The sequence below is a fragment of the Hemitrygon akajei genome, unplaced genomic scaffold (assembly GCF_048418815.1).
Source record: "Hemitrygon akajei unplaced genomic scaffold, sHemAka1.3 Scf000077, whole genome shotgun sequence".
In the NCBI taxonomy this organism is placed as follows: Eukaryota; Metazoa; Chordata; class Chondrichthyes; order Myliobatiformes; family Dasyatidae; genus Hemitrygon; species Hemitrygon akajei.
In genome coordinates, this window is record NW_027331963.1 from 3,583,230 (window position 1) to 3,655,318 (window position 72,089).

Sequence of the window (72,089 nt, forward strand, 5' to 3'; positions counted from 1 at the left end):
TTTCCGAGGGCTGAAACAGCTAACACGAGGGGGAATAGGTTTAAGCTGCTTGAGAGGAGATGTCAGAGCTAAGGTTTTTAAGCAAAGAGTGGTGTCTGTGTGTGGAATGCACTGCCGGCGACGGTGGTAGAGGCGGATACAATAGGGTCTTTTAAGTGACTCTTAGATAGGTACATGGAGCTTAGGAAAATAGGTGGCTATGCGGTTGGGTAAAATCTCAGCAGTTTCTAGAGTAAGTTACATCGTCGGCACAACACTGTGGGCCAAAGCGTCTGTAGTGTGTTGTAGATTTCTATGATTCAATGAAATTCAAGGGAAATCTCCTATCCCACGGAGTGGTGACTCGTTGCAACCTGTCATCTCAGGGAGAGTGATAGGGAAATGGCAGGGATAGATTTTGATATTCTGATATGGAACAGAAACATGGGCCATGACCAGATGGGCCGAGTGGACTCTCTAGTGTACATTTTGAGTGTGGTAGAGACAGTAAGTACCTGAGACACGGGATTTGATACAGAACTGATTTATCCTTCACAGATCCACAATATTAAACACCAGTCTAGTTTAAGGCTAACATCAGCAGAACAGACTCCTCCAATGCTCAGTGACCAGGGTTCAGTCCTGGGTGCGATGAGCAGCCGCAAGAACTGCAGAATCTGACAGTAACAGTCCCTCATGAACCTGCAGCTGCCTTCAGTCACCGTGATGTTTAAACATTTAACACGGAGCTGATCTGAACTTCCTCCCTGATGTGAAGTTGCTGGTGATGCAGCAGCTGGGATGATTGAGTAAAATTCTTTGCTCACTCCGGACAGAAATGTGGCCTCTATTTATTGTGAACTTACCGGAGCATCACAAGGCGGGTTAACTGAATGAGTCTCTTCGCACACACGGAGCAGGTGAACGGCCGCTTCCCAGTGCGAAGCTGTTGGTGTATCTGCGATGAATGACGTCAAACTGCTATAACGTCATGGCAATGTATCAAGTCAGATCACGGACATGGACACGTGTTCGTTCCCTCCTTGTAGCGGGTGGGGCGCTGTGTTCTCTAGCATCTCCATGGTGCCTTCGGATAAAAACAGTGTTACAGCTCAAAACAAGTTGGAGGAATAATACTTCATCTTCAAACTGACCGCAGTTTTGGCATCAGGCACAATATCAAACTCTCTGCTTCCCTTTCTGTATCAAAATTGATCATTCCTCCCCTTCATCAGTCTGTGACTTGGCTCAGTTTGTCTGTCTCCTTCGCATTCTGGGCATGCGCCACACACCCACTGAGATCACATTTTATTTACACGGCTGTGACTAGAGACTTTCTGATTATTATGTCCCTCCCGGCATTTGACGGTGGTAAACTCAGAGTCAGCAATGGTATTGATCCTCAGGAGTAGGTGATTAGGCTTTTTCGTTGGAGATCGATAAACTGCCGGTAGTGTGTGTCTGGATGAGTGGGTCGTTTTCAGACTGGAGGTAGGTAGCGTTTGGAGTACCCCAGAGATCAGTCCCTGACCACAGTTGTTCACAGTTTAATGTCCTGGCGGAGGCAGCGAGATGTGAGATGCTCCAGTCTGCTGGTGACGCAGAAAGAGTGGAGTTGGGGGAGTGGAGGCTATTCACATGCAATTTGGTAGCTTTGCAATCAGTACATAGTGCACTGTGGGGCTGCAGTGGCGGATTCCAATCTGCTAATTAAATTTGCTGACGGCACAACATTGATCGGCCGAATCCCAATTAATAACGAGGCAGCCTACAGAGAAGAAGTCATCACCCCGACACAGTGGTGTCAAGAAAACAACCTCTCCCTCATTGTGACAAAAACAAAGGAACTGGTTGTGGATTACAGGAGGAATGGAGACAGGGACCAAATTCAACATTTCCAAGTCTGTTATTGACACAAAATGCACATTTTAATATTGATCATGACACAATGTATTTTATACATTGTTAATGACGTAAAACATATTTATAGATTGTTACTGACAGAGAATCGTATAACTTGTGTTCCTTGTGTTATCTGAATGTACTTGCCTCTGATACTGCCACAAGTCAGTGTTTCTCTGTCCCTGTACCTTCCCCTACTTGTGCACTTGGCAATAAATTCAACAGGACCTGAGAAATCTCAGTGAGATTTGATTAGTGATGATCATCTTGGCAGCTCGGTAGGTCGAATGTATGCGACAGTACATTGTTAAATGCAAAACCCTGAACAATGTCGATGATCAGAGGGATCTTAGACTCCAAGTTCATCGCTCCCTGAAAGAGACTGCACAGATTGATCGGGTGGTTAAGAAGGCAAATGACATGGTTGTCTTTCTTAGTTGAAGCATTGAGTTCAAAAGTCGGGAAGTTGTGTTGCGGCTGTTCCGAGCCTGCGGTCGTACTGTGACTGTTTCTTTAAGAGCGCCGGCGTGAGGAGGCGGGGCTATGACGTCAGTCACGGGCTGACAGCGTTAACTGTGGACTGAACCATAAGAGAGAGAGAGCGATCTGCAGACAGGCAGTCGGCCAGTCTAAAGAGAGAGAGAGACTGGAAAAGCTGATAGCTTCAGTTAGTCGCAGCTGAGGCTTGGAACTCTCCTATGCCCACAAGAGTGGGTTGATCATCGGTACACGGAACCACAACGAATGTGTGTGGCTGTCACTTCGTATAATCCATAGGAGTGGATTTTGGAATATCTTGTGTTAACCCTTGCCTGGGTATGTTGTGTGGTAACCCCTGGAAGACGGTATTCCTAAGACAGGTCCACTTTCGCTGATAACTCGTCTGTGGACGGATTCAACGGATAAGAACTTCGTCGGCGGTTATTTTGAAGTAACGGCCTTTTCTCTACGTTTCACCCTGGATTACAAATATCTCTCTCCCGTCATTTATTCCGTGGATTACTGAATTTTCCTACTTACCATCTCAAGACTCTAAACTTTGTTCCCTCAGGCTCGATAGACTGGGAATTACATTTGCACATATATACACTTAACACTGTTAACTTTCCTTTATTTCGTTAAGTTACTATATTATAAGTAGATACTAATAAACAGAGTGTTTTAACCATCAAAACCAGACTCCAGTGTGAACTCTATTGCTGCTGGTTCGTTTCTAAAACGTTTCAGTTCGTAACACAGTTTTATAAAACTAGCTAGCCCACATCTGGAGTGTTTCATACAGTTCTGGTCGCCCCCATTCTCGGAAGGATGTCGGGGCTTTGGAGAGGGCGCAGAAGAGGTTTACCAGGACACTGCCTGGATTAGAGGGCATGAGCTATAACGAGAGACTTGACAAACTTGTGTTGTTTACTCCAGAGCGTCGCAGGCTGGGGCGAGACTGGATGGACGTTTATAAGATTACGAGAGGAATAGATAGAGTGGATATATTTTTCCTGGGGGGTTGAAATGTCTAATACATTTAAGGTGAGAGGAGATGTGAGCGGCAAGTTTGCTTCTTTCCACAGACTAATGAGTAGCTGGAGTCTCTGCCTGTGGGGGGGGGGGGGGGGGCGAGGTCACCAATCCTGACACGTGATCCCGTTTGCCCCTCCCATTTAACCGCGGATGGGCAGCATCTGGCGTCTGTTTCCGAGGCCCCGCCTCCCGGTGATGTAAAATCTCTTCGCGCATGTTCACTGTCTCCGGGTGGACGGTGTTTTCCTCTCCGCTCAGAGCTGAAGTGGGTCGGCTGTGTGTTCAGGAAAGACTTTCGTCTCTTCCGTCGGGATCACTGTCTGCGGGCCGAGGATATCACTTTCCCATCGGTGAGTATTGAGACCGATCCCGAGCGGGGAGATCCGATGTTGGCCGTGAGCCCCGAACTGTGGGCCAGGAATTCATTTGTTTCCCAACTATCTGGGCTCGTCAGAAATGTGTCGACTTCACTTAATCTGCATTGAACGATCCAAACCAGGAGCCCAGGCTGTCTGTTTCCACAGAATTCAAATTGAAGTCCCGCCGACAGGTCACGTGAGACTGTGTGCCGCAGATTCGCCCCGCCCTCTGCTTTGTGACGCCAGATCACGTGGTGTGATTTTGGCCGCTGAGTCCCATTAATTTACCCGAACTCGCCTCGTTTCCTGAGGCTTCTCGCATTTGTTCTGGAGCTTTATGGCTGTTGTGTCTTCTCCCGGAGTGGGGTGGGTGAGAAAGGAGAACGTCCCAGGTTGTGGGGATCTTTGGTTTCACTGCCTGCTTTACCGAGGGACTGGGAAGTCCAGGGGGAGAATGGTTCGAGCCTCCGCTTCCCGCAGTAGAGCTGAGCCATACATTACTCCTGCACGTTTATAGTCCAGCGACGGCGGTCGGTCCAGTATGGACAAGACAAGATCTGTATCCTAGGAACTGTAATACAAATTTCCTGAAATGGTCCTGTTTTAACCTGGAAATGGAGTGATAGTATAACAGTAAAGGAAGCACAACTTTTCCCTGTAAATTATCCTGGAACTGCTTTGTCTGTTATTCCTGGAAATGTGTCCGGTGCAGTTGTTGCTAATGAGGTTCACATGAATAATCTCAGGAATGATCGGCTTTATGTATGAGGAGCATTTGGTGGCTCTGGACCTGTGCTCAATGGAGTTCAGAGGGACGGTGGGGGTGGTGGAGGGATGGATGGTTAAGTAAACCTACCAAATGTTGAAAAGCCTGGATACAGTGGACATGGAGAGGATGTTTCCATTAGACAGAGAGTCTGTGATCTGACAGCATGGTCTCAGAATAAACTTGCTTCCCTTTAAAACTGAGATGAGAAAAAAATTTTGGCCAAAAGATGTCTGATATGTGGAATTTGTTGCCGCAGAATTTGTTTGAGGCTGCCATTTGGGTCTATTTGTGAAGATTAATATACTGATGATTGCTGAGTAGCTTCAGGGTTACAGGAGAAAGGCAGGAATATGGTGTTGGAATAAAAATCAGCCATGATTGAATGGTTGAGTGGTGGAGCAGACCAGATGGATTGAATCACCTAATTCTGTTCCTGTGTCTTGTGACTGAATGATGGCTCCTTCTTATCCCGTATTGTTTTGTGATGTGTGAGGGACAATTAAAGATTGTTCACTGAGATAATTATATTTGCCAACGTTTAAATTTCAGTGAGTTTTGTTCCTAGTAACATTAAGCAGAAATGTTTGGTCCTCCTTTTCATTGTTAACGTGCTTCATTATCTTTCATGTTAACGTTAGACCTGCAGTGAGAGATTTATTGGAAGAAAAATCACGACTGAAGACAAGGGAACAGCAACAAGTGAACCAGCCCGAGGATTGAGAGCATCAACTGGAGAGAACCCATCTGACTCGGGAGATTCCAGTGATTCAGTCAGGAGAAAGTTTGGTGAGTCTCATTTACTCAAACACTGGTCCTTTAGACATTACATACCTGTACAAAGGAAGGTAGGAAATAGTTGTGAGTGAGACAGAATGTGCCCAGAAGAACCAGTTATGCCAGTACCAGTCAGACCCAGTTGTGAAGAAGCTCCCCCCCCCTGCAATATTCCCTTTAAACTTTTCACCCTTCACCCTTAACCCATGTCCTCTGGTTTTTTTCTCCCCCAGCCTCAGTGGAAAAAGCCTGCTTGCATTCACTCTATCTATACCCATCATAATTTTATACATCTCTATCAAATCACCCTCATTCTCCTACGCTCCAGGGAATAAAGTCCTAACCTATTCAACCTTTCTCTGTAACTCAGTTTCTCAAGTCCCGGCAACATCCTTGTAAACCTTCTCTGCACTCTTTCGACCTTATTAATATTCTTCCTGTAATTCGGTGACCAAAATTGCACACACTACTCCAAATTCCCCCTCACTAATGCAATATACAACCTCACCATTACATTCCAACTCTTATACTCAGTACTTTGATTTATAAAGGCCAATGTACCAAAAGCTCTCTTTACTACCCTATCTGCATGTGATGCCACTTTTAGGGAATTTTGTATCTGTATTCCTAGATCCCTCTGTTCTAGTGCCCTCCTCAGTACCCTACCATTTACCTTGTATGTTCTACCTTGGTTTGACTTTCCAAAGTGCAATACCTCACACTTGTCTGTATTAAACTCCATCTGTCATTTTTCCAGCTTGTACGGATCCCTCTGCAAGCTTTGAAATCCTTATTCACTGTGCACTACACCTCCAATCTTTGTATCATCAACAAATTTGCTGATCCAATTTACCAAATTATTATCCAGATCATTGATATAGATGACAAATAACAATGGACCCAGCATTGATCCCTGTGGTACACCACTAGTCACAGGCCTCCACTCAGAGTAGCAATCCTCCACTACCACTCTCTGACTTCTCCCATTCTCAATTCCCAATCAAATTTACTACCTCACCATATATACCTAGTGACTGAATCTTCCTAACTAACCTCCCATGCGGGACCTTGTCAAAGGCCTTACTGAAGTCCATGTAGACAACAACCACTGCCTTGCCTTCATCCACTTTCCTTGTAACCTCCTCGAAACTCTCTAATATATTTGTTAAACATGGCACAAAGCCATGTTGACTCTCCCTAATAAGTCCCTGTCTATCTAAATAATTGTCGATCCTATCTCTTAGTACTCCTTCCAATAATTTACCCATGACCGTCATCAAACTTGCCAGCCTATAATTTCCCAGATTACTTTTAGAGCCTGCTTTAAACAACGGAACAACATGAGCTATCCTCCAAATCTCTGGCACCTCACCCGTAGATAACGACTTTTAAATATATCTGCCAGGGCCCCTGCAATTTCAACACTAGTCTCCTTCAAGGTCCAAGGGAATATCCTGTCAGGTCCTGGAGATTTATCTACTCACCTCAAGATAGCAAGCACCTCCTCCTCTTCTCTCTGTATAGGTTCCATGACCTCAATACTTGTTTGCCTTATTTCCATTGACTCCATGCCAGTTTCCCGAGGAAATTCAGACACAAAAAAACCATATCACATCTCCCCAATTTCTTTTGGTTCCATGCATAGCCAACCGCTCTGATCTTCAAGAGGATCAATTTTATCCCATAACTATCCTTTTGCTATTAATATACCTGTGGAAGCTCTTACTATCCTTCACCTTGACTGCCAACGCTACCTCATGTCTTCTTTCAGCCCTCCTGATTTCTTCCTTAAGTATTTGTTTGCACTTTTTATACTCCTCAAGTACCTTCTTTGCTCCCTGTTTCTTATACATGTCATACATCTCTCTCTTCTTTATCAGAGTTCCAATATCCATCGAGAACCAAGGTCCCTTATTCTTATTCACTTTGCCTTTAATCCTGAGACTTTGTTCCCAGGGTGTCCTCATGGGCCATCCAGAAATGATTTCAGCTGGCGACAACCCTGTTTTCCCCTGTGGGGTAACCTTCATGTGGAATCGGGCTAATGGTCAGACCTTCAACCAAGTGAGTCCAGTCTCTGCTGTTAGTCTGGCTAGTTTACTCTTCAGAGTGCCATTGGCTCTTCCCACTCTGCCAGTGGCCCGTGGGTGGTATACACAGCGGAATTGTTGCTTGATAGCTAGTTCGTTACGTACCCCTTTGTTTACTTTCACCACAAAGTGTGGGCCATTGTGAGAGCTCAGCATCTCTGGCAGGCCGTACCTGGGAATTATTTCCTGTAATAATATCTTCATAGCTGTCATAGCAGTATTATTGGTAGTTGGAATAGCTTCTATCCACCTACTAAGCAGATAATAACTAAGCAGTATCTATAGCAATGTACTCAAGGCAATTCAATAAAATCAACTTGTAGACACAAAAAGATCCACCTGGCAAGGGAGACATACCCGGTGTGCAGGGTACAGGTTACCAACCATTCCCTCCTTTCCCAGGGGTGTACAATTGTGTATATGATCGACCAATATCGGTAAAAATTGTGTAGGAACACAAACCTGTCCTGTTGGGTGATTCAAAAAGCTAGGTTGGGTTCTTTCTGGCACCCCATCTGGGACCACAATTTGCGCTCCTCCTCAGAGACGTCCCCCTGAAAAGTACGTACCTCCCTCATGTCTGGCAAACCTGTTCTTCTTAAGTCACAGAGGGATGCTTGACAGGAACCCGAGGGGACTACAACTACCGAGGATTGTGCCGCACTTTTCGCTGTCTCATCCGCTAAAGCATTGCATTTAGTGACTCAGTCGGATATGTGAGTGTGGGCTGGTCATTTAATAACAACCAAAACGTGAGCGGTGTAGAGCGGTGAGTAAGTTGTTTACAAAGGTGGCATTACTAATGGGGTGGCCAGAGGAAGTCAGGAATCCCTATGTTCCCAGAGATCCCCGTAGTCATGTACAATTCCAAATGCATAACAGAGTCTGTATAAACATTCCCACTTTAGTCTGTTGCTGGGATACAGGGATGAGTCAGAGCAAACAGCTCAGCCTTCTGGGCGGAGACAGCTGCTTCAAAAGAGGCCTGTTCAATTACTTCACTGTCCATCACTATCGCATCGTTTCCCTGCTGGATCCACAAAAGAGCTTCCATCCTCAGAAAATGTTGCCTCAGGCTTGAGGGGATATTGAGGAAGGGATGGGAGAGTCTGTCCTTCTTTCATGGTGATCTGGATGGGGGGCAGTTGGTGCTGTCAACTTCATTGTCTGAAATTGAGCAGAGATTATGTGCAATGTCTTGGGTTCGGTCAATATTAAAAGATTTTCTTAGCAGATGTCCTGTCTTCACCTCAGACTCCTTCCAGTATCAGAGTTGGCCTGCGGCCAAGTCTTGCCAGTCTCCCTTGTTGCTGGAGGCTTGTTTCATCAGGGTGTAGGCAAGAAACTCTAGGCTCTTTGGCTTGAACCCAGGGCAAACCCTAACGATGGTATGGGGAGCCACCAGTCCTGTCTGTCGCCAAAGGAAATCCGGAACTTCGGCCAGTAATGCACTGCCCTCTCCTCCTTAATCCTGTCCAATCACCATGACTGGGAACTTCTGTCCCTCGTGGGGTGCATGATATTGGCTTTCCTCAGTTGAGCACCCGGTAGGGTCATAGCACAGAGTCACGTAGGGGTCGGCCGCTGGCAGAAGGGGTTCAAACGCGGTGGAGTCCAGATTAAGTGCCCACCACTGGGGATTCGGAAACTGGGGAAGCTGTCGGTTGTTCACCTGTCACAGGGTGACAGCATTGTCTGTCTCTCCTTTCCCCCTGTCCTCCACAATCAGCTCCTTTGTTTTTGTGACAATGAGGGAGAGTTTGTTTTCTTGATACCATATAACAATCACAGCACAGAAACAGGCCATCTCGGCCCTCCTAGACCGTGCCGAACTCTTAATCTCACCTAGTCCCACCTACCCGCACTCAGCCCATAACCCTCCACTCCTTTCCTGTCCATATACCTATCCAATTTTACCTTAAATGACACAACTGAACTGGCCTCTGCTACTTCTACAGGAAGCTCATTCCACACAGCTATCACTCTCTGAGTAAAGAAATACCCCCTCGTGTTTCCCCTAAACTTTTGCCCCCTAACTCTCAAATCATGTCCTCTCGTTTGAATCTCCCCTACTCTCAATGGAAACAGCCTATTCACGTCAACTCTATCTATCCCTCTCAAAATTTTAAATACCTCGATCAAATCCCCCCTCAACCTTCTACGCTCCAATGAATAGAGACCTAACTTGTTCAACCTTTCTCTGTAACTTAAGTGCTGAAACCCAGGTAACATCCTAGTAAGTCGTCTCTGCACTGTCTAATTTATTGATATCTTTCCTATAATTCGGTGACCAGAACTGTACACAATATTCCAAATTTGGCCTTACGAATGCCTTGTACAATTTTAACATTACATCCCAACTTCTGTACTCAATGCTCTGATTTTTAAAGGCCAGCGTTCCAAAAGCCTTCTTCACCACCCTATCTACATGAGACGCCACCTTCAGGGAACTATTCACTGTTATTCCTAGATCTCTCTGTTCCACTGCATTCCTCAATGCCCTACCATTTACCCTGTATGTTCTATTTGGATTATTCCTGCCAAAATGTAGAACATCACAATTCTCAGCATTAAACTCCATCTGCCAACGTTCAGCCCATTCTTCTAACTGGCATAAATCTCCCTGCAAACTTTGAAAACTCACCTCATTATCCACAACACCTCCTACCTTAGCATCGTCAGCATACTTACTAATCCAATTTACCACCCCATCATCCAGATCATTTATTTATATTACAAACTACATTGGGCCCAAAACAGATCCCTGAGGCACTCCGCTAGTCACCGGCCTCCATCCCGATAAACAATTATCCACCACTACTCTCTGGCAACTCCCATCTAGCCACTGTTGAATCCATTTTATTACTCCAGCATTAATACCTAACGACTGAACCTTCTTAACTAACCTTCCATGTGGAACTTTGTCAAAGGCCTTGCTGAAGTCCGTATAGACTACATCCACTGCCTTACCCTCGTCAACATTCCTCGTAACTTCTTCAAAAAATTCAATAAGGTTTGTCAAACATGACCTTCCACGCACAAATCCATGCTGGCTACTCCTAATCAGATCCTGTCGATCCAGATAATTATAAATACTATCTCTAAGAATACTTTCCATTAATTTATCCACCACTGATGTCAAACTGACAGGTCTATAATTGCCAGGCTTACTTCTAGAACCCTTTTTAAACAATGGAACCACATGAGCAATACGCCAATCCTCCGGCACAATCCACATTTCTAATGACACCTGAAAGATCTCCGTCAGAGCTCCTGCTATCTCTACACAAACTTCAGATGTTATCTCTACACATACCAGTCAGATGTTGTTCAGACTTCAGACAGAGTCAGCAATCAAATGGTTGAGCATGGTGCGATGAATGTGCTGAGCTCCATATGTGACAATGCAAGAAGCATCGTAGGAAAGCCAGATGAGTTCAGGAAAGGGAATTTGTAGACATCATTGGGATGTGGTGGCACCCAACAGTCTGAGGGATTCAGGGGAACAAATTTGTAGAGAGATTGCAGACCATCCCAAGAAACAAAAGTTGATTCAGTAAGTGATTTTAACTTTCCATGTGTTGACTGGGACTCCCAGGACTAGATAGGATAGAGTTTGTCAAATGTGCCCTGAATCGGTACGTAAAATTCCCGATGTAGAAGTGTGCAATAAGCTGTTAGGCAATGATCAGGGCTGGCGACAGAAATTAGTGATCATAATGCCAAGAAATTCAAAATAAAGATGGAAAAAGAGAGGTCTGGACCATGAGTTTAGATTCTAAATTGGAGAGAGGTCAATTTTGATGGTGTCAGAAAGGATCTGATAGGTGTGGTTTGGGACAGGCTGTTTTCTGATAAAGGAGTACTTTGTAAGTGGGAGGCCTTCAAAAGTGAAATTTTGAGGGTGTAGAGTTTCTATGTGCCTAACAATGTAAAAGTTGAAATGTAACTGGTGCAGGGAACCTTGGCTTTCAGGAGATATTGAAGCCCTGGATATTTTGTTCTTTTAAATGCCTCAGACATTTGAGTGCTACCAAGACTCATTAATCATCATCCATGCTCTGAGCTCATCTGAACTTTTTCTTTCATTGTTGTCTGTTGGTTTCTAGCTTCCCAATAGCTTTTGCATTTTTGTTTGCCCTCTCTTTGGCTTTTATGTTGGCTTTGGCTCCTCATTACAGCCACTGTTGTGTCCTCCTGCCTTTCCAATGCTTCCATTTCTTTGGGATGTATCGATCGCTCAGCTCCCGAATTGCTCCCAGAAACTCCAGCCATTGCTGCTTCATTGTCACTCCAACCTTTTCCCTTCCAAACAAGTTTGTCCAGCTTCTCTGTCATAGAATCATGGAGACGTTCAATATGGAAACAGGCCGTTTGGCCTATCTAGTCAATGCCAAAAAAACACTTAAGCTGTCTATTGCAAGTACCTGCACCGAGACCATCGCCCTCCATACCCCTACCATCCAGGCTTCCTTCAAAACCTCTTTGAAATGGTGAAACCGAGCTCATATTCACCACTTGTGCTGACATGTCATTCCACACTCTCACGACCATTTCAGTAAAGAGTTTTTCCAAATGTTCTCATTAAATTTTCACCTTCCCCACTTACCCATGACCTCTGGTTGTCATCCCACCCAACCTCAGTGGAAAAAGCTGCATGTATTTACCCTATCTATACCCTCATAATCTTGTATACTTCTAACAATTTCCCAAAGCAATGTATAATTTCCTTGTTTATGTTTAGAGCCTTTTTTACGTGTATAAGATGATGAGGCGCATTGATCGTGTGGATAGCCAGAGGTTTATTCCCAGGGCTGAAATGGCTAACACGAGGGGGCATAGTTTTATGGTGCTTGGAAATAGATACCGAGGGGATGTCAGGGGTAAGATTTTTACCCAGAGAGTGGTGGGTGCGTGGAATGCACTGCAGGCTATTTGTGTGAGAGTATTTCAGTTACTGTGAGGCCAGGAGCCCGTGCTGCTCAGTGGGAACAGGGACTAATACCAATGGCGAGAGTCAAACTGAGCCAGGTCACAGATTGGAGATGGCAGAGATGCCCCATTCTTATAGAGAGAGGAAGAGCATCAGAGAGTTTGATGGTCATTCCAGATACCAGCACTGTGCCCAGTTAGATGATTTCTCTCTCCAACTTGGGTTGAACTTCACTGTAAGAGTGTGATGCCAGATCACACCTTGACAACTCAAGTGATCTCATATGAAAAGTTGTCCTACACACATTGATGGATTTTGTAAATCTTTTTACAGGCTAAAAACAAGGAATTTATCTACGGGAATCTCGAACACAACACGCCAATTTTGCTGTCTCTGTCCAGATATTTAATAAGTGGAGCAAGGGATTCACTTGATCATCCTTCCTGCTCAGACTGTGGGGAGGGATTCACTTGGTCATCTGACCCACTGGCACAGCGGTCATTTTACACAGGGGAGAGGCCGTTCATCTGCTGAGACTGTGAGAATGGATTCAATGGATCTTCTCAACTGAATGTACATCAGCAAGTTCACACTGGACAAGGCCATTCACCTGTTCTGTGGGTGAGAAGGGATTCAGTTGTCTTCCCACCTGTGGACACACCAGTCAGTTCACACTGGGCAGAGGCTGGTCATCTGCTGAAGTTGTGGGGCAGGATTCAATCAGTCTTCTGACCTAATGGCTCACCAGCGAGTTCACACTGGGGAAAGGCCGTTCACCTGCTCGGAATGTGGGAAGGGATTCACCTACTCATCCCAACTGAAGATACATCAGCGAGTTCACACTGGGGAGAGGCCATTCACCTGCTCAGACTGTGGGAAGGGATTCACACAATTAGCTGGCCTACAAGCACACCATTCAGTTCACACTGGGGAGAGGCCGTTCACTTGCTCAGACTGTGGGAAGGGATTCACTTCGTCATCTCAACTGAAGGTACATCAGCGAGTTCACACTGGGGAGAGGCCGTTCATCTGCTCAGACTGTGGGAAGGGATTCACACAGTTATCTGGCCTGCAAGCACACCAGTCAGTTCACACTGGGGAGAGGCCGTTCATCTGCTCAGACTGTGGGAAGGGATTCACACAGTTATCTAGCCTGCAAGCACACCAGTCAGTTCACACTGGCGAGAGGCCGTTCACCTGCTTAGACTGTGGGAAGGGATTCACTCTGTCATTTTGCCTACTGACACACCAGTCAGTTCACACTGGAGAGTGGCCATTCACCTGCTCAGACTGTGGGAAGGGATTCACTCGGTCATCTCAACTGAAGGTACATCAGCGAGTTCACACTGGGGAGAGGCCATTCACCTGCTCGGATTGTGGGAAGGGATTCACTTCGTCATCTCAACTGAAGTTCCATCAACGAGTTCACACTGGGGAGAGGCCATTCGCCTGCACATTCTGTGGGAAGGGATTCACTCAATCATCTCAATTGAAGGTACATGAGCGAATTCACACTGGGGAGAGGCCATTCACCTGCTCAGACTGTGGGAAGGGATTCACTCGATCATCTCGCCTACTGACACACCAGTCAGTTCACACTGGGGAGAGGCCGTTCACCTCCTGTTAATGTGGGAATGTATTCACTCAGTCATCTAACCTTATGTAACTCTCACTCCAGCTAGCAGCTTAATATAGGGGGTGATAGCCCCCTAGCTCGGCCAAATGTGGGTGGATGCTGTGCCGTGTCCCCTGTTACAAATCAATACCCCAAAATAACAAACAGTACACAATATGTGATTCATAATTCTTACTTTGACTATAGGGTTAGTAAAGTAAAAAAAACAGGGCCCACTCTCCCCATTCGTGGCTTCTCATCTCTCCCCAGAAAAAGCCCATGAAATTCTCTCATCCAGACTCACAAGAAAGAACATTTCTGTCATTGGATAGCCCAGCACTCCAAAACCCTGTTATCTCTAGTTGTAAACTAGACATTTCTGCTACAGAGAAACCATTACCTCAGCAGTGAAACATTACAGAGAGGCCATTAAATCAACAGTGAAACCTTACAGCGTGTTACACTTACAACTCACTACCAGGTTCACACAGGGGAGAAAGTTTCAATGAGCTGCATGCTGGATATTTGTCCATCACCGTTGCTGAATGCAATTTCGAGAGTGACTGTAGGTGCTGAACTCTGCAATTATTGCTGCTGCTCACCAGGCATGGGAGGAGTTTCTTCTGCTGCATATTCACCTTTAATGGGACTCGATCTGTGTCAAATGAATCAGTTCTATCTTAAACACTGTCTCTGGTACTTAGTGAATTTATAACACACTTAGTGTACAGTAGAGAGTCAACTCAGGCCGGCTGAACCCTGCCAGTGATTCTGTTCCACAACAGATCTTTCAAATTCTCCCCTGTTGTTCACCTCTCACTCTCCCTGGGATGAGGTCCAAATAGTCACCACTGTGTGGGCGAAGAGGTTTCCCTTGAATTTCCTGCAGACTGAAGACGTCGAGCTGACTGCAGTTCTGTCTGAGATGTTCTTTGCCCCTCAAATCTCTGGGCTGAGGAAGAATGACATTGGGAGTTAACCTCCTTAATCATGACTCATGTCCACATTATGGGTCACTTTCCCCACTTCTAAAGTGTTGTTAGCGAACACCATTGTCCTCTAAAGACTGAAAGCAGAGTGGGAAACCATCAATTGGATTTTCAACGAAGCTGGGTCAGAAACCAGAGGCAGGTCTGCACAGAGCAGAGGTTCGGGCCCTGGACGATGGTCGGGGTAAGAACGTATGATGAGGAGAAGGGATTCAGCAACAGGGCATGCCAACCAATGAGATTTGGAAGCAGATTGACAGAGAAAGTAATTAGGTTATCTGACTGATGACACAAACACTACCTGTGGTGAGGTGCTCCACTGGTTGAGGAACATGTGTGTTGGGAATGGTTTTATCTATTGGGGGAGTTGCTCCTGCTTGTTTATCCTGTAATATAACCAGATGGATTGACCTATCTGAAATAATGTATTGATGATCATATAACTTGTAAGATTTTGACTCTGAAACTGGATCAGGCTTGAATTTATGGTGCCTTCATGAGGTGATGGAGGGCATTCGTGAGTTTGTGTTTTAAAGCAAGATTTTGGTGAATGATATTTGCCACTTGATTGTACCTTTGTAAGTAATCAGATTGAGTTAAACTGCTGCAGGATCCTGGAAAGTGTTGGATTGTGTCTGGTTTCACTTGGCCTTTTCTGCACTTACTGCCTTGTTTGTTTATATTTCAAGTATTCCGCATTTTTTTTCTTTTGTTAACTACTTTGTCTTGTATTTGGACACTAATTGGCAGACGAAATAATTTGGCTATCTGACTGACGAACAATGCCTGTGGTGGGGGCACATGTGTGTGTTGAGAATGGTTATACCTATTGAGGGAGTTATTCCTGCCTGTTTATCCTGTAATATTATATCCAAATGGTTATTTGAGATGATCCTAACTGAAATAATGTATTGATTATCATATAAATTGGTGGATTATGTCCTTAACTGAATCAGGCTTGAATTTATGGTGCCTTAATGAAGTTACTGTGGTCATTCATCCGTTTGTATTTTAAAGATAGATTTTGGTGAATGATATTTGCCACTTGATTGTACCTGCGTAAGTAATCAGATTGAGTTAAACTGCTGCAGGATCCTGGAATGTGTTGGATTGTATCTGGTTTCTCTTGGCCTTTTCTGCACTTACTGCCTTGTTTGTTTGTATTTCATGAAGTTTCGATTTGTTTTACTTTTGTTACCCACCTCATCCTGTATTTCCTCAAGAAACTCCTCTGTTTTTGGGAAGAGGTCAACACTCAGTTAGGTGCTCGATGCTTCCTTGTCACCATCTTATCTGCTCAGATCATTGGGATGTCTCCCATGGAGGGTCATACTCATTTCACTGGTTAATGTTTTCTTCCAGAGTGATGATTTATTCTTCTGAGCCAGCTTTTCATTTAAGTTTTCTGGTCTGTATTTCTTATCATAATTGCATATACACACATGGAGTCAGCTCAGTTCCTCCGCCATATCCTTATCTCCATTTACAATTTCTCCAGCATCATTTTCTTTTGGTCCTATATCTACTCTCACCTGTCTTTTACTCTTTATATACTTGAAAAAGCTTTTAGTATCCTTTTTGATATCATTTGCTAACTTTCTTTCATAGTTCTTCTTTTCTCTATTAATGACCTTCATACTTTCCTTTCATAAGTTTTTTAAAAAACGTCCCAATCCTCTGTCTTCACACTAAGTTTTGCTTCCTTGTATGCCCTCTGCTTTGCTTTTACTTTGGCTTTGACTTCTCTTGACAGCCACGGTTACATCCTTTATCCATTCGAAAACTTCTTTTTCTTTGGAATATTTCTGTCTTGCACTTTCCTCACTTCTCACATAAACTCCAGCCACTGCTGCTCTGCCGTCCTTCCTGCTAGTGTCCCTTTCCAGTCAACCTTGGCCAGTTCCTCTCTCATGCCACTGTAATTTCCTTTACTCCACTGAAATACCGACACATCTGATTTCGGCTTCTCTTTCTCAAATTTCACAGTGAACTCAATCATGTTGTCATCAATAAGGGTTCCTTCACTTCCATCTCTCTAATTACCTCTGTTTCATTACACAATACCCAATCCAGTACAGACAATCCCCTAGTGGGCTCAACAACAAGCTGTTCTAAAAAGCCGTCTCATAGACATTCTAGAAATTCTCTCTCTTGAGATCCATTGCCGACCTGATTTTCCCAATCCACTCTTCCAGTAGCGATCTGATATTCCCAATGATTTTCCTTGATTTTGACCCCTTGTCAAAATTTCTGCTACTGTCAATAGATCAGCGAGTAAAAGACGACCTGATTTCCAAAAGGCATAAGGTTAGAGATGACACATTTCTTTAATATTTAAGGAAGATTACATTTTTATTTCAATCTATTACAGTTTCAAAATAACAACAAAAGGAAAAGGGCCAGAAGCAAATGTTTAGGCACCCTACATGTTCAGTAGCACCCCCTTTGGCAAGTATCACAGCTTGTAGACACTTTTTGTAGCCAGCCAAGAGTCTTTCAATTCTTGTTTGGGCAGATTTCTGGGTTCAGACATTAGTAGCAATGTACTTACTGTGGAAATTACAAATCACAATATTATTAGAATCACAGAGCCAAGCAGCAATGAAACAGGCCCATCAGCCCTTCTAGTCAATGCCGACCTGTTTTTGTTGTTACTGCCCATTTCCAGCTACCTGCACCAGAGCCTCCATACACTTCCCATCCACGTCCTCACCCAAATTCCTCTTTAGTGTCTAAATCAAACCCACATCCTCCAAATCCACAAGCAGCTCATTCCACACTCTCACCAACCTCCGAGTGAAGAATTCCCCTTCAGATTCCCCTCAGATAATTCACTTTCACCCTGAACTTATGTCCAATGTCAGGGTGAGAGGGAGGACGGGGCAGAGAGGGAAGACAGTAAGGGGAGGGGTGGTCGAGTGCGGAGAGGGAAACAGAGCGAAGTGTTTATACTTAATATTTTTGAGAAAAACTAATTGTTTGAACTTGCTGCAAAGCTACTCTCCATATCCTGTATATTCTTAACCAGATTATTGATCGAGATGACAAGTAGCAATGGTTGATGTTCAAAGTAAATTTTATTATCAGAGTACATAAATTTTATATAGTCACATACCATATAAAACCCTGAGATAGTTTTTCCTACAGGAAGACTTAGCAAATCTTTAGAATAATAACAGGATCAATGAAAGATCAAGTAGAGCACAGAATTCAATCAACTGTGCAAATGCAAATATAATTAAATATCAATGAATAATGAGAGCAATGGGGTGTAACCCTGGGGAAACTCACTAGGCCAGGGCCTCGAGTCCAATAAATAGCTTCCCACCATCACTCTCTGCTTCCTACCATCAAGACAACTGTGTATCCAGTGAGCCAGCTCTCCCTGGATCCCGTGTGATCTGACTTTCCACAGCAACTTACCATGTGAACCTTATCAAAGGCCTCTCTGATGCCCAACTAGGCCACGATCCTGGGACAGAGGTGTCACCGATCCGAGGACATAGATTTAAGCAGAGGATGAAGAGGTTTAGAGGGATCTGAGGAGGAGATTTGTCACTCAGAGGGTGGTTGGAATCTGGAACACACTGCCCGAGGTGGTGGTGGAGGCAGGTCCCTTCACAACATTTACGAAGAGGATGAGCATTGAAACTGCCAAGATACAGTCGGCTGTGAACCAAGTGCTGATAAATGGGACCAGTGTAGACAGTGAGTGGATGGTCAGAACAGGTATGGCCGGCCAAAGGCCTGTTTCCGTGCTGTGTGATCCACCACTCCGGACATGCTAAATTAATGATGGTTTAACAAGGCATTGATTTCAAAACTCCACACCCCTCTCCAACCTGAAATAAACCTGACTGAACCCCTTTGTCACCACTGTGAGTATCAGTTTCTGTCAAGGTAGCATAGAGATTGGTCACTTCTGCTAAACAACTGGCAATTGATGAAGTTTCTGTGTCTTCTTCCATTAATGTCGCTGCCTTACAGCAAAACTAACCCTCTCACTGTGTCAGAATCAGTGATTAAATCAGACTCCAAACACTGTGCTTTCATCCCTGCACGTTATAACTGGAACCATCTCACTGAGGGTCTGATGGAGACATGTGATCACATCTCCCCTGCTTCTGACATTTCAAATACCCTCAGAATGGTTTTCTGATTCAGTCTGAAGGTTATGGTACATTCAGCTCGTCGTCAGACCTGACAAACCATGTCCTCCCACAGCTGGTTCCACCTGTTGGTGTGTCCTCTTTCCTCCACCTCCAGGGAAGCTGCATCTCCACACAAACTCCTCACTTGAGACGACTGTCTGTACCCGTGACACAGGAAATCACATCACTGTCACTCTCCTGATACCGTGTCTGACCTGCTCACCTCCGGGTATCCTCCCTCAACAAGCCTCTTCCTCAGTCACCATCTGTGAGATTATATAAAAACACAATCACTGTAAAACGATCTGTCAGGCAGCTCCTGTACCCTTCCACCCCGGACGATGGTTTGCTGATTAAAACTCTCTCTCCTCAGCCCTTCCCTATCCCCTTTCCTTTTGCAAACTCCAGATATGCCAGCTGATCCGAATCCACTGTGAGGACATTTATATCTCACAGGAGGATGTAGAACCCCGTGTTGTTCTCTGATACAGAGGTCACTGACACCCCACCGCCATCCCAACAGCCCATGACGGTGACAGCTCTTCCAGACACTGGGGCTTTGTAACAAACACAATGTTAACAGCAAGATTAGACAGCGTTAAAATTGAAGAGAATTGCTGCTTCCTAAAAGGACATGCGAGCGTCCGATACAACGGAGCAGATCCTCCCCTGTTTACAACTTTATTTGACCCGGAACACGGAAGGTCCGATCATCCAACTCTCTCACAACAGCAACCCCACCCTCCCCGACGACGGTCCCACACCCTTCCCTGCACTCACCCCACACCCACAGTCCACCGTAACCTCTACCCACACACACAGACAGATCCCCCTCACCCCAAACCCCTCCCAGCCTGGGAACCACAACTAACTGATCCCACAGCCCGGGCTCGGGCGCAAAGCTAAAACCGGGGCTGCGGGACCGGAGAGCCCGGAGCCTCCAGCCGTCCGGCAGAGCTCGTTCCCGGCACTTTTCATAGAAACATAGAAAACCTACAGCACGATACAGGCTCTTCGCCCCACAAAGTTGTGCTTCCTCGGCAGCCGGCCCCCGATTTCCACAAACCCGAGATCAGACCCTTCTTCACGGAAGCCTGAACAGAATAACGGCCGGTCGGCACTGCGCCTGCGTTTAGCAGGAGGTTCGCGGCAGCACCAGCCTTGGCCGGGGGTCCCTACAGAGGGAGCAGTGGCCGGGGGTCCCTACAGAGGGAACAGTAGCCGGAGGCGGGAGGGACAACGCAGAGGTAAATCACAAACACGACGAAGTCTGCAGATGCTGGAAATTCAGAGCAACACAAACAAAATGCTGGCGGAACTCAGCCGGCCGAGCAGCATCTATTAGAGAGAAAAATCACACTCCCACCCCACCTCCCGCATAAAACAATGCAATCAGAGGTTTATGATCATTTTCAACATCAAAAGATTGCCCTGACACAAACTGATGAAATGCCTCACAAGGAAACAGAATGCTGAGCAATTCTTTTTCAATCTGGGCATAACGTGTTTCTGGATCAGATAATGAACGAGTTGCATGTGCCACTTGTAGCCATTCCTTATCATGTTATGATAATTTTCAACATCAATAGATTGCCCAGAGGGAATCGGAATGAAAATGTTTGGACACCAGGAAGTCCCGCTCGGAGCGGATAGTTCAAAGGTTAATTTATTATCAAAGCAGGTATCCGTAAACAATTCTTGAGCTTTTTTTCTTCTCCAGAAAACCACGAAACAAAGAAAGAGCATGAAAGTCGTTCAGAGAGAAAAATCAAACTCCCACCTCAACCCCCGCATCAGAAAGACAGCATCCCGATCATCAAACCCCCAAACCCCACCCCTCCCGCACAAAAGGGAATAATATCATCGACCGCCCCCCCAGAAAAAAACACCCCTACCCCGCACAACTGCGGAGGAGATGGTGTCACCAGTGTAGAGGCGGCCGCATCGGGAGCAGCGGACACAACGGGCGACCCCGGAAGATTCACAGGTGAAGTGTCGCCTCACCTGGAAGGATGTTTGGACAACGGAGAGAGTTCGGCCGTCCGGCACTTTCACTGTGACACCCCGAGCTGCACATCAAATCCGTCCAAACGAATCTGATAGATAGATAGATAGATACTTTATTCATCCCCATGGGGAAATTCAACATTTTTTTCCAATGTCCCATACACTTGTTGTAGCAAAAAAACTGGGCGAAATTTAATGACCAATAAATATAATTCCTCTCAGCGATCAGCTGTCTGAATGATTCCCTGACTCTGAGAGGAAGGGGTATCTATGGTCCACACTGTCAGGGTGTTGCGTTTACCAGGAGACAAAGACTGCAGGGACGAGAGGTTTTCTGTTGACTAATACACTGTGTGTGGACCCCGCTGGCAATTCTGGTGTTGTGACCCGAATCGAGACAAACACCACGCTGCCCATTCCACCAACAACACGGCACAGCCGGACACATAACAGGGGACTTTACATCTCACAACACTGGATTCAGTGATGAAACCCGTGATTAAGATAGATAGATAGATAGATACTTTATTCATCCCCATGGGGAAATTCAACCTTTTTTCCAATGTCCCATACACTTGTTGTAGCAAAAACTAATTACATACAATACTTAACTCAGTAAGAATATGATATGCATCTAAATCACTAACTCAAAAAGCATTAATAATAGCTTAAAAAAAAGTTCTTAAGTCCTGGCAGTTGAATTGTAAAGCCTAATGGCATTGGGGAGTATTGACCTCTTCATCCTGTCTGAGGAGCATTGCATCGATAGTAACCTGTCGCTGAAACTGCTTCGCTGTCTCTGGATGGTGCTATGTAGAGGATGTTCAGGGTTTTCCATAATTGACCGTAGCCTACTCAGCGCCCTTTGCTCAGCCACCGATGTTAAACTCTCCAGTACTTTGCCCACGACAGAGCCCGCCTTCCTTACCAGCTTATTAAGACGTGAGGCGTCCCTCTTCTTAATGCTTCCTCCCGAACACGCCACCACAAAGAAGAGGGCGCTCTCCACAACGGACCTATAGAACATCTTCAGCATCTCACTGCAGACATTGAATGACGCCAACCTTCTAAGGAAGTACAGTCGACTCTGTGCCTTCCTGCACAAGGCATCTGTGTTGGCAGTCCAGTCCAGCTTTTCGTCCAACTGTACTCCCAGATACTTGTAGGTCTTAACCTGCTCCACACATTCTCCATTAATGATCACTGGCTCCATATGAGGCCTAGATCTCCTAAAGTCCACCACCATCTCCTTGGTCTTGGTGATATTGAGACGCAGGTAGTTTGAGTTGCACCATATCACAAAGTCCTGTATCAGTTTCCTATACTCCTCCTCCTGTCCATTCTTTACACACCCCACTATGGCCGTGTCATCAGCGAACTTCTGCACATGGCAGGACTCCGAGTTATATTGGAAGTCTGATGTGAACAGGACCGGAGAGAGTACGGTTCCCTGCGGCGCTCCTGTGCTGCTGACCACCGTGTCAGACCTACAGTCTCCCAACCGCACGTACTGTGGTCTATCTGTCAAGTAGTCCACTATCCAATCCACCATGTGAGAGTCTACTCCCATCTCCATTAGTTTGTGCCTTAAGATCTTGGGCTGGATGGTGTTAAAGGCACTAGAGAAGTCAAGGAATGTGATCCTCACAGCACAACTGACCCCATCTAGGTGAGAGAGTGATTTGTGCAGCAAATACGTGATAGCATCCTCCACTCCCACCTTCTCCTCATACGCAAACTGAAGCGGATCCCGGGCGTGCCTGGTTTGTGGCCTCAGATTCTGTATTATCAGCCGCTCCATGGTCTTCATCACGTGCGACGTCAAGGCAACAGGTCTGAAGTCATTCAACTCCTTTGGTTGTGGTTTCTTCGGTACCGGGACAATACAGGATGTTTTCCACTGTCTGGGTACTCTTCTCTGATCTAGGCTCATGTTGTTGTCCCACCGAAAAATCCATTAAAGTGCTTTTAAATACGAGCGCTCCCCCACAAGTGACGTCACACAGCTCCCCCCACTCGCCTGACGTCACACATGGGCTCCCCACACCGGGATCTGCCCTGACGGACGCGGTGTGTTACGTCACCCAGGTGCTGCTGTGCTCGAGCTTTATCGGTTTAACGGCTAGGCTAATAATTAAGTGTTTATAAACATAGACTGATTTAACTGAAACCCGCACATTTCCTGTGTGGGTCTGAATTGTGTGTCGGGATGGGATGGGATGGGAATCGAAATTATAACCCTGAGAACTCTGTGACCTGGGGCTGGAGGGAAAGGGATCGGGGAAGATATGGAGGGAAAAACTAAATACGTGTCTAGTGTAAATATGGAAATAATATAGGGAAATAATGAAATAATTTGGGAAATGCGGCGATGGGTCGGGCAATATGTGAAGGGGGAGGAACAGTCACCGAGTCACGTGATCCTGTTTTACCGCAGATCGTCAGCATTTTCCGAGGCTCCGCCCAACGCCCGTGACGCAATAAGCACATTGCGCATGCTCACATTCCCGGGAACGGCAGTGTTGTTGTTTCGTTCTTTGTGAAAGCGGGACGGCGGTGAGATCGGGATCGGGAGGAGGTTCTCGCCCCCTTGGATGGGGAGCCGGAGACGGATTATTCTCTGCGGGGCAGCAGCAACAATTTCCCTTCGGTGAGTATTGAAGCCGGTCCCGAGTGCGGAGGTCTGACGTTGGGTGGTGAGTTAACTTTCCCGAACTCAAACAAGAGAAAATCTGCAGATGCTGGAAATGCGAGCAACGCGCACAAAATGCTGGAGGAACTCAGCAGACCGGGCCGAATCCAGGAAAAGAGTACAGTCGATATTACCGGCCGAAACCCTTCGGCAGGACTGGAGAATAAAAGGTGGGGGTGGGGAGGGAGAGAGAAACACAAGGTGATCGGTGAAACCTGAAGGGGGAGGGGATGAACTTTCCCGAACTGGCGGCCTCGCCTCGCTTCCTTCACAGAATCTGCCGGGGTCGGTCCGGGTTGTGAGACCTTCACACCGAACCGTATGAGATGAGCCGCCGCTCAGCCCCTGTTGTTCTGGTCCTATTAGCAGGATGAAGTAAAACATGTTTCTGTATCGTTACTGACAGAGAAATGTATAATTTGTGTTCCGTGTGTTATCTGAATGTACTTGCCTGTGATGCTGCCACAAGTCAGTGTTTCTCTGTCCCTGTACCTTCCCGTACTTGTGCACTTGGCAATAAATTCAACAGGACCTGAGAAATCTCAGTGAGATTTGATTAGTGATGATCATCTTGGCAGCTCGGTAGGTCGAATGTATGAGACAGTACACTGTTAAATGCAAAACCCTGAACAGTGTCGATGATCAGAGGGATCTTAGACTCCAAGTTCATCGCTCCCTGAAAGAGACTGCACAGATTGATCGGGTGGTTAAGAAGGCAAATGGCGTGGTTGTATTTATCAGTTGAAGCATTGAGTTCAAAAGTCGGGAAATTGTGTTGCAGCTTTGTAAAACTAGTTAGACCACATCTGGAGTGTTTCATACAGTTCTGGTCGCCCCCATTCTCGGAAGGATATCGGGGCTTTGGAGTGGGCGCAGAAAAGGTTTACCAGGATATTGCCTGGATTAGAGGGCCTGAGCTTTAACGGGAGGTTGGACAAAATTGTGTTGTTTTCTCCGGAGCCTTGCCAGCTGGGGTGAGACTGGATAGACGTTTATAAGATTACCAGAGGATTAGAAGCCATGTCTCAGAAAGGCAGCGTCCATTATCAAGGACCTCCAGCACCCAGGGCATGTGGTTTTCTCAATGTTACCAGCAGGTAAGGAGGTACAGAAGTCTGAAGGCTCACAGTCAGTGATTCAGGAACAGTTTATTCCCCTCTGCCATCCGATTGCTAAATGGATATTGAACCCTTGAACACTACCTCACATTTAAAATATATAGTATTTCTGTTTGTTGCACGATTTTTAATTTATTCACAGAAACATAGAAAACCTACAGCACAATACAAGCCCTTCGGCCCACAAAGTTGTGCCAACATGTCCCTACCTTAGGAATTACTATGGTTACCCATAGCCCTCTACTTTTCTAAGCTAGTATTTCTTTATTTTTCTCCAGTGTCTCCAGGTACCTATCCAAAAGACCATATTCTACCCACCTCCACCACCGTTGCCGGTAGCCAATTCCACACACTTACCACTCTCTGAGTAAAAAAACTTATCCATAACATTTCCTCTGCAACTACTCCCCAGCACCTTAAACCTGTGCTGTCTTTTCATAACCATTTCAGACCTGGGAAAAAGTCTCTGACTATCCACACGATCAATGCCTCTCATCATCTTATACACCTCTATCAGGTCACCTCTCATCCTCCGTTGCTCCAAGTAGAAAAGGCCGAGTTCTCTTAAACTATTCTAATATGGCATGCTCCCCAATCCAGGCAACATCTGTGTAAATATCCACTGCACCATTTCTATGGTTTCCACATGCTTCGTGTAGTGAGGCAACCAGAATTGAGCACAGAGGGGTGTGACCAGCATCACATATAGCTGCAACATTACCTCTCGGCTCCTGAATTCAATCCTATGATTGATGAAGGTCAATGCATCATATGCCTTCTTAACCACAGAGTCAACCTGCGTAGCAACTTTAAGTGTCGTATGGACTGGGACCCCAGGATCCCTCTGATCCTCCACACTGCCAAGAGTCTTACCATTAATGTTATATTCTGCCATCATGTTTGACCTAACAAAATGAACCACTTCACACTTATCTTGGCTGAACTCCATCTGCCACTTTTCAGCCCATTTTTGCATCCGATCAATGTCCCACTGTAACCTCTGACACTATCCACAACTCCCCCAACCTTTGTGTCATCAGCAATCTTGCTAACGCATCCCTCCTAACCCATCCCTCCACTTCCTCATCCAGGTCATTTATCAAAATCACAAAGAGTAAGGGTCCCAGATATACTGTAAATGATTTAGTTGTTTATTTTTATTATTTTATTTTGGTTTTTTTTCCTTCTATAATATGTATTGCATTGAACTGCTGCTGCACAGTTTTCAAATTTCATGACCCACACCGGTGATAATAAACCTGATTCTGATTCTGAGTGGACAGACAATCTATTTTTCCTGGGGGTTGAAATGTCTAATATATTTATGGTGAGAGGAGATGTAAGCAGCAAGTTTGTTTCTTTACACAGAGTGGTGGGTAGCTGGAAAACTCTGCCTGGGGTGGGAGACCCGACTGGTCACGTGATCCCGTTTGCCCCTCCCATTTAACAGCAGATGGGCAGCACCTGTGCATCTGTTTCCGAGGCCCTGCCCTCCGGATGATGTGACACTCACTTCGCGCATGTTCACTGTCTCCGGCCGGGCGGTGGTTTCTTTTCCGCTCAGTGCTGAAGTGCATCATCTGTGGGATCGAGGGAAGGGTCCTCACCTCCTGGGTGGGGGAGCCAGGGGTCGGGATCACTGTCTGTGGGCCGAAGATATTGCGTTCCCATCGGTGAGTATTGAGACCGATCCCGAGCGGGGAGATCTGATGTTGGCCGTGAGCCCCGAACTGAGGACCAATTACTCATTTATTTTCCGATTATCTGGTCTGGTCAAAAATGTGTCGACTTCACTTAATCTGCATTGAACGATCGAAACCTGGAGCCCAGGCTGTCTATTTCCGCAGAGTTGAAACGGGAGACCCACCAACAGGTCATGTGAGGCTGTTTACCGTCGATCAGCCCTGCCCTTCACTTTGTGATGCAAGATGACATGGTGTGTGCTCAGAGTCCCCAGATGGGTCAGGATGCTTCCTCTATGTTGTGTTGGGGGATCTGACATTGGTCACTGAGTCCCGTTAACTTCCCCCAACTCGCCTCACTTCCTGAGGCTGCTCACATTTGTCCGTGAGCTTTGTGGCTGTTGTGTCTTCTCCCGGATTGGGGTGGGTGAGAAAGGAGAATGTCCCAGGTTTTGGGGATCTTTGATTTCACTGCCTGCTTTACCGAGGGACTGGGAAGTCTAGGGGGGAGAGTGGTTTCTGTGATGTGCACATGGCCGAGTGGTTAAGCAATCTGAAGGTCATGAGTTTGAGCCTCAGGCCAGGCAGTGCGTTGTATCCTTGAGCATGGCACTTAACCACACATTGCTCCTGCACGTTTATAGCCCAGATGGATCAAATCACCTAATCCTGTTCCTGTGTCTTATGTATTACCATGACAGAATGATGGCTCCGTCTTATCCCATATTGTTTTGTGATGTGTGAGGGACAATAAAAGATTGTTCACTGAGATGATTATATTTGGCTTCAACATTTAAATTTCAGTGAGTTTTGTTCTTAGTAACATTGAGCAGAAATGTTTGGTTCTCCTTTTCATTGTTATGTGCTTCATTATCTCTCTGGTTAATGTTAGACCTGCGGTGAGAGGTTTATTGGAAGAAAAACCCCAACTAGAAGCAAACCATGGCTAAAGATGTGGGAATAGCAACAAGTGAACTGGCCCGAGGACTGAGAGCATGAACTGGAGAGAACAACTCTGAATCAGCTGACTTGGAGTTCCCAGTGAGTCAGTGAGGAGGAAGTTTGGTGAGTCTCATTTACTCAAACACTGGTCCTTTATACATTACATACCTGTACAATAGAAGGTGGGAAATAGTTGGTGAGACTGAATGTGCCCAGAAGAACCATTTATGCCTCTGTCAGACACAGTTGCAATCACACCAGGTCTGGTAATGTGCTTCCAGCAGCCCAGCCCTTTAAAGTCACTCGCATTTTGTGGAAGTCAAATCTGGATAAAGTGGTGGAAATCGGGCAGAATCTCAAGTTGCTGGAGATCTGCACTAAAAACTGAAAATTTTTGAAGTCATCCTGACAAAATGTTATTAACCTGAATTGTAAAGATTGTTCCTCTCCCCACAGCTGTTCCTTACATGCTGAGCAGTTTGGTAATTCCAATTTCTTTTTATTACATTCACTCTGGATTGGTTTATGTTTCCTGAAATGTACCGGTTTTAATGTGGAAGTGGAAATGGCTCACTCTGTGATAGTTGAACAATAAAGTAACCACAACCTTTCCTTGCAAATTACCCTGGTGCCAATTAGTTTGTTATTCCTAGAAATGTGTTCAGTACAGTTGTTGTGAACAAGGTTTACAAGAATAATCTCAGGAATGTTCGGCATTATGTATGAGGAGCATTTGATTGTTTTGGACCTGTGCTCAATGGAGTTCAGAGGGACGGTGAGGGTGGTGGGGGATGTTTGGTTAAGTAAACCTACCAAATGCTGAAAAGCCTGGGTACAGTGGACATGGAGAGGATGTTTCCATTAGACTGTGATCTGACAGCACAGTCTCGGAATAAAGAAGCTTCCCTTTAAAACTGAGTGGAGAAAAAAAGTTGGCCAGAAGATGTCTGATCTGTGGAATTTGTTGCCACAGAGGTTGGATGAAGCTGCCATTTGGGTATATTTATGACAGAGATTAACATATTGATGATTGCTGAGTAGCTCAGGGTTACAGGAGGAAGGCAGGAATATGGTGTTGGAATGAAAATCAGCTGTGGTTAAATGGTGGGGTGGACCAGATGGATCGAATCACCTAATTCTGTTCCTGACTGAATGATGGCTCCTCCTTATCCCATATTGACAATAGTGACAATAAAAAAATGTTTACTGAGATCATTATATCAGCCTTCAACATTTTGTTTTTAGTAACATTAACCAGAAATGTTTGGTTCTCCTTTTTATTGTTATTGTACTTCATTGTCTCCCTGGTTAAAGTTAGACCTGCGGTGAGAGGTTTATAAAAAAGAAAAACCCCAACTAGAAGCAAACCACGGCTGAAGATGAGGGAACAGCAACAAGTGAACCAGCCTGAGGACTGAGAGCTTTAACTGGAGAGAACAGCTCTGCCTCAAGAGACTCAGAGATTCCATTGACTCAGTCAGGAGAAAGTTTGGTGAGTCTCATTTACTCAAACACTGCTCCTTTAGACATTACATACCTGTATAAGGGAAGGTGGGAAATAGTTGGAGTGAGACTGAATGTGCCCAGAACAACCAGTTACGCCTCTGTCAGACCCAGTTGCAATCACTCCAGGTCTGGTAATGAGCTTCCAGCAGCACAGCCCTTTAAAACCACTCCTATTCTGTGGAAGTCGAATCCGGATAAATTCACTCACAGACCGTACGGTACAAACTCTTTATTCCAAGCACCCGGGGCTTACTTAGTTAATCCCTCAAACAGGAACAGTCTGTGACTGTTCCCACCCAATCCACTAACTGACTAACAATTCCCCTTACACCACAGATATATCCATCCAGATACCCCCACACAAGACAGGCTGGAGCCAAAGATATTTACTACATGACAGGCTGGAGCCCCTAAAGACAAACTACAAAATAGTTTACAAATGGTTTACACACACAGAACAGACTGAAGCTATCCTATCTCTACATGTGAATGCGCAAGGAGATAAGCATCTTGAAACCCTAGCTAGCTACCCGCAAGAAGAAACATGGCTCAGCACATCGGTTGATCATCAGCAGTTTCTTTCAGAAAAACAGGCTGCTATTGTTTAACGAAGTGTTAGCCATTTTACAGACTTCATCCTTCCCTCCGTTTGATCATTACATTATCAACAATGCAGTAACTTTTTACAGAGAAAGCAACTGACGACAGCATTGACTTATCAGTTGGTAAAGACAGTGTATAACAGTAATTGTAACAGAGATGTGTACAACTATTAGGACATAATGCAGTATCATGCCCCACATATTACCAAACAGGCCTTCAAAGATCACCATTTCGACCCTTCAGTGAACCCGTGTAAATCCTGCCCTACTTTCTTGATGCTGTCAATCTCCTTTGCAGTGTGCTTGGAGAGGGGTGTAATGTTAGTAGATTCCTCAGGGATATAGGTGCAGCATTCTGTGTCAATAACAGCACAGGTTCCCTCTTTCTCAGCTGGGATAAACTCTAAAGCTGTACGATTCTATATGACTGTTTGCCAGATTGCAATCATTTCAGTGGATATTTCTGTTACTTGGGCCTGTGTTTCTGTCAGGGCCCCTGCAGTATTGTGGCCAGCTCCTCAAGTGCTGTATCCAAATTGATTATCTCTCGTGAATTCCTGGCTACTCCATAGGAGAGAAAAGTAATCATCCAAAATCAATCAGTCTCAGTTGTTCCTCTCGGCTGCTGGGCACCTGCAAGTATGGCCAGGATGCATGTTTCCCAGTATTGGAAGTTCCGTTTGATGGGGGCCTGAGACACCATTCCTCAAAACACTGACAGCCACAGTCATCTCTGTCTGGACCACAGGTCCTCATCTCACTTCCCCGGATGTTATTTGAGAAAGCCCAGGCTGAGAGTTCCTCACTCTGATTGAGCAGGATTACTGACATTGGAACCATAGATTTACCATGCTGTGGTATTTCAGCACAAACCCAGCAGGCCCCTAGTTCTACCTGTTTGGTATAGGTATGACAGAAAGACGGAAATGTGTTAACATGGGGGCCCCCGGATGCTGGGGTGAGCCCTCTCAAAGACATAAACAAGAACACCACTAACAACCAATACATTTTCCATTAGTCTGAGAGAGACCTTCTACTCAGTTCCTTCAGTAACATGTTTAGCGCCTAATGATATATCTACCGAGATTGCCCCTTCACTTTCACAGCTGTGGGGGTGGTCGGTAACACCTGATATGGTCCTCTCCACCGAGGTCCAAGATTCCCTTAATCCCAGTTCTTCATCAGGAAAAAAAATCCCAGGTTCCATGGTGCGGAGTAGTTCTCTTCCTTGTCAGCCTGTCATACCTGCGAATGTATGCTTGGAAAATCTTGGTTAGTTGGCATATATATTTCCCCATGTCTTCCCCTCGCGTATGAATATCCAATTTTGCTGGTAGACTTTCTGAGAGCAATGATACACAAGGTCTTAGTCCCCAGGGTGTCCTCATGGGCCGTCCATAAATGATTTCAGCTGGTCACAACCCTGTTTTCCCCTGTGGGGTAACCCTCATGTGGAACTGGGTAACGGAAGGACCTTCAACCAAGTGAGTCCAGTCTCCACTGTTAGTCTGGCCAGTTTACTCTTCAGAGTGCCATTGGCTCTCTCCACTGTGCCAGCGGCCCGAGGGTGGTGTACACAGTGGAATTGTTGCTTGATAGCTAGTTCATTACGTACGCCTTTGTTTACTTTCATCACAAAGTGTGGGTCATTGTCAGAGCTCAGCATCTCTGGCAGGCCATACCTGGGAATTATTTCCCGTAAAAATACCTTCACAACAGTCATAACAGTATTATTGGTAGTTGGAACAGCTTCAACCCATCTACTAAACACATCTATAATATCTAAGCAGTATCTATAGCAATGTACTCTAGGCAATTCAATAAAATCAACTTGTAGACACAAAAATGTCCACCTGGCAAGGGAGTCATACCTGATGTGCAGGGTACAGGTTACCAACCATTCCCTCCTTTCCCAGGTGTGTACAATTATGTATCTAATCGACCAATATTGGTAAAAACTCTGTAGGAACACAAATCTGTCCCACTGGGGAGATCCAAAAAGCTAGGTCGGGGTCTTTGGCACCCCATCTGGGACCACAGTTTTCACTCCTCCTCAGAGGTGTCCCCCTGAGAAGAACAAAACTTGAGGTAGCTGTAGAGTGGTGAGTAAGTTGTTTACAAAGGTGGCATTACTAATGGGGTGGCCAGAGGAAGTCAGGAATCCCCATGTTCCCAGAGAACCCCATAGTCATGTACAATTCCAAATGCATAACGGGAGTCTGTGTAAATGTTCCCACTTTAGTCTGTTGCTGGGATACAGGCACGAGTCAGAACAAACAGCTCAGCCTTCTGGGCGGAGACAGCTGCTTCAAAAGAGGCCTGCTCAATTACTTCACTGTCCGTCACTATCGCATCCTTTTCCTGCTGGATCCACAAAAGAGCTTCCATCCTCAGAAAACGTTGCCTCGGGATTGAGGGGATATTGTTAAATGGATGGGAGAGTCTGACCTTCTTTTGTGGTGATCCAGACAGGGGGCAGTTGGTGCGACAGACTTCTTGGCCTGAAATTGCACAGAGATGGGGTACAGCATCTTGGGATCGGTCAATATTAAAAGGTTGTCTTACCAGATATCCCGTCTTCACCTCAGACTCCCTCCCGTATTGGACTAGACCCAAGGCCATGTCTTGCCAGTCTCCCTCGGTGCTGGAGACTTGTTTCGTTAGGGTGTATGCCAGGAACCCTGGGCTCTTTGGCTTGAACCCAGTGCAAACCCTAATGGTGGTATGGGGAACTACCAGTTCTGTCTGTCACCAAAGGAAATCTGGAAATTCGGCCAGTAATGCAATACCGTCTCATCCTTTAACCTGTCTAATCACCGTGACTGGGAACTTCTGTCCGTCGAGGGGTGCATAATATTGGCTTTCCTCTGTGGCGCACCCTGTAGGGTCAAAGCACAGAGTCACTTGAGGGTCGGCTGCTGGCAGAAGGAGTGGAGTCCAAATTAAGTGCTCTCCACTTGGGGGTCGGAAACTGGGGAAGCTGCCGGTTGTTCACCTGTCAAGGGTGACAGCATTGTCTGTGCAAAGAATCTCGATTTCCAACAGACAGAGCAAGTCTCTCCATGCTAGATTACACCCCCTGTCTGGTGGTGACTGTAAATGAAACCTCACACTGGCTCCCCTGGAAATCCACCTGCAGTGGCTGGGTACGTGAATACGTACGTTCCATGCCTTCGAACCCTGACAGAGTGATTATAACGTCTGATAGCTGGAATCCCTTTTCCGATACTATTTCCTGATCGAGAGTGGTTGTGGTTGCCCTCATATCAATCATAAATGGAACTGGATTTCCAGCAACTTGCAATATTACATTGGGCTCTTCCTGAGGGTTGGCACACATGGTTGGAATCATCTTCTTGTCAGTTTCTAAACGGGTTGTTGCCCCCACCTGTCCCTTGGTAGGTTTTTGCTCCCATTTCTGTTCCTCAGATATAGCCCGCTCGCGTCCTTCTTCCCGCTGAGCATATTCAGCTTTAATATTATTTCCCATCGGGGTTGATCGGGATTCGAAAGTTGGGTCCAAATGATATGTCAAAGCTCGTCGCATTCGATTTCGATCATTGTCAGGACAATCCATATTATTTGTTTTAATCATGTTGGCTAACTTAGTTGGTAAGCATTGGAGCAGTAGGGCATTGAACTGGGGGGACAGATTCCCATCATTAAAGGCTTGGTCTCCTGTGAAGGTGCCGTAGCAGGCCACAAATCGCTCTCAACAGTCTGGTCCCAATTCCCCAGGCTTAGGTTTGCATTCAGGTACTTTAGTGATGTTTACAGGTTGCTGGAGAGCCCTTTCCAAGGCTTGAATAATCTGGTCTGTCTGTTCATTCTCATTATGGTTTCTCGCCTGTAACTCCTGATAGGTTTCGTATCTCAATTCTGCCTTCCATTTCCATCCCTCAGCAGCTGAGAGAATCATGCAGCAGAGACCGAATAAATCTTGAGGAGTCACATTAAACATTTGTGTAGTACTGTGGACACACTGAGCAAACTGTGCTGGTTTTTCTTTTCTCTCTGGGGCCTGATTCATGATCACTATCATTTCTTGAGGCTTCCAGGGTGCATACACAGGAATCACTGAGGGCTGTCCCTCCTGCTAGTCCTAGGGGGAGCATTTGCTACTGCTGTTCAGGAGGATTTAAGCTAATGTGGCAGGGGGATAGGAACAAGTGCAGAGAGACAGAGGGGTGTAAAATGAGAGTAGAAGCAAAATGTCGTAAGGTGAAAAGTAAAAGTGGCAGGCAGTCAAATCCAGGGACAAAAATCAAAAAGGGCCACTTTTCAACATAATTGTATAAGGGCTAAGAGTGTTGTAAAAACAAGCCTGAAGGTTTTGTGTGTCAATGCAAGGAGCATTCGTAATAAGGTGGATGAATTGAATGTGCAGATAGTTATTAATGAATATGATATAGTTGGGATCACAGAGACATGGCTCCAGGGTGACCAAGGATGGGAGCTCAACATCCAGGGATATTCAATATTCAGGAGGGATAGACAGGAAAGAAAAGGAGGTGGGATAGCGTTGCTGATTAGAGAAGAGATTAATGCAATAGAAAGGAAGGATTAGCCTGGAGGATGTGGAATCGATATGGGTAGAGCTGTGTAACACTAAGGGGCATAAAACACTGGTGGAATTTGTGTACAGGCCACCTAACAGTAGTAGTGAAGTTGGGGATGGCATTAAACAGGAAATTAGAAATGCGTGCAAAAAAGGAACAGCAGTTATAATGGGTGACTTCAATATACATATAGATTGGGTGAATCAAATTGGTAAGGGTGCTGAGGAAGAGGATTTCTGAGAACGTGTGCGGGATGGTTTTCTGAACCAACATGTCGAGGAACCAACTAGAGAGCAGGCCATTCTAGACTGGGTATTGAGCAATGAGGAAGGGTTAATTAGCAATCTTGTCATGCGAGGCCCCTTGTGTAAGAGTGACCATAATATGGTGGAATTCTTCATTAAGATGGAGAGTGACATAGTTAATTCAGAAACAAAGGTTCTGAACTTAAAGAAGGGTAACTTTGAAGGTATGAGACGTGAATTAGCTAAGCTAGACTGGCAAATGATACTTAAAGGGTTAATGGTGGATATGCAATGACAAGCATTTAAAGATTGCATGGATGAACTATAACAAGTGTTCATCCCAATTTGGCAAAAGAATAAACCAGGGAAGGTAGTGCACCCGTGGCTGACAAGGGAAATTAGGGATAGTAAATTAGCCAGAAAAAGTGGCATAACTGAGAACTGGGAGAAATTCAGAGTCCAGCAGAGGAGGTCAAAGGGCCTAATTAGGAAAGGGAAAAAAGATTATAAAAGAAAGCTGGCAGAGAACATAAAAACTGACTGTAAATCTTTTATAGATATGTGAAAAGAAAAAGATTGGTTAAGACAAATGTAGGTCGCTTACAGTCGGAAACAGGTGAATTTATCATGGGGGACAAGGATATGGCAGACCAAGTGAATAACAAACTTTGGTTCTGTCTTCACTAAGGAGGACATAAATAATCTTCTGGAAATAGTAGGGGACTGAGATGGAGGAACTGAGGGAAATACATGTTAGTAGGGAAGTGGTGTTAGGTAAATTGAAGGGATTAAAGGCAGATAAATCCCCAGGGCAAGATGGTCTTCATCCCAGAGTGCTTAAGGAAGTAGCTCAAGAAATAGTGGATGCATTACTGATAATTTTTCAAAACTCCTTAGATTCTGGATTAGTTCCTGAGGATTGGAAGGTGGCTAATGTGACCCCACTTTTTAAAAAAGGAGGGAGAGAGAAACCGGGGAATTATAGATGGGTTAGCCTGACATTGGCTGTGGGGAACGTGCTAGAGTCGGTTATCAAAGATGTGATAATAGCACATTTGGAAAGAGGTCAAATCATCCGACAAAATCAGCGTGGATTTGTGAAAGGAAAATCATGTCTGATGAATCTTAATAGAATTTTTTGAAGATGTAACTAGTGGAGTGGATGGGGAAAACCAGTAGATGTGGTATATTTGGATTTTCAAAAGGCTTTTGACAAGGTCCCACACAGGAGATTAGTGTGCTAACTTGAGCACACGGTATTGGGGGTATGGTATTGATGTGGATAGAGAATTGGTTGGCAAACAGGAAGCAAAGAGTGGGAATAAACAGGATCTTTTCAGATTGGCAAGCAGTCAGCAGTGGGGTACTGCAAGGATCAGTGCTGGGACCCCAGTTGTTTACAATATATATTAATGATTTAGACGAGGCAATTAAATGCAGGATCTCCAAGATTGTGGATGACACGAAGCTGGGCGGCAGTGTTAGCTGTGAGGAGGATGCTAAGAGGATCCAGGGTGACTTGGCTAGGTTAGGTGAGTGGGCAAATTCAAGGCAGATGCAATTTAATGTGGATAAATGTGACGTTATTCACTTTGGCCTACTCCTGCATCTATTTTTTATGTTTCTATGTGTGGAATATTAAAATCTCCCACAATCACAACCTTGTGCTTACTACAAGTATCTGCTATCTCCTTACAAATTTGCTCCTCCAATTCTCGCTCCCGATTAGGTGGTCTATGATACCACTCTATAAGTGTCACTACACCTTTCCCATTCCTCAATTCCACCAAAAAAGGCTCCCTAGACGAGCCCTGTAATCTATCCTGTCAAAGCACTGCTGTAATATTTTCTCAGACAAGCAATGCAACTCCTGCCCCTCCAATTCTATCACACCTGAAGCAACGAAATCCAGGAATATTTAGTTGCCAATCACACCCCTCCTGCTACCATGTTTCTCTAATAAATACAACATCATATTTCCAGTTATCAATCCATGCTCTAAGCTCATCTACATTATCTACCTTTCTTACAATGCTCCTAGCATTAAGATAGATGCATTTAAGAAACTCTCCACCTCTTCCTCTCTGTTTATCCCTAACTGTGCAAACAACTTTATTATCTTTTTTTTCCTTCTTTTTTTCCATCTTCGGTCTGAGCGCTCCTACATCAGGGAGGAAGTTCAAATCAGCTCCGTGTTAAATGTTTAACCATCACGGTGACTGAAGGCAGCTGCAGGTTTATGAGGGACTGTTACTGTCAGATTCTGCAGTTCTTGTGGCTGCTCATCGCACCCGGGACTGAACCCTGGTCACTGAGCATTGGAGGAGTCTGTTCTACCGATGTTAGCCTTAAACTAGACTGGTGTTTAATATTGTGGATCTGTGAAAGATAAATCAGTTCTTTGTCAAATCCCGTGTCTCAGGTACTTACTGTCTCTACCACACTCACAATGTACACAAGAAACACCACTCGGCCCATCTTGTCCCTGCCCATGTTTCTGTTCCATATCAGTATATGAAAATCTATCCCTGCCGTTCCCGTCTCACTCTCCCTGAGATGACAGGTTGCAACTAGTCACCTCTCCATGGGATAGGAGATTTCCCGTAAATTTCATAGAAACATAGAAATCTACAACACATTACAGATGCTTTGGCCCACATTGCTGTGCCGACCATGTAACTTACTCTAGAAACTGCTTAGAATTACCCTACCACATAGCCACCTATTTTCCTAAGCTCCATGTACCTATCTGAGAGTCTCTTAAAAGACCCTATTGTATCCGGCTCTGTCACTGTTGCTGTCAGTGCATTCCACACACACACCACTCTTTGCTTATAAAAACTTATGAATGACACCTCCCCTGTACCTACTTCCCCCTTGTGTTAGCCATTTCAGCCCTGGGCTGAAATTAATACACCTGCATGATTTTCTCCAGGGTGAATAAGACGATGAGCTCTCTGTGGTTTTGACGTTCTCTCTCTCTCTCTCGATCTCTCTCAGTAAAAGAACCTGCGGTCTCGCAATTCAATGCACCTCTTAAGCCTGACAGCAGACTAGCGAGTGAATCTTCGATGGTGCAGAGTCAGAAACCGAAGTGTTGCCAGCCTGAGTCAGGGGCTCCAGAGAGAGATGGGGTTCAGAGGAGGAGGACGAATAAGACCAGCACGATGTGGTTAAAAGTGAAAGATTAGAAGTATTTGGAAACTGGTTGATCAAAAAAAAAGGTGGTTAATTAAAAAAGGAGGAATTCAGCATTAGTACTCTTTTCCATAGATGCTGCCTTACCTGCTGAGTTCCTCCAGCATTTTGTGCCTGTTGCTTGTTCTACCTCCTCTTGTTCTGGACATTTTTACCCGTGAGAACATGTTTTGTCCCATTTTCTCTGGGTACTTAATGATGGCAAATACCTTTGTCCTGGGCAGCAAGTAGCTTTCACATCCCAAATGTGCCAGGCTCCAATGAGACAGACTACTGCCCTTCCCTTCATATTCATTGGCATTACCATCACTGAGTTCACCACTGTCAGTCATTGGGGGAGGCTTCAGGGGAATACAGAAACTGGTGATACTTGTGTGTATTCTGGTGTTGCAAAAGTTGCTGGAGAATTTGCAAGTGGGAAGAAGTGGAGTGATATTTGAAAATCTGACTTTTTAAAGTGTAATTTAGCAAGCAAGCCACATATAGACAATATGCAAAAGCTTTGGTGAGAAAATCCTTCATTACCCATTACAGGCCTGCTACATAGGTTGTGTGAGAGTGCAGATGAACTCGATCAAACCCAGAGGAGATCAAAGTTCCTATCGACCGCGATTTGCCAGCTGTGAAAATGAATATATCTCTATATATAATTCACTGTGCACATGTTGTCACTGGGTAAAAATGCACAGTACAAGATTCATGTGCACACTGGTTATTACAAATTAGAGGGAATATTGGAGGGAAGGAGGGGAGACCAGTGTCCCTGATGCCCTCACCTACAAGATGTGCATCCAGCTTCAGCTTGTAACCCTGCACTTTAAGGTGTTGGATCTTGAAATGGGTGAATTCCAGATCATCCAGCAGTAGGAGGGGGTGAAAGATATGACATGAAGAGAGGTGAGTTACACCCAAGGTGCAGGACACCGGAAACTGGGTGAGAGTCAGGAAGGAGAATGAGGTTAAATAGCCATCGCAGAGTACTCCAATGGCCATGCCCGGACAACAACAAGTGGAACACTTTGGAAACTGTTGGGGGGAGGAAAGTCAAAGGGCTGATAAGTGGATTTGTTAGTTAGGGGAACAGAACAACAGGCAACTAATATCTTAGTGGTAAGGCTTACTAGAGGTAGTGGGGGTTGGGGCTGATATGGTTAAAGTAAGTTGTAGGGGGAATGGGAGCCAGAAAGACAGAACAGATAGTGGAGATGGTGAATTGAATTGACTTTATTATGCACACCCTTCATATGGATGAGGAGTAGAAATATTTACGTAACATTACTGTCTAAATGTGCAATGTGTAATTGAAATTGATTTATAATAATTAGTTTGTATATAGGACAGTCAAGAAAGCATAGAAATCAATTAATCAGTCTGATGGCCTGGTGGAAGATGATGTCCCGGAACCTGTTGGTCCTTTTGCTGTGGTACCGGTTCCTGGATGGCAGTGGCAGGAACAGTTTGTGGTTGTGGTGAATTTGGTTCCCGATATCCTTTGGGCCCTTTTTATAAAAAATCCATACCCCTACCATCCAGGCTCCCATCCAAACTTCTTTTAAACGGTGAAACGGAGCTCATATTCACCACTTGTGCTGGCATCTCATTCCACACTCTCACAACCATTTCAGTAAAGAGCTTTTCCACATGTTCCCATTAAATTTTCACCTTCCCCACTTACCCCTGACCTCTGGTTGTCATCCCACCCAACCTCAGTGGAAAAAGCTGCTTGCATTTATTTACCCAATCTTCTCCCTCATCATTTTGTATACGTCCAACAAATCCTCAAAGCAATGTATAATTTCTGTGTTTATGTTTAGAACTTTTTTAGGTGTATAAGATGATGAGGGGTATTGAACGTGTGGATAGCCAGAGGATTTTTCCCAGGGCTGAAATGTCTAACACGAGGGAGCAGAGTTTTCAGGTGCTTGGAAATAGATACCAACGGGATGTCGGGTAAGTTTTCTACACAGAGACTGGTGGGCGCATGGAATGCACTGCCGGCTTTTTCGGTGAGAGTGTTTCAGTTACTGTGGGGCCAGGCAGCTCAGTGGGAACAGGGAATAATACCAATGGAGAGAGTCAAACTGAGCCAAGTCACAGATTGGCGATGGCAGAAATGCCCCATTCTTAGAGAGACAGGAAGAACATCAGACAGTTTGATGATCATTCCAGATACCAGCACTGTGCCCAGTCAGGAGATGATTTCTCTCACCAACTTGGGTTCAACCTCACTGTAACAGTGTGATGTCAGATCACACCTTGACAACTCAAGTGATTTCATCTGAAATGTTGTCCTACACCCATTGATGGATTTTGTAAATCTTTTTACAGGTTAAAAATGACAAGGAATTTGTCTACGGGAATCCCGAACACAACACACCAGTTTTGCTGTCTCTGTCCAGATACTTAAGAAGAGGAGCAAGAGATTCACACAATCATCCTTCCTGCTCAGACTGTGGGGAGGGATTTACTCAATCATCTGACCGACTGGCACGCCCGTCATTTCAAACAGGTGGGGAACCCATTCATCTGCTCAGACAGTGGGAATAGATACAGTTGGACATTTCATCTGAAGGGACATCACCAAGTTGACACTGGGGCAAGGCCATTCACCTATCCTGTGTGTGGGAAGGGATTCAGTCGGTCTTTCCACCTGTGGACACACCAGTCAGTTCACACCACACTGGGCAGAAGCTGGTCATCTGCTGAATTTGTGGGGAAGGATTCACTCGGTCATATGACCTAATGGCTCATCAGCGAGTTCACACCGGGGAGCGGCCATTCACCTGCTCAGACTGTGGGAAGGGGTTCACTCAGTCATCTCATCTGAAGGTACATCAGCGAGTTCACACCGGGGAGCGGCCGTTCACCTGCTCAGACTGTGGGAAGGGATTCACTCGGTCATCTGACCTAATGGCTCACCAGCAAGTTCACACCAGAGAGCGGCCGTTCACCTGCTCAGAGTGTGGGAAGGGATTCACTCAGTCATCTAATCTGAAGGTACATCAGCGAGTTCACACCGGGGAGCGGCCGTTCACCTGCTCAGAGTGTGGGAAGGGGTTCACTCAGTCATTTAATCTGAAGGTACATCAGAGAGTTCACACTGGAGAGAGGCCATACACCTGCTCAGACTGTGGGAAGGGATTCATTCTGTCATCTGAACTGAAGGTACATCAGCGAGTTCACACTGGGGAGAGGCCGTTCACCTGCTCAGACTGTGGGAAGGGATTCACTCAGTCATCTGTCCTGAAGGCACATCAGAGAGTTCATACTGGGGAGAGGCCATTTACCTGCTCAGACTGTGGGAAGGGATTCACTTCGTCATCTGAACTGAAGGTACATCAGCGAGTTCACACTGGGGAGAGGCCATTCACCTGCTCAGTCTGTGGGAAAGGATTCACTCAGTCATTTAAACTGAAAATACATCAGCGAGTTCACACTGGAGACCGGCCATTCACCTGCTCAGATTGTGGGAAGAGATTCACACTGTCAGCCCACCTACGAGTACACAGGTCAGTTCACACTGGGGAGAGGCCGTTCACCTGCTCAGATTGTGGGAAGGGATTCCCTTGCTCATCCCAACTGAGGGTACATCAGCGAAATCACACTGGCGAGAGGCCATTCACCTGCTCAGACTGTGGAAAGGGATTCACTCAGTCATCTGAACTGAAGGTACATCAGAGAGTTCACACCGGGGAGCGGCCATTCACCTGCTCAGACTGTGGGAAGGGGTTCACTCAGTCATCTAATCTGAAGGTACATCAGCGAGTTCACACCGGGGAGCGGCCGTTCACCTGCTCAGACTGTGGGAAGGGATTCACTCGGTCATCTGACCTAATGGCTCACCAGCAAGTTCACACCAGGGAGCGGCCGTTCACCTGCTCAGAGTGTGGGAAGGGATTCACTCAGTTATCTAATCTGAAGGTACATCAGCGAGTTCACACCGGGGAGCGGCCGTTCACCTGCTCAGAGTGTGGGAAGGGGTTCACTCAGTCATTTAATCTGAAGGTACATCAGAGAGTTCACACTGGAGAGAGGCCATACACCTGCTCAGACTGTGGGAAGGGATTCATTCTGTCATCTGAACTGAAGGTACATCAGCGAGTTCACACTGGAGAGAGGCCGTTCACCTGCTCAGACTGTGGGAAGGGATTCACTCGGTCATCCACCCTAATGGCTCACCAGCGAGTTCACACTGGAGAGAGGCCGTTCACCTGCTCTGATTGTGGGAAAGGATTTACTTGCTCAGATAAACTGAAGTTACATCAGCGAGTTCACACTGCGGAGAGGCCGTTCACCTGCTCAGACTGTGGGAAGGGATTCACTCAGTCATCTGTCCTGAAGGCACATCAGAGAGTTCATACTGGGGAGAGGCCATTTACCTGCTCAGACTGTGGGAAGGGATTCACTTCGTCATCTAAACTGAAGGTACATCAGAGAGTTCACACTGGGGAGAGGCCGTTCACCTGCTCAGACTGTGGGAAGGGATTCACTTCGTCATCTAAACTGAAGGTACATCAGAGAGTTCACACTGGGGAACGACCGTTCACCTGCTCAGACTGTGGGAAGGGATTCATTCGGTCATCTGAACTGAAGGTACATCAGCGAGTTCACACTGGGGAGCGGCCATTCACCTGCTCAGATTGTGGGAAGAGATTCACACTGTCAGCCCACCTACGAGCACACAGGTCAGTTCACACTGGGGAGAGGCCGTTCACCTGCTCAGACTGTGGGAAGGGATTCCCTTGCTCATCCCAACTGAGGGTACATCAGCGAAATCACACTGGCGAGAGGCCATTCACCTGCTCAGACTGTGGAAAAGGATTCACTCAGTCATCTGAACTGAAGGTACATCAGAGAGTTCACACCGGGGAGCGGCCATTCACCTGCTCAGACTGTGGGAAGGGGTTCACTCAGTCATCTCATCTGAAGGTACATCAGCGAGTTCACACCGGGGAGCGGCCGTTCACCTGCTCAGACTGTGGGAAGGGATTCACTCGGTTATCTGACCTAATGGCTCACCAGCGAGTTCACACCAGGGAGCGGCCGTTCACCTGCTCAGAGTGTGGGAAGGGATTCACTCAGTCATCTAGTCTGAAGGTACATCAGCGAGTTCACACCGGGGAGCGGCCGTTCACCTGCTCAGAGTGTGGGAAGGGGTTCACTCAGTCATTTAATCTGAAGGTACATCAGAGAGTTCACACAGGAGAGAGGCCATACACCTGCTCAGACTGTGGGAAGGGATTCATTCTGTCATCTGAACTGAAGGTACATCAGCGAGTTCACACTGGAGAGAGGCCGTTCACCTGCTCAGACTGTGGGAAATGATTTACTTGCTCAGATAAACTGAAGTTACATCAGCGAGTTCACACTGGGGAGAGGCCGTTCACCTGCTCAGACTGTGGGAAGGGATTCACTCAGTCATCTGTCCTGAAGGCACATCAGAGAGTTCATACTGGGGAGAGGCCATTTACCTGCTCAGACTGTGGGAAGGGATTCACTTCGTCATCTAAACTGAAGGTACATCAGAGAGTTCACACTGGGGAACGACCGTTCACCTGCTCAGACTGTGGGAAGGGATTCATTCTGTCATCTGAACTGAAGGTACATCAGCGAGTTCACACTGGGGAGAGGCCGTTCACCTGCTCAGACTGTGGGAAAGGATTCACTCAGTCATTTAAACTGAAAATACATCAGCGAGTTCACACTGGAGAGCGGCCATTCACCTGCTCAGATTGTGGGAAGAGATTCACACTGTCAGCCCACCTACGAGCACACAGGTCAGTTCACACTGGGGAGAGGCCGTTCACCTGCTCAGAATGTGGTAAGGGATTCACTCAGTCATCCACCCTAATGGCTCACCAGTCAGTTCACACTGCGGAGAGGCCGTTCACCTGCTCAGAATGTGGTAAGGGATTCACTCAGTCATACACCCTACTGGTTCACCAGCGGCTTCACACCGTGGAGCGGCCGTTCACCTGTTCGGACTGTGGGAAGGGATTCACTTGCTCATCTAAACTGAAGGTACATCAGAGAGTTCACACCGGGGAGTGGCCGTTCACCTGCTCAGACTGTGGGAAGGGATTCACTCTGTCATCTAAACTGAAGGTACATCAGAGAGTTCACACTGGAGAGAGGCCGTTCACCTGCGCAGACTGTGGGAAGGGATTCACTCAGTCATCCACCCTAATGGCTCACCAACGAGTTCACACTGGGGAACGGCCGTTCACCTGCTCAGACTGTGGGAAGGGATTCACTCGGTCATCTGACCTGAAGGTACATTGGAGAGTTCACACTGGGGAGAGGCCGTTCATCTGCTCAGAATGTGGGAAGGGATTCATTCAATCTAGCGATCTGAAGGTACATCAGCGAGTTCACACCAGAGAGAGGCCATTCACTTGCTCAGAATGTGGGAAGGGATTCACTCGGTCATCCACCCTAATGGCTCACCAGCGAGTTCACACTGGGGAGCGGCCGTTCACCTGCTCAGACTGTGGGAAGGGATTCACTCAGTCCTCCAACCTACTAGCACACCGGTCAGTTCATACTGGGGAGAAGCCATTCACCTGCTGAAGCCTGAATTATACCTCTGCATAGACGCTATGCCGTTGTGAGCATTTCTACTTGTGAGTTCGTGTGTCTGTGTCACTCTGCCAAAACGCTAGTTGGTGTTGGGTTCTGTGCTACTGTGTTGAATTGACTCGTGTTGAGTTGGGAACAATGGCGACTGCTGACTACGTCTTGTTGGAGTTGAAGCTAATCAATGTTGCAGAAGCGTTACTTCTATTGAAATTACTGCAACGCAGAAAAATGACAAGTTTTCCCATTACTTTGTGCAGTCCGCGATGTCCAAAGCAATGTTGGTGGAAATTTGTTTGCACGATTTTGATGCCATTTTCAAGTTTTTATTGTCTGCCAATGAAGAGTCGTGCACATGTACATATTTTCTGACTACCTCACCTAACCTCTCGTTGATGTGGTCCACCTTCCAACTTCGAAGCGACAGGAAATGCATAGGAGGAAACTGGCTGCTGCCAAGTGGACCAATCACAGTTCTTGCAGTCTGTGTTGCCACGACGTGTAGCTACATTTGTGGGAATGTGCGCGTTAGGCTACATTAGGTGAAGGACTCTCATGGAGGCGCTACATGGAGTAGGTTGCATTCCGGCTTTGCTCCGTTCATTTTAAATTTACTTACCACCCCTTTAATATCTTTATCAAAGTGTTTATAACACTTTTATATGTTTGAATTTGAATTTTAATCGACTGAAATGGCTTACAGAGGAAGAAAGTCATTAGCCGAAGGCAAGGGAACCGGCAGTGAAAATGGAAAGAAAGAAGATGTCTTTGAACAGCCTAAAAAGTTTCAACTTACTTTACTGGCTATCTAGAATCTTTTGGATGAAGAACTTGATAAAAGATTTATTACCTTGGAATTATGGTTAAAGGAGAGTGAAGGTACATTGGCAACACTTGAAAAGAAGAACGAAAAACAGCAGCGGCAAATTTCAGAGCTTATTAAAGCTGGGAAACAGAGAGATCGCAAATTGAATTCTTTGGAAATGAAATGAAGTTCAACCACTCAAACCCTGGAGCAGAACAAAATCAAGATTACTGATTTGGAGAGTCGAAGCCACAGACTGAATTTGTGAATAATAGACTCAGTGAGGACGTTGAGAGCCGGGATCTTACTCAGTTTTTTTCTCAATTCTTCATCTCATTTTTCAATCTTTTTTATTGGTTTCCAAATAAAGAATATACAAATCAGAAGAGGAGTTTAACAAGTAGATAATATAAAAAAACATATAAACAGCATATAATGTCAATATCAAATAGATAAAATGCTTCCTCTGGAATAATCCCAAAAATTGCTGTAAGTGGATTACGTTGAACATCCGCATCTATAACTTTAGATAATATTCCAAACACATCCCACCAAATATTATTTAAACTTAACACATGAACAAAACATATGAGTTAGAGTAGCCACTTCTGCGTTACATCTGTCACAAACAGGGCTTATATTAGGAAAAAATGTGCCAATTTATCTTTGGACATATGGGCCCTGTGTACTATCTTAAAAATTCTTAATGGAGGTCTTTGGCTCGGAGGTATTTTCTTCCCTTCCTGCACTCAACCGCACACATCGGGCGCTGAAACCAAAACCACGTCATGTAATTCTTCGATGTCACAATGTGAATACTAAGGAGCACTTCATTCGGATTGCTCATCAGAAAGGAGTTACTGAGCATGAGAATCTTAAGTTTCATTTTGTTGAAGATTTTTGTCCTGAGGTGATGCAAGAAAGATTGCATTTTAAAATGGTGATGTCAGAATTATATCAGAGGAATCTTTGTCCAGCATTGTTATATCCCTTTCACCTAAGGGTTGCTCTGCCCAATAAATCATTCAAATGCTTTAAATCCGTGAATGAAGCAAAACAATTTCTCAAAGAGGTAAGCTTGAACGCAGATGTCTAATGTTTTGAAGATCAACATTTGAGCTTGGATGTCTCTGAAATTTACCATTCCTTTATGTCTGTGTGTATCTGGTTTATTAGTTAACAGCCAGCTTATAGATTTGGACACTTCAGAACTTTGCCCTTGGGTTGATTACAGTCGTACTGTGTTTTGACATTCGGATGTTTATGATGTTTCCATGTTAAAGTTTCTTTCTTTTTCCTTCATTGTTTTACTTTTTTTATTTTTAATTGTTTGCTTTTGAAAATCATTATGACTTTGATATGCTGATTATTTCCTTTTTCTTGAAATATTATTAAGTTTGTATTTTGTGTCATTTTTTAAGACCTTTTCTTTTAAAATGGTCTGCAATTGGCTGTTTTTCTCTAACATCTGCTTGACATTCCTCTCGTAATATTTTGACTATGGGTGGTTTGTTTTTTATTGTTTTAAATTTGGAGATCTGCCTCAAGGGAGACGGGGGTAGGGAGGTTCTTAGATAGTTGTCTGGCTGTCTATTGGCCAGGTGTTCGGTCTTTGTGGGTGGGGTGGTAGGACTATTTTTAGTCTAGTATTTTTCTTTTGGGCTGAATTGAAACTACAAAAATGTCTGTATTGTCGTAACTTCCGTTTCCTCTTTAAACTATTTTCCCTCCTCCTGATTCGTGAGTTTCCTATGCATTGTGGTTAACCCTTTACATACTACATTGTTTATTTAAGGAAAATGGATATTATTAATTAATTTTGTCATTATTAATTTTGTTTCATGGAATACGAACGGTTTGAATCATCCAATTAAATGGAAGAAGATTTTTAGAGTTTTTCATAGACTGAATGCTCAGATTATTTTTGCGCAGAAGACATGTGAGTAAGGAGGATAATCAGCACTTATTTAGGTTTTGGAAATGCCAACAGTTTCACTCTAACTCATCGACTGAGGTGAAAGGTGTTTCTTTTTTTTATATAGACTCCTAGATTTCATTTGTTCACTATGATACAATTTCAGACCAATATGATAGACTTCTATTAAACACCGGTTAACTTTATAACAATAAATTAGTTTTGGTTAATATTTATGCACTTAATACTGACTATCCTGAATTCCTTAAGCACTTTTTTGCATTTCTTCCCAATTTAAATGAATATATGGTAATAATGGGTGGAGATTTTAATTGTTGTCTGAAACGTATGATGGATAAGTCTGTGCCTAATCAGGTACTTACAAACAAATCTGCTATTTTTATTAATTCCTTCTCAGTTGACTCTGGAATTTTAGAAATTAGGAGGTTTTTACATCCTAATGAAAAAGAGTTCTCTTTTTTCTCATGTATATCATAATTACTCTAGATTCCTTTACATCTTTATTGATTCTCGATTAGTTTCATTTGTCACTGCCTGTGAATATGATACAATTGCCATTTCCGATCATGCACCTTTGAAATTATCAGTTAAGTTAACTGATGTAACCTTTGGTACTAAACAATGGCGGTTCAACTCTATTTTACTTCAGGGCTTAAATTTTATTAATTTCATTAAAGGACAGATTGCCTTTTTCTTTTCAACTAACTCAACGGAAGAAATTTTCAGTGGGATATCACGTGATGCCTTTAAAACATATATCCGAGGGTAAATTATTTCACACTCTGCTGGATTGAAGAATCAAATTAATAATGAAATACGTACATTGGTTGATAAGATTAAAGAAATTGATAGAAAATATTCTATTGCTCCCAATTTGAAGCTTTATAAAGAGAGAGTTGAACTTCAGATGCAACATCATTTGTTATTAACATCCCCGATTGAAAATCAGTTACTTAAAACTAAGGGTCATTTTATATATTTGGTGACATATTAGGTAAATTATTGGCTAACCAATTAAAAGCTGCTTTGGCAAAACTTCAGATTAATAGGGTTCGTAAACGGATGGTACTTTGACGGTTGACCATGATGAAATTAATTTTTTTCAAGAATTTTATACCAATTTATACCAATCAGAATTTCCTGATGATTCTACCATAATGCATGAATTTTTAAGGAAATTAAATATTCTGAAATTATCAGTTGATGAACGTTTAGTATTAGACACACCCATTACTGAAGAGGAAATAAAGAATGCAATTTATTCATTGAATTCTGGTAAAGCACGTGGTCGGGATGAGTATACAGCTGAATTTTTAAAATCTTTTTCCGATTTACTTTCTCCCTGGTTAGGTAAAAATTTTTAAAGATTCTTTATTTGTATGTAAGTTACCACAAACTTTTTATGAAGCATCTATTTATTTAATTCCTAAAAATGATAAAAATCTCACTGAATGTGCATCAGATTTGTGATATCTTTGAGAATGTTGAATCTAAAATCCTTTCTCAAATATTAGCAATTAGATGGGTGAAGATATTGCCACAAATTGTCTCCAAGCATCAGACAGGATTTATTAAAAATTATTATACACATTGTAATGTTTGGAGGTTAATGAACATTGTATAGACTACTTTATCTAAGACTCCAGAACGTGTTTTCTCGCTCGATGCCGAGAAGGCGTTTGATACATTTGAATGGGAATATTTGTTTAAAATTCTTGAGAAACTTAATTTTAGTCCAAAATTTATATCTTGGATCCAATTGATATAACATATATCTTTGGCTTCTGTTTCACTAATGATCAGAGATCCCCTTTCTTTAGGCTTTTCCAAGGTACTAGTCAAGGCTGTCCTTTGAAACCCTTACTATCAGATATTAGCCTGGAGACCTTGGCAATTGCTATTCGTGATTCACCCAGTATATTTGGTGTTACTCATGGGAATGGGACGCGTAAAGTATCACTATATGCAGATGACCTTTCGCTATATATTTCTAATCCAGAGAAATCCATTCCTGCAGTAATAACACAACTTGCTCAGTTTAGTAGTTTTTCTGCTTATAACCTGAATCTTAATAAAAGTGTGCTCTCTCCATTAAATATGCAAGTCTCAATTTATAGACAGTCACCATTTAGATTGCTTGCTGATTATTTTATTTATTTGGGTGTTAAAATTACTAAGAAGCACAACGATTTATTTAAAGTTAATGTTTACCCTTAATTGATCATGCTAAACAATTGTTTACTAAATGGTCCCCATTATCCTTATCCTTGATTGGCTCCATTAATGCTATTAAGAGGATTATTTTACCTAAATATCAGTACCTATTTCAGGTGGTATCAATTTTTATCTCTAACTTTTTTATATACTATTGATTCTAAAATTTCTGCATATATATGGCAGAATAGAAATCCCAGGTTATATTAGAAATATTTACAGAAATCAAAAAAAGGAAGGCGGCTTGGTTTTGCCGGATCCTAGATTTTATTATTGGGAATTAATATTCGATATTTAACGTTTTGCACACAAGAGTTGGATGAACCTTGAGCGGGAGTCTCGACCGAAGTTTTCATTGGCTTCTATTTTACGGGCTGTGCTTTCCTTTGCACTTACTAAATTTAATAAGCAAATGGTAATTCCAATAATTAAGCATACAATAGGAATATGGTTTCAATGTTGGCAATTTTTTGGACCAAATAAATATATACTGTCAAGTTCTATGACATCTATTTTTTTCTTTCAACCATTTAGAATTGATCAAGCTTTTCTTTTATGGAAAACAAAGGGAATATCATGTTTTCGTGATTTATTTATGGATAATCTTTTATGGCTTTTGAACAGTTTTCTAATAAAAAATAATTTGCCTGGATCACTCTTTTTCAGATATTTACAGATTAGAAACCTTTGAAGGTTATTTTGCCTTCCGTTCTGACATCACATCAAATTGAAGTTACGGAAAAAAATAAGTTTAAATCCAGATCAGAAGAGTTTAATATCATTTATTTAGATTTAATTATGAAAATACGCTTAGATACTTCTGATAAAATTAAGAATGAGTGGGAAAGATAACTTGGGATACCTTTACCTATACAGAAATGGGAGAAAGTTCTGGAACTAGAAAATACCTCTTCAGTGTGTGTCAGACATGCCTTCATGCAATTTAAGGTGGTTCATCGGGCTCGTATGTCCAAGGATAAGTCCTCTTCTAAAAAAAATATTGGAATGGTATTTTGAGATATTATCTCAGTAGTTCTGTGTATTGATTTACAACCACATCCTATTACCGCAAATTTTGGAGGACCGGTGATAGACTATAGTCATTTATCCTCGTCAGCTTGTCGTCTAATTGCATTTGTTACATTAATAACCATCAGATCTACTTTACTTAAATGGAAAGATTCCAATCTCCCTACTACATTTGAATGGTTTTCCCAAACCATAGCATGTCTAAACTTGGAAAAAATTAGGAGTGGTACTGTGGTTCCTTCGGTTGAATCTGAAGAGACTTTGAGGCCATTTATTCAATTTTTTCATATTATGTAAGTTGACCCTTTCCGAATCTTGTGTAATAAGTTTTTGTTCATGTTCAGAGGAGCGGAGTTAACGCCAAATAATTTCAGCCGTTGTAATATGACAGCCCAATTTTGTCTGTTTTTTTTAGTTTAGTGTTTTTTTCTAGTTTACGATTTTTTTCTCCTTATATGATATCTCTTTCATGATTAGTTGCTATGAGATTGGGAGGTTAAACTATATTTGTCATTTGGAATCTGTGCTTTTACATGATAACCGACATTAATGTAATCCCAATCTCTTTGTATCATTATATTATTGCTATGCTTATTAAATTTGAAACGTAATAAAAAGATTGAAAAAGAAAAGGAAACTGGCTGCTACCAAGTGGACCAATCACAGTTCTTGCAGTCTGCGTCGCTGCGATGCGTAGTTGCATTTTTAGGAATGTGCGCGTTAGGCTACGGCATACGGTACAGCCTAGGGTGCAGCGTCGGGTACGCGGCTACGTAGAGCCTACGGCGTAGACTGGACGGAGAAGAATAACTCAGGCTTCAATGTGTGGGAAGGGATTCACTTGGTCATCTCAACTACAGAGACACCAGCGACTTCACACTGGGTAGAGCAGTTTAATATACGGGGTGATAGCCACCCGCCCCCCCACACCTCCAGCCCGACCAAACTTAAGAAATCTCATTTGGGTGAATGCTGTGTGATGTGTCCCATGTTACAGACCAGTACCCCGAAGTAACAAACGATACACAATATGCAGTTAAGCGATTGAGCTCTATAATTCTTACTTTGACTATAGGGTTAGTAAAGAAACTGAAAGAAAAGAAAAAGGGCCCGCTCTCTTCATTCACGTCTTCTCATCTCTCCCCAGCCAAAAAACCGTGAAAATCTCTCTTCCAGACTCACAAAAAAGAATATTTCTGTCATTGGACAGCCCCACACTGGAAAGCCCTACTTCCTCTAGTCGTAAGCTAAACATTGCTGCTACAGAGAAACCATTACCTCAGCAGTGAAACATTACAGAGAGGCCGTTACTTCAGCAGTGAAACCTTACAGCGTGTTACACTTACCACACACTACCGGTTCACACTGGGAGAAAGTTTCAATAAGCTGCATGCTGAATATTTATCCATCAGTGTTGCTGAATGCAATTTCGAGAGTGACTGTCGGTGCTGAACTCTGCAATTATTGGTGCTGCTCACCACACCCGGGTCACCAGGCATGAGAACGGTTTCTTCTGCTGCATATTCACCTTTAATGGGACTAGATCTGTGACAAATAAATCCGTTCTATATTGAACACTGTCTCCGGTACTTAGTGAATTTATAACACACCTAGTGTACAGCAGAGAGTCAACTCAGGCCGGCTGGACCCTGCCAGTGATTCTGTTCCACAGCAGATCTTTCAAATCCTCCCCTGTTGTTCACCTCTCACTGTCCCTGTGAATGAGTTCCAAATAGTCACCACTCTGTGGGCGAAGAGGTTTCCCTTGAATTCTCTGCAGAGCGAAGAAGTCGAGCTGACTGCAGTTCTGTCTGAGATGTTCTTCGCCCCTCAAATCTCTATGCATCACAAAGAGGAAGTAGGATTCTAAAGCTAAGGTGACAAAACCGTGGCTGATAAGAGAAACCAAAGAAAACATAAAAACCAAGTAGAGGGCATAGAGCAAAAATCACTAGTATGTAGGAGGATTGGGAAGATTTTAAAAACCAACAGAATGCAACTAAAATAATTAAGAAGGAAAAGATGGAACACTTAAGTGAGCTAGCCGGTAATATTAAAGAGGATACCAAATGTTTCTTCAGGTAATTATAGTGTAAAAGAAAGGCGGAAGCGGATATCGAACACTGAAAAGTGATGATGGAGAGGTAGTAATGGGCTGGGGGTGCAAGGTGATGGCAGATGAACTGAATAAGTACTGTACATCACTCTTATCTCTCGAAGACCCCGGCAGGAATATGGAAGTTCCAGATGTCAGTGGTCAGAATGTGTGAAGTTACGTTACTCGGGAGAAGGTTCTTGGGATGGTCTGAAGATAAATAGGTTCACTGTACCAGATGGTGTACACCCCAGAGATCTGAAAGAGGTGGCTGAAGAGATGTGGAGGCGTTAGCAATGATTTTTCGAGAATCGTTAAGGAAATAAAATCCTAAGTTTTTTTCTCCTTCACTACTCCCCCTCTCGCAGTTTCACCTATCACCGACCACTTCTTCTACCCTTTTCACCCCCACACTTCTTCCTCTGACGTCTCATCTTTTTTTCCCCCAGTCCTGACGAAGGGTCTCGGCCCGAAACGTCGACTGTTTACTATTTCCCATATATGCTGCCTGGCCTCCTAGGTTCCTCCAGCATTTTGTGTTTGTGTTGCTTGGATTCCCAGCATCCACAGAACTTTGCAGTTGATACAGATAAGAGACAGATCGTTTGGAGTAAAGCTGCAGTCTGCAAAATGACTTCGATAGGTTTGGAGAACGGGCAACGAAGTCGTGGATGAAATGTACGGAAATGTACAGTGTATGCAAATGTACGGTCATGTACAATTGTGGAAGGAATAAGAGCGTAGAGAAAAAATAAATAAATGGGAGAAAATTCAAAAATCAGAGGTGCATAGGTACTTGGGAGTCCTTGAGCAGGAGTCCCTAAAGGTTTGCTTGCAGATTGAGTTGATGAAGGATGACAACTGTAATGTTAGCATATAAGAACAAGGATGTGACACTGTGGCTTTAAAACGCATTGGTCAGATTGCTCTTGGTGTATTGTGAACAGTTTACAACCTGCGAAAACAGATGTGCTCGTATTGGAGCGGGTCCGGAGAAGGTTCATGAACAACGAAAGGGCTAACGTATGAGGAGCGTTAGACGGCTTTGACCCTGTACTCGCTGGTCTGGAAGAAAGAGAGGGGATCTCATTGAAACCTATTAAATATTGAAAGGCCTCGACAGAGTGGCTCTGAAGAAGATGCACCCTCTACTGTGTGAGTCTGGGACCAGAGGCCACGGCCTCAATATACAGGGTATCCACTGACAGCAGAGATGAGGAGGGATTTCTTTAGTCAGGGAGTGGTAAACCTTTAGAATTTATTGCCAAGGACGGAGCATACTCCAAGTCATTGAGTGTATTTTCAATGGATGTTCAAAGACCATGGGGAGACGGCAGGAGAATGGGGTTGAGAGAGATAATCAAGTGGACACGAAAGAATGGCGGAGCAGATTCGATTGGCTGAGCAGCCTCTGCGTGAAATCTCATGCTTCATGGTCTGAAGAAGTGGCGAGTGAGGTTGCATTAGGGTTAGGGTATGGTCAGTGAATCCGCGCCTGGATTATTGTATTCAGTTTTGGTCGTTCTGCTATAGGACAGAGGACGTTAAGTTGGAATGAGTGCATTGGAGATTTCCAGGAATGGTGCCGGTACTCGAGGGACTGAGTTCTGGAGAGAGGTTGGACAGGTTGGGATTTCACACCTTGAAGTGTAGGAGATTGAGGCTGACCTTGTGCAGGTGTTCCAAACTATGAGTGTACAGAAATGCGGAATGTGTGCAGTCTTTTTCCCCACCTTTGTGGAATCAGCAACCAGAGGGCACCGGTTTAAGGTGAGACGGGATTGATTTAATAGGGATCCCAGGGGAAAATTATTAACCCACTCTCCCTTCCGGTTCTTTGTTTAACTAACACGATGAGTGAACTCTCAGGTTGGAGGAGCAACACCTCATATTACATCCGGGTAGTTTACAACCTGATGGCATGAACATCTTTTCTTTTCATCAGCCCACACGCCCGTCTCCTCCATTCTGTCTCCCCACTTCTTTCTTCTTCTCTGCGGATCGTCTCCCTCTGGTTCCTCTTTTACTTCCGTTTTCCCATTGTCAACTCTCCTTTCCTATCAGATTCCTTCTTTTCAGCCCTTTGCATTTTCCACCTACCACCTCAAAACCTCTCACTTCATCTCCCACCTCCCCCACCTATTCACCTTCGCTCTTATCTGGCTTCCCCTTGACAGATACCCCTGTCTCCGCAAGCAATTTATCTGCCCTCCTAACCAAAAGGGATACCCTAAAAACTTCCCACCAATCTCCTGCCACGGATATGATAAGCCCGCCAGCTGCGGCATCTGACTTCCAGTCGAACCACACGCATTTTCCCACACTTTCCCAGAACTGGCAGCTGTCACTTCGAGATAATTGCTCCCGACAGTTCTAACAACGCTACCAGCCCGCCTACTCAAACTTTCAACCAATCCCTGTCGCTTTCCCTCAGCCAAGCACTGCCACTCACCCAACAACTGAGAGGTCTGCTCCGCCCACGTCTCCGCCCCTTTAGGGCTGGACATTATTCCAACAACCGGGCGGAGCCCACCACTGCTGAAATATCCCAACCTGAGGTAGAGGTTGCGGCGACTGGCCCCTACAGCGTGGCAGACGTAGGCAGCGTGTGTGTGGATTATATTGGGCCGTAGAGGCGATGGCCTATCTGAGTGGTGCGAAGAGGTTTAAGGTGCTGGATCTGAGGAGTGGATGTTGCCAGATCCCGATGAGTGAGGCCGAAAAGGAGAAGACGGCGGTTATAAGTTCCCTAGGAGTCTTCCGGTCCGAAAAGATACTACAGGGTATCTCCGGAGCCCTTGCAACCTTCCTGCAGGGCATGTGGAAGATCATGGGGGTGTGGAGGCGTTTGGAATTTTGACGTATGTGGATGATCTCCTGGTATTTGGATTTGCCTCTGGACAATATGAAGTGAGGTCGTTGCAGGAGCGGCTGAGAACTACAGAGTTAAAGTGTTTTCTGGACACGTGCCAGGGCTGGCGAAGGTCGCAGCTCGTGAGTGTCTGTTTCTACGGAATCAAGTTTGAAATGAAGACTGAGAGACCGGAGAGAGTGATCTGGAACCATTTGAAAGACGTACAAGTTGGAGAGAACGAAGAAAGTTGTTTGACTGAGGGCCACAGCAAACTGAGAGCCTGGAGAAGGGAGCTTGCGGAGGTGAAGAAATTGCGGACAAATCTTGGAAGGGGGAAGCGGTAGCTTGAAGGGAACCTGAAGATGACCATCGACAGTTCAAATGAAGTGCAAAACCTGAAGGTTGATCTGGAAGAAGTCATGAGGAGAAAAAAAAAGCTGGAGAGAAGTGCAGTGAATACTGAACTGGAGGGTGACCAATCTTTAACCGCTGCTTTTCAGGTCGGGGTGGAAGAAGCTGTTGGAGTAACTGCATTGCAGATTGAGATGGTCGGGATGCAGGAGTCAGAACTGCTGAGCCCAGGGGCCAGAGAAGATGATAATCTCAATTGCAGGAGGCTGAAGAGACTGCAGGAGCAGTGCAGGTCACGTGTTTCCGTTTGGAGAAGATCAAACAGTAGCTACCGATCAAAGAAATGAGGAAGAATACGGATTCAAAGGCTGATGTGCTGGATGTGTGGTACAAGCTGCCTTTTGCTGACTTTCCCTCGATTGAGGAAGAGACCTTTGGCCCTTCTTCCACTGAGTCAGGTGTAGTGGGGAGGGTTAGCTGTGTGCAGTGTGGGGCATGAGTGAGAGGTTGACAGAGGAGTTGGTAGTGGACCCAAGGTATCCTCAGCTGTGTCCTAGCCTAAGGGTTTAGGTGACGGGGGTACGGAGGTCTCAGAAGGGTTAGGGAATGCCCAGATAGTTGGCCTATATAGCGCCTAAGGAGCAGGGCGTAAGGTTTACTGTGTGGGGAGGAGATGTCACTGCTTGTGCTTGGGTTACGGTGTGTTGGCAGGAAAGGTGACGAGTTATCTAATAGTCAGAGGACATGACTTTTATTTGGTGGGGGGAGAGTGTTACGGGTTTTTTTTTGTTACCGTGTATGTAATCAAAATGGCGTCTTTGTTTTGTTAAAAGTAAGAATGCTGGCGCCTGTGTTAATAGTAGGAATGCTAGCGTCTTTGTTATGATAAGTGCTGGAAGCTTGTTTGGGACTGTAAACTTATTGTTGGCGGGGATTTTGGGGAGTCGGCGCGATGGAGTGAGAGAGAGAGGACGGGATGCTGGAAGCTGGGCGACGGTCCCCGGCCCAAGGTTTCGGTGATGAGAGGAGACGGAGACAGAGGAGTGTGGAGCGTCTGGTCGACCACCGTGGGGGTCCCAGGAGGCGGGTCGAGGAAGTCGGAGGGGATCGAATGGTGGCCAGAAGACTTCAGTAATTGAGCTCCAACGATTGTGCACGAATTGGTTTGGACTTTGATACGTTTGGCGCCTTTTCTTTTTTTCTCTTATTCATATATACTGTATCGTTAGTAATCGCTTAGTTATAGTAATCTTTATAAATTGTACTCATTTAATCGCATAAGGTGTACTGTCTGATTTTTTGGGCGAGGCGGGGACATCACACAGCATCCACACCAGCTGATTACCCAGTTTGGCGGGGCCGAAGGCTGCTCCCCCTAGGCTAGAACGAGTTTGAGCGATGCCTGAGGCGACCCAGGGGTTACAGACTCTTTCCGCTTCCCACACCATCTTATTCCGGCTTCTCCCCACTTCCAGTCCTGATGAAGGGTCTCGGCAGGAAATCTCTGTTTTGCTTTATCCCCTCTATAGAAGCTACCTGACCTCCTGACTTCCTCCAACATTTTGTGTGTGTTACTCTGCATCTCCAACATCTGCAGAATCTCATCGGGACAGAGTGCAGAATGCAGAGACTACATCGGGTCTCACTAATGTCGAGGAGGCCACACCTGGAAAACTGGAAACAGTAGATGACCCCAACAGGCACGATGTTGAAAAGTTGTCTGATATGGAAGGACTGTTTGGGACCCTGACTAGTGGTGAGGAGAGTGGTTTGGTGCAGATCTAGCACTTCATCCACTTGTAGAGTTAGTTTCCAGCCCCTACACCCCTCCTTACCGCTGTAAACCTCTCCCTTTTGTGGACAACACTGCCACTTGGTGGTGATTTACCACAATAACAGGACCCCCTGATTTGTGGACTCCATTGTCACCAGGTGGCGCTCTGCCGCAATAACGCTGAGAGACAGAAATGTGACGCTGCAGCCTGCTGAAATGTTTATTCAAGATTCAGGGTTGTTTAATTCCATTTCCAGCAGACAAGTGTAAAGGATCTCGAAATAATTATTACTCCGGCTCCAATACAACACAACAACACAATAGTAACTACATATATCCACAGCTTATATACCGTGCACAGTTTGATTGTATGTTCATAAAGTGAATAAAACCGGGGTGGGTGAGGAAGGGGTATCTATGGTCCACATTGTCAGGGTGCTGAGTTTACCAGGAGACAAAGACTGCAGGGACGAGAGGTTTTCTGTTGACTAATACACTGTGTGTGGACCCCGCTGGCAATTCTGGTGTTGTGACCCGAATCGAGACAAACACCACGCTACAACACACATAAAATGCTGGTGGAACACAGCAGGCCAAGCAGCATCTATAGGGAGAAGCGCTGTCGACGTGTCGGGCCGAGACCCTTCGTCAGGACGAAGCGTCCGAAACGTCGACAGTGCTTCTTGTTGTTTGAATTTCCAGCATCTGCAGATTTCCTCGTGCAAACACCACGCTGCCCACTCCACCAACAACACGGCAGAGCCAGAGACTAACAGGGGACTTTACATCCCACAACACTGGATTCAGTGATGAAACCCGTGATTAATGTTGTCCCACTGAAATCATAAGAAACGTCCTTTAAGGTGTTTTGAAATACGAGCGCTCCGCCACATGTGACGTCAAGCAGCCCCGCCCCCACGCGCCCGAGGTCACAAATGGGATCCCCACACCGGGATCTGCCCTCATGTGCCCAGTGCCTTCCGTCACCCACGCACTGGAGAGTTCGAGCTTTATCGGTTTAACGGCTGGGCTAACCACCCTCTCCTCCACCGTTGAAAAGCAGAACATCAGGAGCTGCCCTTTTGCCATTGATAGATAGATAGATAGATAGATAGATAGATAGATAGATAGATAGATAGATAGATACTTTATTCATCCCCATGGGGAAATTCAACATTATTTTTCCAATGTCCCATACACCTGTTGTAGCAAAACTAATTACATACAATACTTAACTCAGTAAAATATGATATGCATCTAAATCACTCTCTCAAAAAGCATTAATAATAGCTTTTAAAAAGTTCTTAAGTAGTTTACTTAAATACATTAAATACAATCAACCCCGGCACTTTAACATATCTTACTCCTGGCGGTTGAATTGTAAAGCCTAATGGCATTGGGGAGTATTGACCTCTTCATCCTCTCTGAGGAGCATTGCATCGATAGCAACCAGTCGCTGAAACTGCTTCTCTGTCTCTGGATGGTGCTATGTAGAGGATGTTCACGAATGGTGTACACGAATGTCAATCACTGGTTACACCCAATAGCGGAGGCGGACCAGCTGAGTGGGCGTTACCCCGCTGTGTCTGTCTCTTGCTGCTGCGCCGGGCTCAGGTCAGAGCGGAACAAATCCCAAAGTAAATGTCACGCTTTTTGAATATTGTGTAAAATCCCGCTCCCCATACTAACACGGGTTATACAGACAAAAGAATAAACTACCGGAGGATCTCCGGTTAGGCAGCATCTGTGGAGGGAAATGGACCGTCAACATTTCGGGCCGACACCCTCCCTCTGGACTGAGAGTGGACGGGAAATAGAGAAAAGAGGTGAGGGATGGGGATGGGGCAAGAGCTGGGGAGTGAGAGGTGGATCCAGGTGAGGGAGGAGGTGGGAAGGTGGAAATAGTGACAGGGGTGGGAGGTGAGTGGTTGGGGCAACACGGGGCTGTTGAACATGGAAATTAATTCCATAGAGGATGAACAAAGAGGGTAGAGAACATTTGTTATAGAGAGTGCAATGAAGATTCGCCAGACGGATCCCTTGAGCGGCGGGGTCATCATAGAAGAGAGATCAAATGTAATAACCTTTCATTTGGAGAATCGAGGACTGAGAGGTGAACACATTGAAATGCACAACATCGTTACTGGTTGAACCAGGGATCCCAGTCTCTGAAACAGGGGGTGGACTGTCCGGGACTGAGATGAGGAAATGTATCCACTCCGAGGCTGGTAAATGTCTGTAAATCCCCACCACAGAGGGCGGTGAAGACTCGCTGATCGTCCTCAAAAAAAAAAAAGAGGCCGGCGGATGTGTGGAGACAGAAGGGATCGAGGAAATGAGGATCGGGCAGAAACATGTGGCTGAGATATGAGAGCAGCCGCCTTGTAGATGGTTAGAGGGGCTGAATGGCCACATCCCGCTGTTTCTCACTTGATGTTTCAGTGTTCCTGTCCAGTGAAGCCGGAGGAATGTGAATGGGAATGTGCTGCGTCTGAAGGCTGAGTCCGGCGGCGCCGTGGAAGTCCATAGTGGGGATATTCCCTTCTGCCGACTGCGTGGGATGACGAGTCTATCGGGACCCTGAGGACTTGTGGAAACTGTGTGCTGGTTTCTTTTGAACGTATAGGTTACTGAGGGCCTGTGCGACTGAGCTGGAAGAACCACTACAGCGCATCTTCAACATGAGCCTGGAGCAGAGAAGAGTACCCAGACAATGGAAAACATCCTTTATTGTCCCGGTACCGAAGAAACCACAACCAAAGGAGTTGAATGACTTCAGACCTGTTGCCTTGACGTCGCACGTGATAAAGACCATGGAGCGGCTGATAATACAGAATCTGAGGCCACAATCCAGGCACGCCCGGGATCCACTTCAGTTTGCTTATAAGGAGAAGGTGGGAGTGGAGGATGCTATCACGTATTTGCTGCACAAATCCCTCTCTCACCTAGATGGGGTCAGTGTTGCCGTGAGGATTACATTCCTGGACTTCTCTAGTGCCTTTAACACCATCCAGCCCAAGATCTTAAGGCACAAACTAACGGAGATGGGAGTAGACTCTCACATGGTGGATTGGATAGTGGACTACTTGACAGATAGACCTCAGTATGTGCGGTTGGGAGACTGTAGGTCTGACACGGTGGTCAGCAGCACAGGAGCACCGCAGGGGACCGTACTCTCTCCGGTCCTGTTCACCCTGTACACATCAGACTTCCAATATAACTCGGAGTCCTGCCATGTGCAGAAGTTCGCTGATGACACGGCCATAGTGGGGTGTGTCAGGAATGGACAGGAGGAGGAGTATAGGAAACTGATACAGGACTTTGTGATATGGTGCAACTCAAACTACCTGCGTCTCAATATCACCAAGACCAAGGAGATGCTGGTGGACTTTAGGAGATCTAGGCCTCATATGGAGCCAGTGATCATTAATGGAGAATGTGTGGAGCAGGTTAAGAACTACAGGTATCTGGGAGTACAGTTAGACGAGAAGCTAGACTGGACTGCCAACACAGATGCCTTGTGCAGGAAGGCACAGAGTCGACTGTACTTCCTTAGAAGGTTGGCGTCATTCAATGTCTGTAGTGAGATGCTGAAGATGTTCTATAGGTCAGTTGTGGAGAGCGCCCTCTTCTTTGTGGTGGCGTGTTGGGGAGGCAGCATTAAGAAGAGGGACGCCTCACGTCTTAATAAGCTGGTAAGGAAGGCGGGCTCTGTCGTGGGCAAAGTACTGGAGAGTTTAACATCGGTAGCTGAGCGAAGGGCGCTGAGTAGGCTACGGTCAATTATGGAAAACCCTGAACATCCTCTACATAGCACCATCCAGAGACAGAGAAGCAGTTTCAGCGACAGGTTACTATCGATTCAATGCTCCTCAGACAGGATGAAGAGGTCAATACTCCCCAATGCCATTAGGCTTTACAATTCAACCGCCAGGACTTAAGAACTTTTTAAAAGCTATTATTAATGCTTTTTGAGAGAGTGATTTAGATGCATATCATATTTTTACTGAGTTAAGTATTGTATGTAATTAGTTTTGCTACAACAAGTGTATGGGACATTGGAAAAAAAATGTTGAATTTCCCCATGGGGATGAATAAAATATCTATCTATCTATCTATCTATCTATCTATCTATCTATCTATCTATCTATCTATCTATCTATCTATCTATCTATCTATCTATCTTATAGTTAACATCTTTGGACTATTTTTACTGTGCCCTTGGTCTGTTTTTTTAAATCAATTTGGTGTTGTCTGCACTGTTGTAACTATGTGTTAACTAGAACTATATGTAACTATATGGTTTTGTGTAGGTCTTGTAGCTTTAGTTTTTGGTTTGTTGGGTGGTAGAGTTGGTCTCTTGACTTGGTGTGTCTGGGTATTCTTGTTTTGTCTGCTGGATTTAGATCTCCTTTCTGGGGACGTGCTGAGATGGTAGCACGATATTAATACGGAGCAGCCCCTCCGGACTCTGGATTTGGGGATTACCAAACATTATGTAGATTTTCTGGTGTAGTCTGTTTTGTCGTGTGCTTTTTGTGATATCATTCTGGAGAACATTGTCGCATTTTTTAACTGCATTGCATTTGTGGTTTCTAAATGACAATAAACGAAACTGAACTGAAGAAATTAGTGTTTATAAACATGGACTGATTTAAATGAAACCCGCACATTTCCCATTTGGGTCTGAATTGTGTGTTGGACCGGGATGGGAATCAATCCCATGAGTCTGTGACCTCGGGGTGGAGGGAAAAGGACAGGGAAGATATGGAGGGAGAAACTAAACATGTATCTGGTGTAAGTATGGATTAATGTGGGAAATGCTGTGGATGGGTTGGGCAGAGTGTGAGGGGCAAGGAGCAGAGTCCCAGGTTCAGATGGGAGACCCTCCACCCGTCACCTGATCCCGTTTCCTGTTCACGTTTTTCTGCACATCTGCAGCATCTATGGGTCACTACTCTGCGTGTACGTGTAGCTTCATCTTTCCCCGTTCAGACAAGACAGTGAGATCCGGATCTGTCACGTCCTCTCGTTGTGGGTGAACTATATGTTTTTTTCCTGCAATATTTTCAGCATGTTTCATTCCACTGTTTTTACCTGCTGAAGTGCTGCCAATGTTGCTGGGTGTCTGACCCATTTATGTGAAAATTCAGCCTTTTCTATTTCTCTGAGCTTCTCATAAATGTGTACAGAACAGTTAAGCTTCACTCCACTACTTCCAAAGCAACAACCCAGTCAGTCAAATAGTCGACAAAATTAAAATAGTTTATTACATCTTTTTTTTTCCATTTGTCTGCTTCCTCAGCTTCAAAACACCTTTTTATTCTGCTTCTTCTCTCTGTTTGTCTGCCTCTCTAGCATCAAGCCCCCTCTGTCTCTCTTTCTCTTCAGCCTCTAATTTAAGTACATCAATCTTCAATTGTTCCAGTCGTAACTGGATCTCCTCTTTACTCACAGGAAACCTCTTTAACACCTTTTTTTCAAACACCTTCATAGATATATGGCGCTCAATTATTTCCCCCTATTTCTGGCTTTCTCCTAGCCCCCCTATGGTGGCTGCAATTACCAGCCACACCATCAACCGGGCATATTAAACTGTACTGTAGCCGACCATCCTCCTGAGAATCTGGGAAACGACTGAGCGGTTGCATTACACCAGCCTAGGTAGATGGGGCTGGATAATTGGATTGTGCTACAGCTAGAGGGGTGTTCTCTGGAGCTACTTCATTTACCTCGTATCTGTTTAAGGAGAGGAATGTTTTCTCTCCCCTGCAATGCGCTATGGACTGGCCAGCATCGAATATAAACCCACAGTCAAGAGCTGAGTGATGTCTCTTGGTTTGAGGAGTATTTTGTTCTGTTGTAACCCAGTTCTGTTCAGTTTAGCTGATACAATTTGGACTCTGGAACAGTTCTGTTGAGTTTGTAAACATTTTGGGTAATAAAACGCCTATTTTTTCACCTTTACCTGCTCTCCTAGTTTTATGCTTCCCCTGGTCCTTCACACCCCCTTACCTCCCAGGTTCAGCCCATTAGCAATAGTCAGCAATTCATTCTTTTTGGCTTTTCCTAATGCCTCAGGGGTTGGCGCTTCCAGCAATATATCAATCTCCACTGCTGCTGATTTCCACACACAAGACAGACAGACAGACATTCTTTATTGATCCTGAGGGAAATTGGGTGTCATTACAGTTGCTAGACTAGTGTAGAAATATAGCAATATAAAACCATAAATAATTAAATAATAATAGCTAAATTATGCCAATTGGAAAAAGTTTAGGACCAGCCTATTGGCTCAGGGGGTCTAACACTCCGAGGGAGGAGTTGTAAAGTTTGATGGCCACAGGCAGGAATGGCTTCCTATGATGCTCGGTGTTGCACCACAGCCAGGACGGTGTTCCACAAATAAATCAAAAGGGATTACCCCAATCGTCGATAATTAATCGATCAATACGTCCCCAAATATGTTCATATCCTAGACGCAGGCCCCAATTTTGTTATGAACCGTAATGCTTTAGAAACAAACCAGCAGCAATTGACTATACCTGGACTCTGGTTTTGATGTTAAAACCACTATCTTTATTAGTGACTACTTATAATATTGTAACTTAAACAAGATAAACAAAAGTTAAGTGTTATGTGTATAAATGTGTGTAAATATAACTCCCTCCCAAACTGTTGAGTTCAGGGGAAACAAGGCTTAGAGTCTTGAAATGGTAAAGTAGGAAAGTTCAGTTCATCCACGGAATAGGTGATGAGAGAGAGATACTTGTAATCCAGGGTAAATGTTGACAGAAGGCAATTATGTCAAATTCCACAGGTTCCATGGTGGTAAAACGAGAGAACAGTCACTGTAGATTTTATCTGCTGTTCCAAATCAACATAGGAATTATCACCAAAAGTGACTTGTCACAAGGGGTATTGTCTTCAAGTGAACAACCAGGCAAGGGTTAATACATAAGTGGTCTTCAGAGGATACCACAAATCAGATACACTCCTATGGATCAAAAGAGGTGACAACCACATATTCGATGTATGCTGAATCGATAATTAAACCACCCTTTTGGGCATAGGAAAGTTCTAAACAGTGATCCTTGGCCCTGATTTCAATCCTTCCATTTTTCCTCCATCTCCATCTGACTCTGAGTGTCTGTGTCCTCTGTTAAAACTAAACAAGCTGCGAGTGATGTAAACAAGCTGCAAGCCAAATTGATTCGACTCCTTGATCTCTCTCTCTCTCTTAAAATGACAGTCCACAGCAAACAAAACCTAGAGATTCATAACAGCCACTCCCCATTACGAACTGACTGGTGTGCCAGTAGTTGGGATGACTAAGTGAATCCTATCCCACATTCTGAGCAGGTGAATGGCGTCTCCCAGTGTGAACTCGCTGATGTCTCTGTAGGGTGGATGACTGAGTGAATCCCTTCCCACAGACTGAGCAGGTGAACGGCTTCTCCCCAGTGTGAACTCGCTGATGACTTTGTAGGGTGGATGAGCGAGTGAATCTCTTCCCACAGTCTGAGCAGATGAATGGCTTCTCCCCAGTGTGAACTCGCTGATGTCTCTGTAGAGTGGATGACTGAGTGAATCCTTTCCCACATTCTGAGCAGGTATACGGCTTCTCCCCAGTGTGAACTCTCTGATGATTCAGTAGTGAGGATGACTGAGTGAATCCCTTCCCACAGACTGAGCAGGTGAATGGCTTCTCCCCAGGGTGAACTTGCTGATGTCTCTGTAGGTGGGATGACAATTTGAATCCCTTCCCACATTCTGAGCAGATGAATGGCCTCTCCTCAGTGTGAACTTGCTGATGTCTCTGTAGGTGGGATGACAGTGTGAATCCCTTTCCACATTCAGAGCAGATGAACAGCTTCTCCCCAGTGTGAATTCGCTGGTGACTCTTTAGGTTGGATAACTGAGTGAATCTCTTCCCACACACAGAGCAGTTGAACGGTCTCTCCCCAGAGTGAACTCGTAAGTGTCTATGTAGGGGGGAATGACAGTGCGAATCCCTTACCACATTCTGAGCAGGTGAACGGCTTCTGCCCAGTGTGAACTCGCTGATGACTCTTTAGGCTGGATGACTGAGTGAATCTCTTTCCACAGACCGAGCAGGTGAATGGTCTCTCTCCAGTGTGAACTCGCCAATGTCTCTGTAGTAGGGATGACAGTGTGAATCCCTTCCCACATTCTGAGCAGTTGAATGGCCGCCCCCTGGTGTGAGCTCGCTGGTGTGGCATTAGGTCAGATGATCCCCTCCCTGAAATTCAACAGATCACCACCCTCTGCCCAGAGTGATCTGAGTGCTGTGCCCACAGGTGGGAAGACCCACTGAATCCTTTCTCACACACAGAACAAGTGAATGGCCTTGCCCAGTGTGAACTTGCTGATGTACCTTCAATTGAGATAACTGAGTGAATCCATTCCCACTGTCTGAGCAGGTGAACAGCCTTTCTCCTGTGTAAAATGACAGGCGTGCCAGTTGGTCAAATGACTGAGTGAATCCATTCCAACTGTCTGAGCAGGAAGGATGGTCGATTGAATCCCTTGCTCCACTTCTTAAATGTCTAGACAGAGTCTGCAAAATTGGTGTGCCGTGTTTGAGATTCCAGAAGCCAAGTTCCTTTTCATTTTTAACCTGTAAAGATTTAAAAAATCCATCAATGGGTGTAGGAAAACATCTCAGATGAGATTACTTGAGTTGCCAAGGTTTGATCTGGTATCACACTGTCACGAGGAAATTAAATGCAGCATCTCCAAGTTTGCAGATGACATAAAGCTGGGCAGTGGTGTTAGCTGTGAGGAGGATGCTAAGAGGATGCAGGGTGACTTGGATATGTTAAGTGAGTGGGAAAATTAATGGCAGATGCAATTTAATGTGGATATAGGTGAGGTTATCCACTTTTGTGGCAAAACCAGGAAAACAGATTATTATCTGAATGGTGGCCAATTAGGAAATGGGGAGGTGCAACAAGACCTGTGTGCCATTGTACTCCAGCCATTGAAAGTGGGCATGCAGGTACAGCAGGCAGTGAAAAAGGCGAATGCTATGTTGGCATTCATAGCAAGAGGATTCGAGTACAGGAGCAGGGAGTTTTTACTGCAGTTGTACAAGGCCTTGGTGAGACCACACCTGGAGTATTGTGTAAAGTTTTGGTCCCGTAATCTGAGGAAAGACATTCTTGCCATAGAGGGAGTACAAAGAAGGTTCACCAGATTGATTCCTGGGATGGCTTTCATATGAAGAAAGACTGAATTGACTAGGCTTATACTCGCTGGAATTTAGAAGATTGAGGGGGGATCTTATTGAAACATAAAATTCTAAAGGGATTGGACAGGCTAGATGCAGGAAGATTGTTCCCAATGTTGGGGAAGTCCAGAATGAGGGGGTCACAGTTTAAGTATAAAGGGGAACCCTTTTAGGACCGAGATGAGGAAAAACTTCTTCACAGAGAGAGTGGTGAATCTGTGGAATTCTCTGCCACAGGAAACAGTTGAGGCCAGTTCATTGGCTATATTTAAGAGGGAGTTAGATATGGCCCTTGTGGCTAAAAGGTGTCAGGGGGAATGGAGAGAAAGCAAGTACTGGGTTCTGAGTTGGTTGATCAGCCATGTTCAGACTGAATGGTGGCACAGTCTTGAAGGGCTGAAAGGCCTACCCCTGCACCTATTTTCTATGTTTCTATGTTTCTACAGTGAGGTTAAACACAAGCTGGACAGAGAAATCATCTTCTGACTGGGCAGAGTGCTGGGATCTGGAATGACCATCAATTCCCTGATGCTCTTCGTGTCTGTATAAGAATGGGGCATTTCTGCCATCTCCAATTTGTACCTTGGCTCAGTTTAACTCTCTCCATTGGTATTATTCCCTGTTCCTGCTGAGAAGTATGGGGGCCTGGCCACACAGTAACTGAAACAGTCTCACAGAAATATTCTTTCTTGATGCACAGGTGGGAATTCTTTTATGTATCACAGATTTAAAGACTTAAAGTATCACAGATTTAACGCTATGTAGAAAATTCCTGCTGAGATGTATGGTTGGTCCACACAGCTGTTAAAATAACTTAGAGTGATTTTTTGCAGAATTCCCAGAAGGGGAATACCGAGGATTATTCTGAGACAGGGAGGGAAAAATCCAATAAATCCCTAGAGTTAATGGCTCCACAAAGGCAATTGCCCACCCGAATGCTGCCCAATCCACGAGCAGGAGGAGAGATAGCCCTCAGTGATCCCTGTGTATGCTCCCTGGAAGCCTCCGGAAATGATAATGATCATGAATCAGGCCCCAGATGGAAAAGAAAAACCAGCAGAGTTTGCTCAGTGTGTCCACAGTACTACACAAATGTTTAATGCGACTCCGCAAGATTTATTCAGTCTCTGCTGCATGATTCTCTCAGCTGCTGAGGGGCGGAAATGGAAGGCAGAATTGAGATACCAAACCTGTCAGGATTTACAGGCAGGAAACCATAATGGGAATGAACAGACAGACCAGATTATTCAAGCCTTGGAAAGGGCTCTCCAGCAACCTGTAAACATCACTAAAGTACTTGAATGCAGACCTAAGCCTGGGGAATCAGGACCAGACTATTGGGAGTGATTTGTGGCCTACTATGGCACTTTCACAGGAGACCAAACCTTTAATGATGGGTATCCATCCCCCTAGTTTATGCCCTACTGTTCCAATGGTTACCAACTAAGTTAGCCAACAAGATTAAAACAAATAATATGGATTGGCCTGACAATGGCCGAAATCGAATGCGATGAGCTTTGACATATTACTGGGACCTGACTTTCAAACCTCAATCAAACCCGAAGGGAACTAATATTAAAAGGTGAATACGTTCAGCGGGAAGAAGGACGTGAGTGGGTTTTATCTTGGGATCAGAAATGGGATCAAAAACCTACCAAGGGACAGGTGGGGACAACAACCCATTTAGAAATTGACAAGCAAGGATGCTTCCTACCATGAGTACCATCCCTCAGGAAGAGCCCAGTGTAATATTGCAAGTTGCTGGAAATCCAGTTCCGTTTATGATTGATATGGGGGCAACCACAACACTCTCGATCAGGAAATAGTATCGGAAAAGGGATTCCAGCTATCAGATGCTACAATCACTCTGTCTGGGTTTGAAGGCACGGTATGTACGTATTCACGTACCCAGCCACTGCAGGTGGAATTCCAGGGGAACCAGTGTGAGGTTTCATTTACAGTCACCAGCAGTCGGGGGTGTAGTCTTGCAGAGAGAGACTTGCCCTGTCCACTGAAAATTGAGATTCTATGCACGGGCAAAGGTATCACCCCAGGGCTAGCAAACAACTAACAGCTTCACCAGTTTCCGATCCCTCCAGTGTTGGGCACTTAATCTGGGCTCCACTGTGTTCGAACCCCCTTTCCCAGCGGCCAAATCTCATGTGACTCTGTGCTGTGACAGGTGTATGGAGGGATATGGGCTGAGTGCAAGTCAATAGGACGAGGCAGAAAAATGATTTGTCACAGCCAAGAAGGGCCAAAAGGCCTGTTTCTGTGCTGTAATGTTCTATGGTTCAATGAACCTACAGGGTGCTCAACTGAGGAAAGCCCATATCTCGAGGGACAGAACTTCCCAGTCACGGTGGTTGGAGATGTTACAGAAAGAGAGTACAGTGTATTACTGGCCGAAATTTCGGATTTCCTTTGGTGACAGACAGGGCTTGTGATGAAAGTAAACAAAGGGGTACGTAATAAACTAGCTATCAAGTAACAATTCCACTGTGTACACCACCCACGGGCCGCTGGCAGAGTGGAGAGAGCCAATGGCACTCTGAAGAGTAAACTGGCCAAACTAACAGCAGAGACTGGACTCTCTTGGTTGATGGTCCTACCAATACCCAGTTCCACATGAGGGTTACCCCACAGGGGAAAACAGGGTTGTCACCAGCTGAAATCATTTATGGATAGCCCATGAAGACACCCTGGGGACTAAGACCTTGTGTACCATTGTTCCCAGAAAGTCTACAAGCAAAATTGGATATACATACCTGAGGGGAAGACACTGGGAAATATATATGCCAACAAACCAAAATTTTCTAAGCATTACATTCACAGGTATGACAGGCTTACAAGGAAGAGAACCACTCCACAGAGAGGAGTGACTATCCCACCATAGAACCTGGGACTTTTTTTCCTGATGAAGAACTGGGATTAAGGGAATCTTGGACCTCGGTGGAGAGGACCATATCAGGTGTTACCAACCACTCCCACGGCTGTGAAACTGAAGGAGCAATCTCAGTGGATACATCGATTAGGCGACAAACATGTTACTAAAGGAACTGAGTAGAAGGTCTCTCTCGGACTAATGGAAAATGTATTGGTTGTTAGGGCTTTAAAAAGAGGCCCAGTTTCAGGAGCGGACAGCGTCGGTACGGGCAGCGGAGTGTGTGGGAGCAGAGTGCTGGGCTTTGGCTCAGCGGGCTTCAGCACAGGAGGACTTCGGTGAGAGGAAATCAGTGAGCCTGAGTACGTGCTTGTTGAGGCAAAAAGGTAAGGTCAGTCGGTTCTTTTTTTCATTTATTCTGACTAATCTGGGATCAGGTAATGGGGGAGACGGTTAGAGCAGTGGTGTGCTCCGTATGCAGTATGTGGGAGGTCAGAGTCAACACAGTTGTCCCTGATGACCACACCTACAAAAGGTGCATCCAGTTGCAGCTCCTATTAGGCCGAGTTAGGGAATTGGAGCAGGAGCTGGATGAACTATGGATCATTCGGGAGGCAGAGGCAGAGATAGATAAGAGTTATCGGGAGGTAGTCACACCAAAAAATCAGGAGGTAGCCAAATGGGTGACAGTCAAGAGAGGCAGGGGGAATAGACAGAGAGAGCAGAGCACCCCTGTGGCCGTTCCCATCAACAATAAGTATACCGTTTTGGATACTGTTGGTGAGGATGACCTAGCAGGAACGAGTTGCAGTGGTCCTGTCTCTGGCACTGAGGTTGGACCCTCGACTAGGAAGGGGAGGAGGGAAGAGAAGAGAGCGGTAGTGATAGGGGATTCTATAGTCGGGGGGCGGATAGGAGATTTTGTGGGGAAGATCGGGAGTCTCGGATGGTATGTTGCTTCCCTGGTGCCGGGGTCCGAGACATCTCAGATCGGGTGCAGGTTATTCTCCAGAGGGAGGGCAAGAATCCAGATGTTGTGGTCCATGTAGGGACCAATGACATGGGTAGGATGAGTGAGGGGGTCCTGCGTAGGGAGTTCAGGGAGTTAGGTGCGAAGCTGAAGAGCAGGACCTCCAGGGTAACAATCTCAGGATTGCTACCTGTGCCACGTGCAAGAGAGGCAAGGAACAGAAAAATTATACAGATTAATACGTGGCTGAGAGGATGGTGCAGGAGGGAGGGCTTCAGGTTTTTAGATAACAGGGCTTTGTTCCAGGGAAGGTGGGATCTGTTCTGAAGGGACAGTTTACACCTGAACTGGAGCGGTACTAACATTCTTGCAGTGAAGTTTGCTAGTGCTTCTTGGGGGGGGGGGGGGGGGTTTAAACTAAATTTGCAGGGGGCGGGGATCAAGAATGAGAGAGAGGATAGTGAGATGAAGAATAAAGGACAGGTGGGGACAACACGGTTCCGGAATAGTAAGTGTGTAGTAGAGAACGGTGAGGCGGAACAAGTGATAAGGAGGACACATGTACAGAGGGATGGTCTGACGGAACATGGAGTTAGGAATGACAACAAAATTCTAGGGGTGTATAGCCCAATGGGAGTTTGGGGAGCTGGGTTAAGCACTATAGGCAGAGATTCAAACAGGGAGAGGAGAAATGGGCTAAAAATTCTATATCTGAATGCATGGTGTCAGAAATAAGGCGGATGAGCTTGAAGCTCAGGTGCGAATGGGTAACTATGATGTTGTTGGGATAACAGAGACATGGCTGCAGGGAGATCAGACCTGGAAAATGAATGTACAAGGGTATATGTGCTATCATAGGGACAGAAATGTGGGCAGAGTGGGTGAGGTGGCCCTGTTGGTGAGGAATGAGGTTCAGTCCTTTGCAAGGGGGGACATAGGATCAGGAGAAGTGGAGTCTGTGTGGATAGAATTAAGGAACAGTAAGGGCAAAAGGACCCTAATGGGTGTTGTCTACAGGCCACCAAACAGTAGCATGGATATTGGGTGCAAGTGGAATAGGGAGTTAACACTGGCATGTGGCAAAGGTAATGTCACAGTAGCTATGGGGGATTTCAACATGCAGGTGAACTGGGAGAATCAGGTTGGTGCTGGACCCCAGGATAGGGAGTTTATAGAGTGCCTACAGGATGCATTCTTGGAACAGCTTGTACGAGAGCCAACCAGGGACAAGGCTATTCTAGATTTAGTGCTATGTAATGAACAGGATTTGATAAGCGATCTTGCAGTAAAGGAGCCATTAGGAGGTAGTGATCATAATCTGATAAGTTTTTATCTGCAATTTGAGAAGAATAAGGGCAGCTCGGAGGTGTCAGTTTTGCAGTTGAACAAAGGAGACTATGGAGCCATGAGGGAGGAGCTGGCCAAAGTTGACTGGACGGATATCCTAGCAGAAAAGACTGTGGAACAGCAATGGCAGGTATTCTTGGGAATAATGCACAAGGTGCAAAATCAGTTCATCTCCCGGAGAAGGAAGGATTCAAAGGGGGAAAAGGGGCCACAGTGGTTGACAAAGGAAGTCAGAGATTGCATAGCATTAAAAAAAAGGAAGCATGACAGAGCTAAGGTGAGTGAGAGGACAGAAGATTGGGAAATTTTTAAGGAACAACAGAACTTAACTAAAAAGGCAATATGGGGAGAAAAAATGAGGTATGAACACAAGC

The 72,089-nt window shown here is 45.0% G+C and overlaps 1 protein-coding gene and 1 pseudogene across 1 annotated transcript; one reads left to right on the forward strand and one right to left on the reverse strand.

Moving 5' to 3' along the window:
- Positions 1-3,619: 3,619 nt before the first annotated feature.
- Positions 3,620-46,906, forward strand: LOC140722461 (uncharacterized). Its single transcript, XM_073037200.1, is given in 4 exon segments — positions 3,620-3,746; positions 5,163-5,310; positions 12,655-13,912; positions 40,382-46,906. Coding segments are annotated over 2 exon segments (4,671 nt in total). The 5' UTR covers positions 3,620-3,746; positions 5,163-5,310; positions 12,655-13,057; the 3' UTR covers positions 44,198-46,906.
- A 16,911-nt stretch (positions 46,907-63,817) lies between these two features.
- LOC140722428 (uncharacterized) lies at positions 63,818-68,240 on the reverse strand (annotated as a pseudogene).
- Between the last annotated feature and the right edge of the window lie 3,849 nt (positions 68,241-72,089).